At 39.0% G+C, this 72,089-nt stretch overlaps 1 long non-coding RNA gene across 3 annotated transcripts; it reads left to right on the top strand.

The window, feature by feature from the left end:
* Window positions 1-15,959: 15,959 nt before the first annotated feature.
* On the top strand, window positions 15,960-63,000 carry LOC126968042 (uncharacterized). 3 transcript variants are annotated; one of them, XR_007730119.1, is made up of 10 exons: window positions 15,960-16,135; window positions 16,830-16,991; window positions 31,258-31,420; window positions 37,008-37,129; window positions 38,804-39,042; window positions 39,363-39,505; window positions 40,188-40,293; window positions 51,122-51,420; window positions 59,688-59,815; window positions 62,824-63,000. It is a non-coding gene; the product is annotated as an uncharacterized LOC126968042 (long non-coding RNA). The 3 variants fall into 3 exon arrangements; XR_007730118.1 differs by having other exon boundaries at window positions 37,008-37,157; XR_007730120.1 differs by lacking the exon at window positions 51,122-51,420 and having other exon boundaries at window positions 15,961-16,135; window positions 37,008-37,157; window positions 62,824-62,998.
* The last annotated feature ends 9,089 nt before the right edge of the window (window positions 63,001-72,089 follow it).

The raw sequence follows: 72,089 nt of genomic DNA, 5'->3' as shown, positions 1-72,089 counted from the left end.
TTTTTAATGCAAATAATTACGAGTAAATTAAAAGGAAAAGCAGCAGCCCTTATAAGTGAAAGAGGCGACTTTGATACTTATAATGAATTAAAATCCTTGTTGATTCATTCATTTCGGAGATCCCAAAAGTGAGGAGTGCGTGGCGATAGAATTGGAAACCTTAAAAATTAATTACTTACTATTTAGAATTTTGCAGTCGCATACAGGATATTCGTGCGATATTAATGTCGAAAGTTAATCAGAATAGTTCCACGACATTAAGAGAAGCTAAACATATTATTTATAATAATACTTCGCTAAATGTTTTCATGTACAATTTACCAGAACATATGGTACGGCTTGTTCGAATTAAAAACCCAGATTCATTGGAGGAGGCGCTAAAATATGTCCTTGAAGAGGTTAATTTTCAGGAACAATACAATTTACGCAGTAAGATGTTGCAACACCGTTCGCAAAGTACGTTATTGCCATCACGCGATAAAGACTTTGCTTTTAATTCATCGAATTCGAAACAATTTTAACACAGCCTCCATTGCAATACAATAATAATTTCAGGCCTCTCGCAAATCAACCTCAATTTAAGTCAGCATACCTAATCAAAGTTTTGTGCGCCCAAATATTATTCCAAATCAGCAGAATGGTTTCCGACCTCAGTCGAATCAATTTGGATACAGGCCTCCGTTTCAATTCGGGTATAGACACCCCCAACAACCTCAACAATTTGGTTTTAGACCCCAGTTAGGACAGTTTGGTTACAGACACCCTCAACAACCTCAACAATTTGGCTTTAGACCCCAGGTAGAACAGTTTTGTTACAGACACCCTCAACCTTCAGGATACCAGCCACAAAAGGCTGTTTTGAATGATCGCGACGTGACCATGAGAACTGCCCCAGCACCGGCAAAGCCACAACAAGGATTCCCCGTAAACGAGCTTTATTTAGGTGATGAGCAACAATATTATAATCCATACAAAGCTTACAATGATAATATTTTTTATAATATGCTGACGTCGGTCATTCGTCGCCATAAACGTATGACTACGATTACGATTATACGAACGTGTATTCTAGCGATGGTTGTGCAGATTAGTGCCCCGACGCAGAATACAGCGAAAAGGTAGATGTTCCACAATCTACTGAAAATAAAGTGGATTCAAACGATGTGCAAAATTTTCAAATAAATTCGATCCAAGTATACCAGAGATGATAGAGCTTAATTATGACGCTTACTTATGACATCCTTATATTATGTCCCTATATATATATAAATATAGACGACCTGTATAGCCGAGTGGCTAGCGATCCTACCTACTCAGCTAGAGGTCCCGGGTTCGAATCCCGGTAGGCAAGCATTTATATGATGAATATGGATGTTTGTTTCCGAGTCATGGATGTTTAAATGTATTTATGTATGTTTATATGAATTTATGTATGTTTAAGTAAGTATATTGTATTAAATATATCATTGTCTTGTAACCCATAACACAGGCTATATATGCTTAACTTGGGGCAAGATAATTTGTGTAAAAAGTGTGTCCATATTATATTATATTATAAATGGTAAATTTATGCTAGATAATAGAAGCACGAGGTCTTTCATAAGCCCTGAAAAACGGAAGCATATTTCGCTGATGCAAAACAATATGAACCATTTACAGTCAGTCACAAGTACACATGCTTCTAATGTTCACCATGAAGTGGCTAATATTCCTCTTTTTTCAATTTTTAACGAGAGTCGCTATCATAAATTTTATATATACAACGTTGACCATAGGTATGACGGACTGATTGGAATGGACCTTATGTCTCGACTTAGCGCTGACATATGTTTAAAGGATAAGACACTAAAAACTAACAGCGCAAACATTTCCATAGCTTACAATACTGACCACGAACTTCTATTAGATCCACGTACGGAACATCGAGTGAGACTTGCTGTAAATCAAAAAGATGGCTTTGCAATTTTAGATTACAAGCAGTTTCGAGATGGGGTCCGAATGCCAACTGCAATAGTTAAATGCGATAACTATTTTGCACCCACTGTCATACAGAACACAACTGACCTTCCAATGAAGTTGACCATTACAGCCCCGTTTAAGGTTACTGAATTCTATAACGACGAGTGTTTCGTAAATACTACAACTAACTTGACAGACGTTGAGATTGACTCACTATTGACAGATAACTTATCAAAATACGACTAGAATATTTAAACCACGAGGAACGTGACACCCTACGAAAATTTTGTATACAATACAAAGACATATTTTATTGTGAAGAGATACCCTTGACAAACAAATCAGGTAAAACATCATATTTGGATCACAAACGAAGACCCAATTTATATTAAGCCATATAGAAAACCACCAGCACAAGCTGAGGAAATCAAACGTCAGGTCGAAAAGCTTCTCAAGGACAACGTAATTCAGGTTCATTGGTTCCCAAAAAGGCAGATGCTTCCGGTAAGGTGAAATATAGAATGGTAATAGACAATTTTTTTTTATTTATTTATTAGGATTTCCAACAACAAGTACACTAATACAACAATAAAAACAATACAATTAAATTAATGCTAAGTGTCTTATCACTTACAGGAAATCACAGCATGCACAGAATTTTACTTAATTAAGATAACAACACACTTATGTTTTTATTGCATACATAAAATAGTAGCAAAATTAGTAAGCATAGATTTAAGATCCTGTCGCCGACTAAATGACATTACGATTGACGACAAGTACCCACTTCCCAACATATGCGATTTGTTTGACAAACTTGGGAAAAGCAATTAGTTTACAACGTTAGATTTAGCTTCTGGTTTCCACCACAATTGAAATTATTGACACTGAGAAAACAGCATTCTCTGCCCAAAATGGTCATTACGAATTTCTCCGAATGCTTTGAATTGTTGAGAGGGTTGCAAGGTATACACTGCCTAGTACACCTAGATGATATACTTATATATTCAAACGGGTTAGGAGAGCATATTCAAAAGTTACGTACCGTGTTCGACCGACTTCGTCAAACGAATTTAAAAGTTCAATTGGACAAGTCTGAATTTTTACGTAGGGAAGTGCAGTACTTAGGAGATACATTGACCAAAGACGGACTTCGACCTAACAACGACAAAATACAAGCAGTTCTTAAGAACCCCATGCCACAAACACAGACAGAAATAAAACGATTCCTGGGTTTTGTTGGATACAATAGACGATTTATCAAGGACTTTTCCAAAAATTACACAACCATTGACAGCGTGTCTAAAAAAGGGTAAGAAAGCAATTATAGATCAAAAGTATACGGAAGCTTTCGAAAAAGAGAACTTCTTATTAATGCACCAATCTTACAATACCCTGACATGACTAAACCATTCGTACTAACGACTGACGCATCCGAAGTTGCAATTGGTGCTGTATTATCACAAGGCCCCAAAGGTGGTGACAAGCCGATAGCCTATGCCAGCAGGACTTTGACAGATACCGAAAGAAGATATAGTACCATTGAACGCGAGTTGTTAGCAATCATATGGGCTACAAAACACTTACGACCGTATTTATATAGACATAAATTCGACATTTACACTGACCACAGACCGTTAGTTTGGCTATACCAACTTAAAGAACCTAATAGTAAGTTAACGCGTTGGCGCTTGCGCTTGCAAGAATATGACTTCTGTGTAATATATAAAAATGGGAAACAAAACGCAAACGCAGACGCGTTATCTCGCATTAGACTTAATGCACTAGGAGCCGACAATACCTCAATGATTGTTAACGTAGACGAGAAAGAAAAACGACTCCAAAGTTATTTGGAAGACGTGACTAAACAAATTACCGACATTTCAAAAAGAAGAAATACTGACGACTCTAAGACCATTTAAATATCTGACTCCGACAGAACAGCGACAGCCAGTCCTGCAACGATTTCAGACATAGATATAGATGAACAACCAAGAACTTATCCCATAACATCTGAATCTACTTCCACTCAAACAATTCATTCGGCTAAGGATCTTGAGTCTCACGGTATACCTATCCTAAACGAAGCGATAGATTAAAAACCAAACCAGATACTTGTATTTAGCTGGTTTCTTTATGAAACTCAAGTGAAAGATATATCTAGGGACAAACAAAAAGTGCTAGAGGTATTTCTACCCCTACACAACCTTGAACTTATTAAATCATTTTTAACGAATTATATAAAGCAGAAAACGAAACAATATTTAAACACCTTGTCTGATCGAGGATTTTCATGTGGCATCAGCAATAATTGTACGCGTATAGAAAAGTTAAAATAATTAAACATGTAGTCATGCATCGACCACGTCCTCATTCGTGATAAATCTATCTATCTAAGTGTGATATAATTATTACACACAATAGTTATAGTACACGTTGCACCAGCGGATCATTCTTTAATCAGTTGCGCGGTACTCAGTGCATTTGGACTTGACAACATGAATAACATTAGAACAGATACAGTTCATAAAAAGTACATTTATGATAAAACTAAGTTGCGTGCTGAATTGTCGATGCTGGATTTGGAATATTCTTTAACCTACAACGACCCCAATGATATTTTGAGACATTATATATAGGAAATTTAATTTTACTTATAGAAAATGTAGAATTGAAAAGCGAAACTCATGTGAATGGAGCAATAGCTGCATCTGTATATTTTCTTTCACATTTAGCCAATCGGTAAATTTCTATTATAGTGGAATGAAACCGTTCTATCAAACCCAAAGAGTTTGGTTTATATAATTTTCTGCCAGTTCTCTGTATAATTCGCTATTGAACTTGGTTCCAGGATCCGAACTAATTTTCTGGGGAATAAACTAATTCCGTAAAAAGAAAAGTATTTGATAAGTGCTCTAACTACTTCTGGTGTTGACCTTGATGGAATTTCTATAGCTTGTCCCAGTATGCTGAAGGCGTCAATTATAGTCAAGTAATATTTTGATTCTATGCTCAACAGATCGATGAAGATTTCTTGAAAAGGTGCATTTTGCGTTTGTGTTAGTTGAAGAGCCGGTTTGATGGGTTTTCTACCATATTTAGAAATTTTACAGTGTTCGCAAGAATTTATTATGGCGGAAACGGTTTCATTCATGTTTTGCCAATAATAAGTACGTCGTATTCGTTTGATAGTTTCTGTAATACCGCGGTGGCAAGTTTTACCCTCGTGTAATTTAATTACAATAGCTCTTTGTTCCTGTTCATCCTCAATATAAACCACGCGCTCAGTACATTCGTAAAAGTTAACCATACCCTTTATAAATAATCAAACGATTATATTGCTGAAATCCTTTCTTAAATAAATGAAATAAATTCTTTAGAATATAATATCAAATCAAAATTAAAAATAATAAAAAATTAAAAAGAGTTCAAAAAAAAAAGAGAGAAGTGTTGGCGTTTGCTGTGCTGTGCTGCTATTGAGGAAAGCTGATGATGCCTTTGATGTGGTGATGGTGCCTAGCAGGGTGCCGGGAGATGCAGGTGTCGGAAGTGGATGCAGCAGGGAGCTGATCTAGTCAATATGCAGAGAATATTTCCGGTTTGATTTATTGTACTTAGTTGGTTTTGATTTTTTTAGTACTATAATATCATTGTGCTTAAGTATGATAATTTGGATGATTAATTAACAATTTGATATTTTTTTAACTCTTCAGAATGTACTTGACAGTATCATTATAAAAAAAAGAAATGAGAATATAATATTATATAAAGAGTAATAAATAATCTTTTGGATAAATAAATTTTGAAGAATTTATTTAATGAATAGGTAATATTAGTTTAATATTAAGGTCTATATACTTAAATATTTTTTTATGTCAGCATTTAGCTAACTAAACTGCTTTTAAGTATAGATAATATAAACTGCTAAAATAGATTAAATGATATTCTATTGACGATTATTTTATAAATTAAAAATTGTAGAGAATTGATTAAAAACTTAATAATTCTTTTAAAACTATACTGATAACTTTTTCTTGTTAAAAAAAATCTATATGCAATATCTGATTTATACAGTTGATTGCACAAAGAGAGAATAGTAATTTTAATTTGAAGATTTTGTGTATTTTGGTACAAATTTTATTAACATTTTTTTTATATTTACAGTTCTAAGTACGTAAGTTTGTTAAAGGTTAATTTAATCTTGCACATAATATACTTACGACTATTTCGTATCATTTCATCTCGTGACGAGATAAGGTTTTAGTAAGAATAAGTTTTTATTATTATTATAATATGGAGTTATTAGTTAAAAATTTCATGAGTTAATTCTAATAAATAATAATTAATCACTTAATGGCATTCAACGTCATGATGTCATACTTAATTAGCTGGCCTAGCAACACGTGTTGTGTTTATGCAGAAAAAGTAAACATGTTTTACAGATAATATTCAAATTCAAATTCAAATTCAAATATTTTTATTCAAAATAGGATGAGACATCACTTATTGAAAGTCAAAAAACTACCACCCATACCAAAATGAATGCCTCAGACCTGAGAAGAATGGGCTAACAAACTCAGCGGGCTTTTTTTTCATCAAATAAATATGATTACAAAGTAATATTGTACAATTTAACTAATTATTTAATATCCTGAGGGCGGTCACTCCATTCCCAATCTGTGGTATCATTAAGAAAGTCATTTATGTTATAGTAACTGCTAGTATTTATTTAATATCCTGATACCACACAAACGTTTTTAACAATTCTTTTGAATAACGTTATACTTTTGTTTCGAACGTTTTCTCGGATCTTGTTGTAAAAGCATATACATCGCCCCAAAAAAGACTTACTAACTCGACTTAGCCGAGTAGTAGGCATCATAAGTTTATGTCTGTTCCTGGTGTTAACATTATGGTTATAACAGTTTCTGGCAAATTCACTTATGTGCCTATGAACATACATTACATTATCAAGAATATATTGAGAAGGAACAGTCAAGATGTTAATTTCTTTGAATTTTGCTCTCAATGAATCTTATGACCTAGGTAATAAATAGCGCGAACAGCCCTCTTCTGCAGCACAAATATTGTATTAATATCGGCAGCGTTGTCCCATAGAAATATACCATAGGAGATAGAGGAGAGGGAGAGAGGTACAGTTCAGACAGAAAACAGAGCTCGGGGGCCGGATGGCATTTCTCCAATCGTGCTTAGAACGTGTGCCCCTGAGTTGACGCCGGTGCTTACGCGTTTATTCCGGCACTCTTATTCTAAAGGCGTAGTCCCTGACTCATGGAAGTCAGCCCTTGTCCATCCGATCCAAAAAAAAGGAGACAGTTCGGATCCGGCAAACTACAGGCCTATTGCTATTACCTCCCTGCTCTCCAAAATCATGGAGAGCATTATTAGCCGTCAGCTCTTAGTATAACTAGAGGGTCACCAGTTGATCAACGATCGACAATACGGGTTTCGCCATGGTCGGTCGGCAGGTGATCTTCTGGTATACCTAACACATAGATGGGCAGCGGCTATTGAAAGCAAGGGGGAAGGCCTGGCAGTTAGCCTGGATATAGCGAAGGCCTTTAATCGTGTATGGCACAAGGTGCTCCTCTCAAACTTCCATCATTTGGGCTTCCCGAGAGCTTGTGCAAGTGGACCTCCAGCTTCCTCACTGGGCGCAGCATACAGGTCGTTGTCGACGGATATTGCTCGAACCCGAAGCCTGTGGATGCTGGAGTGCCCCATGGCTGTGTGCTGTCTCCCACGCTATTTCTTCTGCATATCAATGATATGTTGGACACCTCCAACATTCATTGCTATGCAGACGACAGCACTGGTAATGCCGTATACACTGGCCATGCAGGTCTCTCTCGGGAAAGCGTCAACCAGTGCCGGGAGAAACTTGTGTCTTCTATCGAGTCCTCTCTTGAGAAGGTCGCGGAATGGGGAAAATTGAACCTTGTCTAATTTAACCCCCAGAAGACTCAAGTTTGCGCGTTTACCACAAAAAAAAACCCATTTGTCGTATCACCGCTCTTCGACAACAATTCCCTCAAAGCCTCGCCTAGTATCGGAATACTGGGTCTCGAAATCTCGAGCGATTGCCAATTTCGTGGTCATCTGGAAGGCAAAGCCAAATTGGCTTCAAAGAAACTGGGCGTCATTAATAGAGCACGGCAATACTTCAAGCCGGTCCACATACTAGCGCTCTACAAAGCGCAGGTCCGGCCACACATGGAGTATTGCTGCCATCTCTGGTCTGGCGCACCCCAGTATCAGCTCGATCCATTTGACCGCGTGCAACGCAGAGCAGCTCGAATTGTCGGGGACACAGTGCTCTGTGAACGGCTGGATCACTTGGCGTTGCGTAAAGAGGTCGCTTCATTGTGTGTCTTGCACCGCATTTATCACGGGGAGTGATCCGAAGAGCTGTTTAACCTGATTCCTGCCGCCGAATTCCACCTTCGCACGACCCGCCACAAGTTAGGATATCATCCTCACCATCTGGATGTGTGGCGGTCCTCCACAGTGCGGTTTTCAAGGAGCTTTCTTCCACGTTAGTATGTGGAAGCAAGGAAGCTCATTCCACAGCTTTGTAGTCAAAGCTGTGGAATGAGCTTCCTTGTGCGGTGGTTCCGGGACGATACGACATGGGTACCTTCAAAAAAAGCGCGTACACCTTCCTTAAAGGCCGGCAACGCTCCTGTGATTCCTCTGGTGTTGCAAGAGATTGTGGGCAGCAGTGATCACTTAACAACAGGTGACCAGTACGCTCGTTTGTTCTCCTATTCCATAAAAAAAAAAGTTAATTGTCTAATCTTTTTAACCGCGTATGCTGCAGAACTAAGTCTGTTCGCCAAACCTTCAATATGGGGGCCCCATTGTAATTTGGAATCTTGAGTTATGCCAAGAAATATAGCATATTCCACCGGTTCTATCACCTCTCCGTTTAACAAAACACTTGCATTTACATTTACATTGACATTTGGTACGGTAAATTTAATGTATTTAGTTTTCTTGCTATTTAACAATAGGTTATTAGCGCTAAATTAGTACACGATGTCACATAAAATATCGTTCACTTCGTCATACATAGCTTGGTTCCTTTTCACTTTGAAAATCAGTGAAGTGTCGTCCGCAAACAATACCACCTTATGTTTTTTCTCTATAAGATTAGGAAGAGGAACGGTCCAAGAATAGACCCTTGTGGTACCCCCATACTGAGAGTAGTCCCAGGAGATGTCCTGCCATTCACGTCGACCCTCTGAATTCTATTGTTTAGGTATGAAGTCAGAAGATCGAGCGCAGTTCCTTTTATGCCATAGTCGTATAGCTTCCTGACCAGCGTTGAATGTTGAACACAATCAAAAGCCTTAGAAGCCTTTAAATCACAGAAGATGCCAAGTGCATTCTGCAATTCCTCCCAGGCATCAAAAATATTCTTGATTAGCTCAACACCTGCATCTTTTGTTGAATGTCCCCTAGTAAAGCCAAATTGTTTCAATTGAAGTAACTTATGAGAGTAAAAGTAAGTAAGCATTTGGCTTAAAATTATTTTTTCAAAATTTTTACTAAGCGTCGGCAAAACCGACACAGGACGATAATTATTCGGGTCAGAAGAGCATCCCGACTTAAATATTGATGTAATTTTACTATGTTTCAGAAGGTCAGGAAACACGCCATGATTAATACAATTATTAAAGACTTTTGCAAGATATGGTGCTATGACATCAATTATTAAACTTATTATGTATACAGAAATGCCCCATATATCAGCAGTTTTTTTCATGTCGTGAGACTTAAAAGTTTTAATTAATTCTCCAAGACTAACAAAACTAAAATTGAAAGTTTATTGGCATTCTTTAACATTTTCCAGAAGAAGTGACTCAGCAACACTGGTGGAGGAGACAAAAGTACTTGTGATAGAAACTGGAATGTCAGAATTTATTTCTTACTTACTTCCTGCTGAGATTGAATTATAGTATTGATAAATTGTATTCAATGTTGCGGTCTTTCACTCTTCCAGATTCCCAGTTAATCACATTCCAAGTGAGAGTTCGATTCAGGCAGGCAACGCGAGCACACGTGCCGCGTTATCTGTCCTCCTTCGAATATTTTTATTACCTGCGTTATCGCACTATTTGCTCAGGCCACCTGGGCTAGCTATTGTTATCGCGCGCTATTGTTCGGGACTCTTTGAGTCTCGCACCTGTTACGTTCCTTCGCGGAACGTAGCTTAGTTATTATCTGTGTTAATTACCCGGTTTTACGATCGTGTTAGTTAGCACCTGTGCTGTGTTTCGCGATTCTGCACGCTAATCGTGTGTGTTTGTGAGTTGCAGTTCGTGCCGTGTGTGTCTTATCCGCGGGGGCCTGCACAGCGTGCATCGGGGTTCCGGCCCAGCCAGTCTACATCCAGCAAAGCTAAGTCTTAGGCTTAATTATTATTATTAATTTCTTTTAATTTTTGCATATTTTATTATTATTAATATTATTTATGAATGTGTACAACTTAACTATAGTTGTCCACTTAATTATTATATTCCCCCTCTGCCTGACCCGGGCAGCGGGGGTTGTTGCCCGCCCAACCAAGTTAATAAATATGACAACCATGGCTTCACCAATGGTTCCCGACGAGGGCTTCTTCAGCGCTCTCTTAGATAGGTTATTTTCGGAGAAGATCGCTCCGCTAATGAAAGTAACAATCAACGAGAGTGTGGATGCCGCTATCAAAGCGAAATCCAACAAATATAACTCATCGTCTGACGTTTCGGGTTCCGACGGGGAATCCGAAATGGAACTAGGTAATGACTCCGACGCAAGCTCCGTAGCTTCGGTCAAACCAAGGAAAGTGATCACCCGATCAGCCCGTCCGCCTGTCCTTCAGGCGTTCTTTGACGCGCAGGCGACCCCTAAGGTCCCCGCGGTCAGTCCTGACCGCACGGAAGCCCCTCAGGCTTCTAGTGCTTTACCGGCCCAGCCGGAAACCGCTCTAACGTCGAGAGCGGAGAGTGTCGCGTCAGATGCTGACGGCTTAATCACCGTCAGTCGCAAGAAGAAGCGCGGTCGCGAATCGCCTTCTCTTGATGGCACACCCCCCAAGAAAGCCGCGGCCACGACTGGCTCCACTCCCGCGCCCGCTAAAGCCCGCGTACCGCCTCCGACCAAGCGCCCGCCCTTGTCCCAAGCCACCCAAACACAAGCGTCACCCAGGGCGCCGCCAGCCGCAAGGCAGAGCAGAGAAGGTGGAGTTCACTCCGACCTTCAAACCTGCGCCGCCTCCGAAGGTAAACGCCTGGGCGAGGTCTCCTCCGGCTGCCAACTTTGCCACAGAGGCCACTCTCGCGGCCCCCGCGCCCCTCCGGCCACCGCTAGTGTCCCGCCCGGTGGCGTCGGTCCCGCGACCGAGGCCACCAGCGCCCGCGTCCGCGGCAACAGGTAACAAAGGCGGCAGCACCTTTGCCTTCATGTTTGAACTGTCAGAGCTGTTCGACATTGATGAAATCACAGCCCTGGCCAGCAGGCTCGATGCTGTCCGGGAAGACCCACCGTCGCTCCTGCAAGTTATGGCAGACAACGGCAAAATATTCCGTGCCCTCACCGATATAGGGCTAAAGTATAAAAACATTCGCGATGCCTAATTACGTAAGCGGACGGGTTAAACCACATACGCTCCGTATAGCGTATTTTAACGCCCAAGGCCTTAAGCCTCAACTAGACTTGGTGAAGGAGTTCGCTCACGAACATAAATTAGACCTATTCTTAGTGCAAGAGACATTTCTAAAACCACGTATACGCGATCCGCGTATCGCTAATTATAACTTCGTCAGGAATGATCGCACCACCCGTATGGGCGGCACCCTCATTTATTTTAAAAGGTCTCTACACTGTATACATATAGATCCTCCGGTCCTCACTAACATCGAGGCCTTTGCCATCCGGGTCAGTATGGCGAATCACCAGCCGATCACTGTTATTTCAGCTTATCTTCCGCCCAACAAAAAAGTATTATACACAGATATAGAAGCATTACTCGGCCACGGGGCTGCAGTTATAGTGGTGGCGATCTTAATGCCAAACACTCCAGCTGGAACAGTAGAGCCACAAATAGAAACGGAATCTTATTAGATTCGCTGACAGACACGCTGAACTTTTCAGTAATAGCACCCGACGAACCAACACATTATCCGGATAACGTCGCGCACCGACCCGACATTCTAGACGTTGCGTTACTTAAGAATGTAACGCTCAATGTAAATTCAATCAAGGTTTTTCACGATTTAGAGTCAGACCACCGGCCCGTCGTCCTAAATCTAGGCCCACCGGTTAACTTTCAACCACCGACGAAAACAGTGATCGACTGGCAACGGCTGGAAAAGGATCTCGAGTCTATCAAGTCCGACGACCTTGACCTTATACCGGACGTCATCGACTCGGTCGACACGGCTCACAGTGCTATCTCTCATGTGACGTCACATATACAGAATAGGATCAAGGCCTGCTCCAGGCAGGTTCCGACGATGCAACCGCATCGCCTAAACCTGCCCCCAGAGGTCAAGAACTTGCTCACACAGAAGCACAGAGCCACTAGACTTTACGACAGGTATCCGTCGGTCGAGAATAGGCGCCACCTCCGCTACCTACAGCGGGTGGTACGGGAACGTATCGCGGAACTTCGCGGCGAACGTTGGGACCGCTTGCGCGGCGAACGTTGGGACCGCTTGCTCGGCAACCTTAAGCCATCACATGTGGCTTTCTGGAAGCTGCCTCGCGCGTTCAAACAGGAGCCGCCCACTGTCATGCCTCCTTTGGACAGACCGGGACTGCAGCCGGCGCTCGATGACGATGAGAAGGCTGAATGCCTCGCCGATAGTCTCGAGAGTCAGTGCTCTCCAAATGCAGCAGCCAACCCGACACACGTTGACGAAGTTGATCGTGAAGTTGAACGTCGCTCCGCTCTGAGCCCTTCAGGCGATGTAATAAAACCCACCTTTTACGAAGAGGTGAAGCTAATCATTAAGGAGCTTCACTCCAAGAAGGCCCCGGGGCCCGACACTATAAACAATAGGGTTCTTAAAATCCTACCCTCGACTCTTATTACTTTATTGGTTACCATTTTTAATATTCTATTGTCTAATAGCGCGTTCCCCGAACAATGGAAAGATTCCGTTGTTATCGGTATCCCAAAACCCAATAAACCTAAAAATAATCCGAGTAGCTATAGGCCTATTAGCTTAATTAACTCGATCGGGAAACTCTACGAAAGATTAATTCTCGCGCGTCTTAATCATTACATCGCGAAGCTCAACCTGATACCCGACATACAGTTCGGATTCAGAACCGCTCACTCGTGTCCCCAGCAGGCTCACCGACTCACCGAGTACATTCTCGTACGGCGTCAACTTCACGCTACCACGGCAGCCGTGTTTTTCGATGTCGCGAAGGCATTCGACAAGGTATGGCACAACGGCTTAGTATTCAAGCTGTATCAATTGGGAGTACCAGACAGGCTCGTGCGCATCATACGAGCCTACCTTACTGATCGCTCCTTCCGATATCGAGTAGAGGGCACCCTATCCTCACCCAGACCCATCAGGTCTGGCGTGCCACAGGGTTCAGTCCTCTCTCCCACTCTTTTCTCGCTCTTCACGAGCGACATTCCCAAGTTTCCGAGTGTCCAGCTCGCTCAGTACGCTGACGATACGGCACTCTACTTTGGCTCCGCTCTATTGAACCGCTCAACCTTGAGCAGGAACATTAAAGTGCTTCAAGCCGCCGTCGATGAACTAGGCAACTGATTCAGAAAATGGCGGATTGAAGTGAACCCCACCAAGAGTGCAGCGGTACTCTTCGGTAACGCGAATAGCATCCGTCATTCGTTGTCATTAAATTGTATGAAACACCCATACCGTGGGTGAAGGATTACAAATACTTAGGAGTCACGTTCAACAGCAATATGAACTTCAAGAAACATATTGATACGGTATGCAATAGAGCCCGATTTGTCCTCAGTCGCCTTTATCCACTTGTGTGTGGGCGAAGCAAACTTCCGCTCAAACACAAAGTGACGCTGCACAAAACCATCGTACGGCCCATACTGTCATACGCAAGCGTCGTTTTCGCGCACACCCGACCGAGCTACTTACGTCGTTTGCAAGTAGTTCAAAATAAATTCACGCGCATGGCAACCGGAGCCCCGTGGTTTATCCGAAACGTTGACCTTCACCGCAACCTAGAGCTTCCGACGATACTCAACATTTTAAAGAGATCTCGCGACGCTTCTTTGACAAGGCGCCTAACCATCCTAACATCTTGGTTAAGGCATGCGGGTACACCACCCTTCACCATAGTCTCAACCCAATAAGACGTCCCAGACACGTAACGGTAGACCCGGATGACGACATCACCATCGCGAACGCGACACCCACACAAACACCGACACAGACACGCACACACCACCTTCGCAGGCGTAGGCGCGGTCAACCACCGCAAACCACTGGCACTCGTCGCTCTGACGATGGCCAGCGGCCCGCACCCTAGATACACCACACATTGTTTTGATACCCGACGAGGCGTTAGTCCTCGTCCTGTAATCGCTTCACTACACTCACTCACACACGGACTGACTGACGGACTGACATACACCACTTACACAATCACAAACACACTCCACAAACAGACACAAACACAAACATACATGCACACAAACATTTACACTACGTACATACATACAAACACACATACATACAATCATAAACACATACATACACACTTACATACATTACACAAAACATCACCACACTCGCCGGCGAGTGTGTTCTTATCACCTTTTCATCTTTCATCTTCATTTTCATTCTCTCTCCTTCCCACAAGCACACAGCCGGTCTGAGGTTCGAGTCTCCTTAGGAGACGCCCCGCGACTGTTGTTGCGTAGTCTTTGCGGCCTCCACGGCCCACGTCCTACTTCGCTGTGAAAGCCAGGGCTGCTAACAGCACAGAGGAGGTTTTAGTCGGTATGGGGTGTCCGCTTCCGCGGACACTCGAGTCCGACATATTACGCCCCGTTCCGGGGCGTAAATACGTAACCGTATTCCCTCCTCTTAAAAAAAAAAAAAAAAACGTTGTATTGCATATAAAGTAATTAAAAAATGATTAAAATTTTCCCTCCCTTCCAATGATGATTGAATGCTGCTGTGAGTGATACAGATTTGAAAGCTAAAATCCATTGATCCCGCATTCCATCGCGAAGGGTCACAGAGATTATGGGGTCTGGTTTTGTTTTTTGGTTGTTTGTTGGTTTTTCTTCCAATGTGCCCTTAAGATGACGTTGGGATTAAGTTTTAAAACTGTTGTAATTTCCGACGTGGCTGCGATCACATCTCTATCTTCATGTGGGTTAAACCACATATTTCTAATTGATTTTTTTATAAAGGCTTTGTTCTATTACTACTTGCATATATAGGTACTCATAAGAAAGACGGAAAAAAACAAGCCTCAAATGCCCGTTGTACATCAAACTTTTATTTTATTAAAAATTTATATTTTTTATGAAAGACGACGACAAACGAGCGCAAGGGTCATCTTATGTCCAGGAATCACCGCCGCCCACATTCGCTTGCAACACCATCTCGTATCGTCCTAGAAACACCGCACAAGGAAGCTCATTCTACAGCGTGCAGGAAACTTTCTTGAAACCCGCACTGTGAGTGACACATCCAGATGGTGGGGATGATATTCTAATTTGTTGGACCAAACAGCTCCTCGGAACACTCCCCGTGACACATGTGGAAGATTTTTATGGGTATATGCCAATAACTACGATAGATTAAATAATATTGAGTAAACCTTAGCACTAACAGTAATAAATTTTACAATTTTTCGAAACACTTAAATAAATAAAATATGACGCCATTCATTAGTTGTCTACGTTGAGTTACAATTAATATTGCTATTTGTCTTCCGGAAGCGTGAAGTCTGTTGTAATCAGTGAATAAATTGTAACTCATTTAATTAACATTCATGAATTACTTGTTCATAATTATATTCGAAACTTTGTGATAGCCGTATGTCTCATGTGTTGTAGATAAAATGAATAAAACTAATTTAAAAACAATAACTGATGTTAATGATGTGCACCCGGCTGATCAGGAGATGGAGTCTGCTCTGAGTGTCGCAGGTGATGAGAATATTAATGTTAATACAAATAATATAATATTCCTTAACTTATTTAAAACTTTAAGATTTTGAACATTAACATTTTTTTTTGCAATTTATTTCATTATGTTCAAGAAAGTTTTATTTCAACAACAATATTTTGGCGTATAAATGTGCTTAAGTTATAATTCGAGTGCAATTATTTGGAATACATTTTATGTTTATGTGAAACCAACTGAACAACAACTAATTGTATTGGATTGTATTGAACTTCATCTAAGAATATATTATATTTATTTTATAATATTATATTAGTTATGTTGCGTGGACGCTGCCCGTGTTGTACTGGCGCATGTGCATGCGCTGGAGACGGCAACTCAAAACCAAAGTGCATAACTTTCTTCATAATCCGTACGATCTGCGGCGTAGTTATAATTTTTTTACAGTTAATTCGATTACATGACACAAACTATCACTAATTAACACTATAAAATAACTTAATATAGATTTAATTTAATACACGTCTTATACAAACCTAATAATACATTTAAATATTAATAAAATACTAGTATTTATATGTGCTACCTAATGATAGATTTTAATTCGGTACCAAGCCCAACAAAACAAAAAGCTATTTAAAGCTTATAAATGGAAATGTAGGCACAAGAAAATAAATAAGGTTATTGTTATTAATGAATATTAATTATTAATTACAGGAACAGGCTGCTATAATATTAAATACAGTCTTGTCTTGGCATTATTTCTTATAGCAGCTACTGTCGAACTATTCGGGTATTCATACGTGTTGCCTGCCGCTAAGTGTGACTTCAATATGACCGACACAGAACGTGGGTATGTTGCATCCATACCATATGTAGGTAAGGAATCTAACTTTTAGCAAATAACTATAAAAATTATTATTATTGTATCCATTACTTTAGCTTGATGTGTTACTTTGTAAAAGGAGAAACTCAAAGCCGTCCTATATTCACGAAATTTAATTAAAATAGAATCTAATGCTTGCGGCGGAGTCATGTGCCGGGTCTTCTCATTCCCTCAAATATGTCCGAAGGGAACGATGGCTGGTTCATGTTTCAACTCGTGAACGGGTGCTGCTTGCGGAGCAAGGACCTATTATAGTTAATAAATCATCGTAGGTAATAGATGCGATTATTAATTATGACAATAATTACGATTATTTATATATACTTATACAGTTTATTCTTTATTACTTTTTACGAAATATTTGATATTGTTTAAACACGATTCATATATTTTATGCAGTACCTTCAAACTAATTTGTTTAGTATATTACAGCTTACAGCCTTTATAAAAAACTCTATTTGATTGAAAAGAGTCTCCGTTGAGTTTCTTGTATGTTCTTTTCACAAGCTTTTAGCTTTAGGAGTGGTAGTGCCATGTTGGGTCCTCACGGACACAACCGAATTGGGCCGGCACGCCCGGAGAAATACCACCCCCCCACTCGAAAACGGCGTGAAATAGCGGCTATGCCGCTGTGTTTCGTCCGTCGAGTGGGGTATACGGAGGCCTACACCCCCCCCCCCCCCCCCCCCCCTATGAAGTAAATTCTTATCCAAAACATTAATATTGGGGTCAGAACATTAAATTTATTGGACATATTCGAAAAATTTAGCTCAAGGCCGATTGAGCTAAAACTTTCTATTACAACTTTCAAATCATCTAAAACAGTGTCCACTTCACTACCCAAAGTGCCATCATCCAAGTACCCAACATTGAATTTTGATTTTAGTTTTGATATAGCGGAATGAATGGCTAGGCTAAATATTGCAGGGCCAAGAGGGTCGCCTTGCTGACAGCCAACGGAAGACCAAATATTATGATTTTTGAATAATAATGTTAATGGTTTACTATAACATTGCCAAATATAATGATAGATTGAAGGAATTGAATGTTTAACTTCTCTCAGCAGAGCTCCCCTATTCACAGAGTTAAAAGCATTTTTGACATCTAATTTTAGAAAGACATCACCAGAGTTAATATGTCTACAACAAATTTTTGAAACAAGGGCGTCGAAAGGTGAAGCCCACGGCTATAGGACGAATACCACCATCTTTTTTCTTAATAGCGCATATATTCGCGCCATATAAAATTTCAGTAATTTCGGTATTAACTTTGCCAGAAAGCATGAGATTTACTAAGAGAACAATGTCCTCAAGCAAAGCTCTACCTGCGTCCCCCGTGGAAGTACATACCAGATCTTTAAGATGCTGGGGTGTCAGTCCATCGGGGCCGCCGGCAAAACCAGTCTTAAAGGACATTATTGCTTTTAATACATCAGCATCGTTTGCCCGTAGATGAATATCGGAAAAAGATGGTTCTGGAATAACACAATTAGCATCTGGTGATGGGTGTTTACTTTGTAAAGCCGTGAGCCATAGCCAAGCCAATCTAATATATAAGAGTATAATATTATATATTTTTTGTACAAAAGAAAGGTAGGTAATATAAGTATAAATACAAGATAGTGCTTATTAAGACAAACTTACCAAAAATTACAGATATATGCGGCTAGTTTGTTGTTTAGTTTTAACGTTGAGTCGAAAAAGATATCCATTTCTCTAACCTAATTTCTGAAAAGTACTCCCAAATTTCATGTTTTAAAAATAAATAAATTAATAGAACCTTTAATAAAACAAAAAATATTTAACAATAGTAGTTACTCAATGGGTCACCAAGGGGCTGCTGAAAATCAGCGCTGTGTTGGTATTATACCAACGTAGCTTGACGCTGAGTCAGCTCCTTTTAATAACAATAACTGCTACACAGTACTTTTAAATTAAGATAATCCCTATAATATTATACATATATAACTTGCTTTTTTTTGTCATTTGTATTATTTTTGTGTTATTAGTTCTTATTTTTAGGAGAGAATTTCGTAGCATTCGTTCTACTGCGAAGTACATGAAGAATTTTTGTAATAGGATGTCGTAGATAACCTGTGAGGTATGTTGAAGATTATTTCACTCAGAAGTTCGCTGCATGTGTCGTTCTCCAGACAAGAGTTTCTTGTGGAACGCCATATCGAGTATTAGACGGCGATTGTAAAGTGAAGTCATACCAAAGTGTTTTATTGTCCGTAGGTAGTGAGAAGATTTAAAATGACAACAATATTGAGGGCTTCCAACCACTGATGAAAATTCAATTTTACTACGTACCAGTGAGTTGAACAAAAGTATCCTGGTCTTAGGTGACAAAAAACCTTGAGCATTCTTTTTAAGGAATCCTAGTGGCCTGTTTAACATTTGCGTCCACGTGCGTTTTGAACTTGTAAAAGCACTTTTGAACAAAATAAATCTTGTAAAGGCTATAGGTACATTACAGTTAATATTAAGAATAACAATCTAACTACTGGATTATTTTTTGATATCTCGAAAGCCTTCGGCTTAGTCTCCCACTATCTGTTATAGTGTAACTAATAATTTTTATAGTGTTAAGGAATTCATGAATACGAAATTTTAATATTCATTGTATTAAGTTAAATATTTGCATGCTAGGAATAGTGCTAGCAAAACATATAAGCTCATTTTTTGTAAATAAATGTATTATTATTATTATTTAACTTTGTGTCCATGATAATACCTGGATCTCGAATCTCATTTCGTTCCTGCAGAGTATTCAAGTTTAAGTTGTATAAGAAAGGTATAAGATTTATTTGTATTATTAATCATTCCATTCGATTCACACCATATTTAAATACAACAAAGATCACTTTGGATTAAGCTGCATGTCATTTGATGTGCAATATGTTTTAAATATTTTAAGATCATCAGCAAATAGTAGATATTTACCGTGATGAATCGAAGAGGCGACATTATTGATTAACGCGAAAATAAAACGGGTCCTAGTGGAACACCTTAATTCGCAAAATACTCTCGTGAGCAGTAACCGTTAAGAACCACATACTGAAGTACTTTTGCTAGATAAGACCCGAGCCATTCTAATAAAGATACTGTCGCGTAGCAACGCTTCGACGTATATGACGAGAGTTATCAAACGTCATATCGTGCAGCAACGTACGTGACGAGAGTTGTCAAACTTCAAGACTAGATAATTTCAACAGCTCCGTCAGCAATACTCGTAGCTCTAGCGTAAAGTGTTTACTTTAGACGCTGTAGACCCGCGTTCTATACACCTACCAGTGTATGGAATTTTTTGGGTTTTGTAAAGTTAATGGAAATTTCTAGTAAGATCAGGATCAAATCGAACAGAAAAAAAGGGATGGAAAATGTGTAAGCAGGATAAAAATAGTTTAAAGATTTTTCTAGTACAATTTAAATTTAAAGATGGAATGGGAGAATCATTTTGAAAATAGAACAGATCCGGGGGTATATAAGCCCTACTAAGCGTGGCCTACGGCAGTTCTAGTTCTGACTCGAAAGTTTAAAGAAGAAGAAGAAGAAGTAGTGAAAAGTGGAGGTGTTCCAAGAAGAAGAAGATAGAAGAGACTTACTGTTCGGTGCGGTGTGACGTGTTGAAGGTACCGCCGCCCACAAGAGGAACAGCTGCAGACCGGCGAAGTGCAAGTTCGGAAAAAGTGAACGCAAATAAAGACTCGTTCCTATAAGCGGAGTATTATTTCCAATCCCTGACCCACTCTCGTGTCAATTGGTGTCAGAAGTGGGATTGGAAAGATGCCATTAGTGCCCAGGAACGACAAGGGAGTGACCACGCGAGCGGCAGCAGCTGCAGCGGCAGAGGACGAGTCACAAAAACCATCCGGCTCTGGACTCAGTGCGACCGTGGCAGCACCGCAGGCTCCTGCCGTAGACATCAGCGCGCTCATGCAGCAGATGGCCGCCATGATGCAAGAGAAAGCCCCCCGACAGGATGAGCAGCTGCGGGGCTTGCAAGAGGAACAAGCGCGCCGACAGGAGGAGCAGCTGCGGGGCTTGCAAGAGGAACAAGCGCGCCGACAGGAGAAGCAACTGCGAGCCTTGCAGGAAGAGCAAGCACGTTGACAGGAGAAGCAGCTGCGAGGTCTACATGAAGGCCTCTCGAAGGAAATTTTATCCGTGGTGCAGAAAAACTCCGCCCGGATTGACGCTGTAGAAAAGTAGATCGCCCGGATTGACACTGTAGAAAAGGAGATCGCCCGGATTGACACTGTGGAAAGGAAGATGGGGGAGATGGAAGCAACCATTCATCAGCTCAATAGTAAGGTCGTGTGTGGGGGTCCTTCAGCCAACTCAGGATTCACCTGCGGAATCACATCGACCAGAAGTTTGAAAGAACCCCCTACGACGGCAAGTCTACCTGGGCCGCCTTTAAGCTACAATTAGAGACGGTCAGAAGAGCAAGTGGTTGGGGTGACCAAGAAGCACACTCTGCCCTCACACTAGCGCTCCGTGACGAAGCACTTTCCGTATTAGAAGCACTCGGCGCTGGGAAGGAGGAAGTAACCTACACGGACCTTCTTGACGCGTTGGAGGCACGTTATGGCGATAAACACCTTGAGCATGTGTATCGGGCGCAACTTAAGGACCGCAGTCAAAGGGCCAACGAAACTCTGCAGCAGTGGTCCGTGGAAGCTGAGAAGCTAGTGCGTAAAGCATATCAGTCATCGCCAGCTGCAATAGAAGAAATGTTGCTCCAAGTGTTCATCGATGGAATACGGTACGCCGAAGTAAGAGCAGCCGTACGATTGAGTCATCATAGTTCCTTGAAGAAAGCGGTGGCACATGCGTTGGAGGTAGAAACGGTGCACCACAATTCTCGGACGTTGAGACTCCGCGAAATTGTACCAGCAGATTCCAGCCGAATGCGAGAATACAATCCGGTATGCTACGGCTGTTGGGAGCGAGGACACCTCAGGAGCACTTGCCCCAGACGTGAGAGCAAGGTAGGGAGGATGCGACAATCTCAACGTCACCGCTGGAGCAACAGGTAAAGGCCAGAGCAGTGGGGTGTGCGCTGGCCGGTTAAAGGAAAGCCCCAAGGATCTTCTTGAAGCAAGCATGTGACGGAAACACTTTGATTATAGAAGGAATGATAAATGGAAAATCTTGCCTTTTCACTTTGGATACGGGAGCCTCACGTACAGTCGTTAGCCAAAGAAGACTAGAGAGCATCGGAAGATGACATATGCGAGAAAATGTAAACTTAACACTGACAACAGCTACAGGCCAGCGTATACCAGTCCAGGGCTCTCCCTAAGGTCGTCGCCATGAAACTCGGGGATACGTTGTACTGGCAAAAAGTGGTAATCGCGGATATCACAAATGACTGCATACATTGGGTTGGATTTTCTTCGAAATCATCAGTGTACCATTGACTTGAACATGGTTTATTGAACATGGAGGTGAAGAAATTCAATTAAAAGGCGGAACTTTTGGGAAAGTGTTGTGCTTAAGAGACATTACCTTAAATCCGAGATCGCAGACCCTAGTCCCGGTAGTCCTGCCAAGGGATGACATAGGAAGACCTTGTAAATGCACTATAATAGAAAGGGAGACACCGGACAAGACATGGATCTCAGCCAGGACTGTTGTGGGCAACTCCCGAATTGTGGTGGTTCCCGTGTTTAATCCTCATGAGGACAAGCAAATCATTAGGAAGGGAACAGTGATCGGCGATTGTGAGGAGATAGCTTGGTTAAGAAAGTGTGAAGAAGGTAGGAAGACCGTAGCTGCAAGCCAGGATGTGGACATACAGAAACTTCTGGATGGCTGTAAGGACAATCCAAGCTACAGTTATTAAAAGTGAGAAATTTCCTGCTACGCTACGCCGGGATGTTCTCGAAGAACGACGGGGACATTGAAAGAACTGGTTTGGTGAAACACAAGATCGACACAGGAGACACTCTTCCGATACGGCAAAGACGAAGACGTATTCCGTTTGCACGCGAACAAGAAGTGGAAGACATGATTCGGGATATGAAAGAAATAGTTGTGATAGAACCGTCATCGAGTCCATGGTGTTCTCCAGTGGTTTTTTTGCTGTGGCAACCCTAAGGCATAGTTCAAAATTCAACTTCTCCTAATTAATTCTAATAAATTTAATTGTTAAAGCAAATAATTTAATATAAGTACAAAAAATAAAATAATAAAAGTACAAGGGACAATACGAACAGAGTCCCTTAAAGAAAGGGACGACAATGAAATTGAGGTTATTGAGATTGTTAATAAACGTTAAAATTAAATATTAATTAATAAAATTGTGAACAAAAATGAAATCTCAAGTGCAAAATTTTCTAAACTATACCGGGAAAGAAATCAGCTAAAATTACAGACTGAAGAACTCTGTGTAGATTTGGAAAATATTAGAAGGGATTATAAGGAAAGTGTGAGCTCTCTTCAGTCTGAGCTATTAACATTACAAAAAAATCTGGATCATGTATCTCAACAATATGAGATTTCTCAAAAAGACATAAAAGATCACATAACAGCTGATTGATATGAATTGATTGAGTTAAGTACCTATAACACAGAGTGTTTTAATTCAATCTCTAAAATGTATAATTATTGTAACTGTCAGTTTTCTCCAGGCCCTTCTGACAAAAAGAGTAACAGAAAATCAATTTCTCGGTCTGTGGGGACTCACACTTCTCCGGGTATTGTAAACCAACCTCCACAAATACATTCTTCCCAGAAGAAACATATAAAGATCTACAGTGATGATCTAGGAAGAAATATGGGGTTGATTTTTCATAAAATAAGTAACGGGCAGGCAGTAACCAATACTTGCATGCCAGGGGCAAATTATTATCAAATTATTAAATTAATTTTAAGTGATACTCACTGCTCTAATACTTCTATTATTGTAATGATTGGGAGAAGAGATAATGTAAATAAAAAAATCTACAAAAACTATACAGTGAATTAAATAGCTTAAAAATAGCTAATCTTATAATGTACACATTGCCATATAAGCCTGATTTGCCACAGGAAAACAAAATACGATACAATTTAAACAATTTGTTAACCCTATTGTCTAATTCTCATTATTTGACATGTAATAATAATATATTATCTAATAAAATACAGATAATAGACATTAATAACATAATTAATTATAAAAAATGTAAGGTTTTGACATCTGATAGGTTACACCTATCTAATTTCTATAAAAGACAGATAGCAAAATCGCTATCATATTATTTATACTATAACACAGCCAACTATTTGGCAACCCCTGCTTCTTTTGAGCAGTTTAGTTGTTAGTTGATAAGCACTGCTTCTATTGAGCAGTGTGATAACTTTGTGGACTCCGCTTCTATTGAGCAGAGTAATAATTTAATAACCACTGCTTCTATTGAGCAGAGTATTAATTTAATAACCACTGCTTCTATTGAGCAGTGTACTAATTTAAGCAAAGATTTGGAATATTTTCCAAAAAATTAAACAATAAGACTCCTCTAGCAGTGTAAAAACACAATGTAATTTAACAAGTACTAGAATAAGTAATAATTGTAAAATTGCAAACCTGATGCACCAAAACATGCAAGGATTATTAGGTAAAGAACTTGAACTGGAGTTATTTATAAATCATAAAGATATACATATTTTATGTTTAACAGAGCACTGGCTCAGAAAATATGAGCTCATCTTTAACTTCAGTGGTCATCAGGTAGCAAGTGCGTTTAGCAGAGAAAAAAGCTACACGTGGTGGCTCTCTTATTCTTGTAAGTAAATTATTTAAATTCAAAGAACGAGAAGATATTGTGGGCCTCTCTGTTGAACGTACAATTGAAATAGCCTGTGCAGAGCTCGAGTGCGCCATTGTTGTTAGTATATACAGACCCCCAGATGCAGTATATGAATCATTTGAAAGTGTATTGGAGGAGGTTTTATTAAAATTATCTGAGTCTAAGAAGTATATCATGATATGTGGTGATTTTAATATTAATTTATTAGAAAAATCCTCAACCAGTATTAGATTCAGATCTTTATTCAAATCATATGATTTAACCAATATTTTCTTAGAGCCTACTAGAGTAACTGGCACCTCCAAAAGCTGTATTGATTACATATTTACCAATTATAAACCCATTTCTCAGGCAATAATAAACAAACTGAGTTCAGACCACTTTGCTCAGTTAGCCTCTTTTAATATTGAGGTCAATAAATGTACTAAAATTAAAAAGTTTACGTTTGTTCCTGTGAATAATAGGCAAATGGAGAAATATAGAGGCAATGTGTCAGTTAAACTCTCAAATTTGGATTTATTCAAATATAATATTAATCCAAATGAAATGTATGATATGTTATTTAAAATAATTAAAACAGAGTTTGCTTCTATATTTACTTCTAAGACAGTCAAATCAGGTGGTCTGCTGTCATTTAATGATTGGGCAACAGCTGGCATTCATAGGAGCAGACAAAGGCTATATGAACTACTATACATAGTGAGAGATCATTGTATAATCATGATGCATCTTTTCTCGAGTATATTAAAAAATACTCTAAATTATTTAAAAGTGTTTGTTCTATTGCAAAGTCTATGCATATCAGACAAATAATTAAAAATGCACTAAATAAAATAAAGATGACTTGGAATGTTATTAACTGGGAATCTGGAATATTGAAAGACCGCAACATTGAATATAATCTATCAATAAACAATACAATAATTCAATCTCAGTAGGAAGTTGCTACTGCTTTTGAGAATTTTTTTTCTGAGATTCCAGTTTCTATCACAAACAATCTTGTCTCCACCACCAGTGTTGCTGAGTCACTTCTTCTGGAAAATGTTATAGGATGTCAACAAAGTTTCAATTTTAGTTTTGATAGCCCTGGAGAAATAATTAAAACTTAAATCTCTAGACATGAAAAAAACTGCTGATATATGGGGCATTTCTGTTAAAATAATAAGTTCAATAATTGATGTCATAGCACCATATCTTGCAATAGTATTTAATAATTGTATTAATTGTGGCGTGTTTCCTGACCTTCTGAAACAGTAAAATTACACCAATATTTAAGTCGGGATGCTCTTCTGACCCGAACAACTATCGTCCTGTGTCGGTTTTGCCGACCCTTAGTAAAATTTTTGAAAAAATAATTTTAAGCCAAATGCTTACTTACTTTAACTCTCATAAGTTACTTCATTTGAAACAATTTGGCTTTACTAGGGGACGCTCAACAACGGATGCAGGTGTTGAGCTGATCAAGAATATTTTTGATGCCTGGGAGGAATCGCAGAATGCACTTGGCATCTTCTGAGATTTATCTAAGGCTTTTGATTGTGTTCAACATTCAACGCTGGTCAGGAAGCTATACCACTATGGCATAAAAGGAACTGCGCTCGATCTTCTGACTTCATATCTAAACAATAGAATTCAGAGGGTCGACGTGAATGGCAGGAGATCTCCTGGGACTCCTCTCAGTATGGGGGTACCACAAGGGTCTATTCTTGGACCGTTCCTCTTCCTTATCTATATAAATGATCTTCCTAATCTTATAGAGAAAAAACATAAGGTAGTATTGTTTGCGGACGACACTTCACTGATTTTCAAACTGAAAAGAAACCAAGCTATGTAGGACGAAGTGAACGATATTTTATCTGACATCGTGTACTGGTTTAGCGCTAATAACCTATTGTTAAATTGCAAGAAAACTAAATTCATTAAATTTACCGTACCAAATGGCAAAAATGTAAATGCAAATGTTTTGTTAAATGGAGAGGTGATAGAACCAGTGGAATCTGCTATATTTCTTGGCATAACTCTAGATTCCAAATTACAATGGGGCCCCCATATTGAAGGATTGGCGAACAGACTTAGTTCTGCGGCATACGTGGTTAAAAAAATTAGACAATTAACTGACATAGATACGGCGCGACTAGTACTTTAGTTATTTCCATGGGGCTCAATGGGGCAACGCTGCCGATATTAATACAATATTTGTGCTGCAGAAGAGGGCTATTCGCGCTATTTATAACCTAGGTCCTAGGGAATCATTGAGAGCAAAATTCAAAGAAATTAACATCTTGACTATTGCTTCTCAATATATTCTTGATAATGTAATGAATGTTCATAGGCACATAAGTGAATTTGCCAGAAACTGTCATAACCATAATGTTAACACCAAGAACAGACATAAACTGATAATGCCTACTACTCGGCTAAGTCGAGTTAGTAAGTCTTTTGTGGGGCGATGTATATGCTTTTACAACAAAGTCCCAGAAAATGTTCAAAACAAAGGTGTTACGTAACGTTTGTGTGGTAAAGGTTACTATAACATAAATGACTTTCTTAATGATACCACAGATTGGGAATGGAGCGACCGCCCTCAGGCTATTAAATAATAAGTTTAATTGTACAATGTTACTTTGTAAATGTTACTTTAAGTGTAAAACATATTTTTGATGAAAAAAAAACCGCTGAGTTTGTTGCGCCCATTCTTCTCAGGCCTGAGGCATTCACTTTGGAATGGGTGGTAGTTTTTTTGACTTTCAATAAGTGATTTAACATCCTATTTTGAATAAAAATATTTGAATTTGAATATGAAGTTGTACAATGTTGGGGCTCCGTGGGAAAGAGTAGCTCTGGATATGGCTGGACCGTTCCCAGTCACTTAATCTGGAAACCGTTACATAATGGTGGTGATGGATTATATCACGAAGTGGCCGAAAGCATTTGCTCTACCGAATCAAGAAGCAGTCACCGTTGCGACGAAGCTGGTGAATGAAGTTTTCTGTAGATTCGGTGTGCCTTTGGAGATGCACAGTGATCAAGGGCGGAACTTCGAGTCACAAGTATTTCAAGAAGTCTGTAAGATCTTGGGAATCCATAAAACCAGAACTACGCCATATCATCCACAGTCGGACGGGATCGTGGAGAGGTTTAACCAAACATTGGAGCGGCATCTGGCAAAAGTAGTGGACAGTCTTCAGGGTAACTGGGATGAGCACATTCCACTGTTTCTCATGTTGTATAGAGCCGCAATACACGAGACGACTACGGTGACTCCTGCATACGCCAATTTTGGAAGGGAATTGAGATTGCCAGCTGATTTACTCTCAGGTTGTCCACCGGATACTCCGAAATGTGGATGAGTTACAGAATAAGATGATTGACATCTACGAGGAAATTAGAAGAACTGGGCTTAAGGCAAGTGAACGGATGAAGACAAGCTACGATCGAAGAGCTAATGTTCCTAGTTTCGAAGAAGGAACCCTGATTTGGTTACACAATCCCATAAGGCGAAAGGGGAAGTCTCCGAAGCTTCAACCAAGTTGGGAGGGACAATACAAAGTAATCACAAGGATAAACGATGTGACTCTCAGAATCCAGCGTACCCCTCGTAGTCCCCCGAAAATCGTACATGTCGATCGGGTGGCTAAGTACTACGGAAGCAACGATGATCGGGACGATCATGTCTTGGGAGGGGGCAGTGTCGCGTAGCAACGCTTCGACGTATATGACGAGAATTATCAAACGTCATATCGTGCAGCATTGTACGTGACGAGAGTTGTCAAACTTCAAGAGATTGATAATTTCAACAGCTCCGTCAGCAATACTCGTAGCTCTAGCGTAAAAGTGTTTACTTTAGACGCTGTAGAACCGGGTTCGATACACCTACCAGTGTATGGAATTTTTTGGGTTTTCAATACTCGTAGCTCTAGCGTAAAAGTGTTTATTTATGACGCTGTAGACCCGGGTTCGATACACCTACCAGTGTATGGAATTTTTTGGGTTTTGTAAAGTTAATGGAAATTTCTAGTAAGTTCAGGATCAAATCGAACAGAAAAAAAGGGATGGAAAATGTGTAAGCAGGATAAAAATAATTAAAAGAATTTTCTAGTACAATTTAAATTTAAAGATGGAATGGGAGAATCATTTTGAAAATAGAACAGATCCGGGGGCATATAAGCCGTACTAAGCGTGGCCTATGGCAGTTCTAGTTCTGACTCGAAAGTGTAAAGAAGAAGAAGAAAAGAAGAAGTAGTGAAAAGTGAAGGTGTTCCAAGAAGAAGAAGACAGAAGAGACTTACTGTTCGGTGCGGTGTGACGCGTCGAAGGTACCGCCGCCCACAAGAGGGACAGCGGCAGACCGGCGAAGTGCAAGTTCGGAAAAAGTGAACGCAAATAAAGACTCGTTCCTATAAGCGGAGTATTATTTCCAATCCCTGACCCACTCTCTTGTCAATACGTCGACCCCACTTCATCTTAGCTTTTTTACGAGACAAGAATGTCTAACTTTGTCGAAGGCACTTGAAAAGTCTATATAAATTGTATCCACTTGTTGACCGCTCTCTATGTTTTTACTAATGAAAAACTTGAATTTAACTTAAATTTGTTTGGACAGAGCTTCCCTTCCTAAACCCATGCTGGTTTCCGCAGATTTCACTATCATGATGGTACGTAATTATTGGAAAGACAATAGACTCAACGAGACCCTCTTCCACAAGACAGGGAAAACTCCATCAACGATTGACTTGTTAAAAATAATAGATAATGGTAAAGTAATGACAGGACCACAACGTTTTACGAAGACCGGAGGAATTTCATCTAGATTCTAGACCACAGCCCTTGAACACAGAACAGGTTTTTTTAATCGCACGTATAATTTCTCCTTCACTAAATTTTATTGCACTCAAATACCTTTACATAATTTTCTGGAAGTGCTGTGGTCAGTACCACAGCACTACCAGAAAAAATACAGAGGAAAAGTTCCTGGTGAATTGCTATTCTTCAAAAAACGAGTTAGACTTGACGTGGGGGCAGGTATACCACACAAATCAGTGTCTTAGAAACGACATTACTTATTTTAACTTCTATCGATACCCATAAATCCCCTCCAGTGCTTTCCCAGTTAAGTAAACTGCAAGAAGGAATAAACTTAGAGACAGCAATTAAATCTCCACCTCCGTCTTTTTTAGAAGAGCCCAAGCAAAATCGATCACATCTATAAACAGTATAAGGTTTATCTATAAATTCTCTGGGAGAAATGTTATTTTTGAGCCACGTTTCAGTGAAAACAATTACTTCATTATTGTTAATTAAGATGTTTTTGAACAAGTCCTCCGTTTTTTAACCGACTTCAAAAAAGGAAGAGGTTCTCAATTCGTCGGTATGTTTCTTTTTATGTTTGTTACCTCAAAAATTTCGTCTGGGTGAACCGATTTTAATAATTCTTTTTTTATTTGAAAGCTAGTGCTTCCCGTGTGGTCCCATTGTAATTTGGTCCAGATTGGACAGTGGCATCCATGAGAAAACCATAAAAGTCTTAAATTTGCTATACCTACGTATAGCAAAGTGGATGTTAAATTTACGAATAACTCAATATCGCGCCAACCGATTTCGATGATTCTTTTTTTATTGGAAAGGACTAGTACAAAGATAATTTGGTGAGAGTTTGGTTAGGTTCTGATTACGGAATTCATGACAAAGTAACGGAACACTGTCTGTAATCAAATTGCAAAGCACTTACGTTCATTGCTGCATTGAAAAATTTAGTATATCTACACATATTTAGACAAATTGTTAGTTAGTGTACTTCGAATTCACTAAAAATCATAAAAAAAAAATTAACAAAAAAACAACCGCGTTCAAAAACACCATTCCAAAACAATAGATATAATGTGCACTATAAAGTATAAAAATAATTGCGTATTTTTATACAATGTCATTAATTAATCTAATTCTAGTTACGATTATTGTAATTTTTGGAGTCGATGTCATCCGAGATAGGTTTGTAACTACATACATAGTTATAGGTGAGATGTGCTTGAGTCGTGAGGAGGCGAGAGGCGAGAGCGGGTCGCGGCGGAAGGACACGGCGATTCCAAATATAACAATAATCGTAATAAGAATTATATTCATTTATTAGATTGTATAAAAATACGCAATTATATTTATACTTTTTAGTGCACATTATATCTATTGTTTTTGAAGGCGGTTGTTTTTTGGTAAAAAATTTTTTATGTTCTCAAACCTCGCACATCATCTTTACTTCTCTGTTTCATTTATTCGCTCTCGGACGCTGACAATACTTAAATTAACTTATATTGTTAATCAATTATATAAAACGCTTATCAATCATAATATACTATGAAAGGAACTTCGTTCCATCCGAGTGTTCAACGACACTCTCGATATTTTTCGGATACCTATTTGGAAAACGTCAATTTCGTGATTAATCATTATGCTCCTTGTTGTAGGTTTAGTAGCAACATCGTTTGTATGGGGTTACTTAGTGGACACTTGTGGAAGGAAGAAAGTGCTAGTATTAAGTTCTTTGGCCACTGGTGTATTTGGTGCTGCGTCTGCGTTTATGCCTGATTTACTATCATATGTTATAATGAAATTTCTCATGTCTCTGTGGTAAGTATCAATCTTTTTTTTTCTAAATCAAATATTTCATAAAAAGTAACAAAGAATAAACTGTATATAAAGTATCGTACATTGGATGCATCAACCTTATAACCACATCAATCTTCGCTACTTCATTCAGAATCTTAGTATTTGTTTATTTCGATCATTTTTGGGGCAAAACACCATGTATGTCACGAGTCCTAAAGTCTAATAATTTCTGTGTTTCATTCGATGTGATGCTTCTACACTTCATAATATACAGATTTTTATTTCACATCGCAAAGACGTAAACGGTTATCAAAAAAAAAAAAAGATTACGCAAAAATATAGCCTTAACTGTAGACAATTTTAAAATTATTTGAATTCGATATTAAGAGTGATGCGGGAGTTGTTTACAAATATGTTTTTATACTGATGTTTTCCGATCCCTGTGGCACAATACTGTAACAACATTACTTTAACTTATTCGTACTAGAGCGACCGCTCGACGATCGACGATAGTCGCCGCACCCACACATACACACTATTTACACGACCGCCAAGCGACCTCGGGGAGACACCACTGTTGAGTGCTGAGAGAGAGACTGGTCGCTGTGTGAGTTAAATGGGCTGCTCCGCGTCGTCAATCTTGTTGTATGTAGCAACCCTAGCGGTGCGCCCAGACGTAGGTATAAATTTGAAGGACACCGCTGAGTTATGTTACTGTTCTATTACTTGTATTGTGCCCGTAGGCCGTAGTCCTGCAGTAACAATAATATTATGGTGAAGGCTTACTATACTAGCCGCACGCTATGATGGCCGTTTTGATATATTATAATATTGATGTGAAATGTCAATTTATTCTCGAAAAAAACCATAATCAAATCTATTAGTTTTTGTTGCTAGTAGTACCTGATTAAAAAGGTTTAATAAAACAAAAATATAAATGTTTACTTAATATATTTGAACGAACTGAATATTGGAATGAAAATGAATATACATACTTTATATGCACATAAGAAATATATAAATACAAAAAAAGGCGTAACAAAAGGCCAGATTTAATCAGATTCGTCCATACTGCTATTTTCACTGTCGTCACTGCTATCATCACCCACATTAATTTTAAGTTCGTTTTCTAAAATATTATTTATTTTCACATCTCTTTCATAATCTTCACTTATTAATTTAACAGTTCTATTCACAACCTTTTCCAAGTCGCCTTTAGTCACATGTTCGCAAGCTTCTTCTAATATTTTTAGCATTTTTGTTGCGGTAAATGGGGGTACTGTATTGCGTCTTGCACCCACATTTTTTTACCACATTCAATTTGAGCTCGCATCAACTCAATTCCATTATATTCACAATGGTAAGCCGGTAACCGTATAAGTCTGCCCATGTTCTAACGCTATTTCGTCAATGGCGTATCGGATCTTGGTTGGTTTCTTGTCTATTAAAAGACGTACTAATTCCGCTTAACATAATATTTATGTTTGCATCTACGCCATTTTTTTGAAGCCATGCGACGATGTAAGCTTTCTTTTGGGATTGGGTAGGTGGCTTGTCAATCTGCATCGAGTGGTATGGGGCGTTGTCCATAATTATAATAGATGATTCAGGGAGGCTACACAACATTGAGGTAAACCATTCAGTAAACCTTTTCTCCATTCATTTCCTCAAGATATTTTTCATGATATTTCGTCTCCAGTGGTTTTTGACGCAAAAGCCATGAGAGAACCTTCGACAAACCCGTTGATGGTTCCGGCAAATTATAAGTCACGATCCTTTTCCAACAGGAACTTTGGACGTAGATGCTGCAGTGTCATCGGTTCAAGAACGGCTTACAGTATAGTTAGCATTAAGCCATGTTTCATCCAAAAACACAACATTTTGCAAATTTTCAATTTATTTCACTTGCCGTAAAAACTATATTTTGCCATCACGATATCAAATCTTTCCATCAATATTTTGCGTTTGTTATATTGTTTGTATCGAAATCCAACGATCTTCAAAATCTTTGTTAAAGAACTTTCCAAACCGAAGAATAATCCAGCTTCCTTCAGTGATTGCACTTTTTTCTTTTTGGATACTCCTTCCGTAAATAGTAGCCGTGCCGTACACATGTCTTCGGATGGCATCGATCAAAGCTATCGATGCCTACGACTGGTTTTGCTCGTTTTCTCTTTTTTGGTGTTAGAGCTTATTTTCTTCTGTGCCAGTCTCGCCATATTTTTTTTGTCTTACAGTTCGTTGTCCAATATTAAGCGAATCAGCTACGCGTTCAACCACTGCCGTTATAGGTAAAATTGGCCCTCAATTTTGGGATTCACGATCGAAATCGTTACAAAGGCGTATAACGAACTCACGTGTCTGCTGTTTAGAACAGTTCTCTGCGTACGTTCGGCCATATCGAAGAAATCCACTACAAAAGGGTCAACAGAAATGCAGTATCAATATCGGAAATCCAAATCCAGGTCAAAACTATATCACAATCGCAGTGCACTCATAATTTGTACTTTTCGAAGCAACGTCAAGTCGAAACTGCTTTGTTTTGCATTGAGCATTGACGCGAGTTTGCCGGAGGTTGTAGTTGTGTTGGCCAGCGATCCTATGTGACGATCATATTAGATTTCATTTAAAAAAAAATAATTTTGAAAAACAAATGCCGTGTTTTGTGCTAAATAAGTACACCAATAATTAGAATCTTATAAAAATAAAAAATAAATGTTCGCAGGAAATCAATGTAATTAATAAATTTTGTGTCTTAAAATTATGTATTCAATAAATTTTTATGACTAAGTGCACGTCACTATTGACAAATAAAGAACAGTAATTTGCTCCTTCAATGTAATTATTAATTATTACGAAACTTCATGAGTGGACAAACGTCAAAACGGCCATCATAGCGTGCCGTACGTATAGATTATTGATAGGTGTCCGCGTGTGTTCTGCCTAGAAGCCGCGGACCCTTATAACAAATCTCCACGAATGCGGTAACTTCTTATTGTAAATTATAATAAATTTATTCAAACAAAAAACGTTTAAAGACCGACTTCAAAAACCCCAAAGTATAACATAACTCTATAGAGATTTAATTTAATACATCTCTTATGCACATCTTATAACTTTAATATTAACAAAATACTATTATTTGTATGTGCTACCTATTTACGAGTTTAAGTCGGTGCCGGTGCTTGCCTGCTTGGCAACCCAAGCAAAGACATTGATTCTAGACAAAGCTTTCCCGCTCAAAGTCACGCGTGGCGAATGTACCTGTTATTACATTTGGCTTAGTACCAACTTCAAACTTATCAATAGGTAGCACATACAACTAATAGTATTTTATTAATATTAATGGTACAAGATTTGAATAAGATGTGTTCAAATTCAAATATTTTTATTCAATATAGGATAGATAGACTGCCTCAGACCTGACAAGAACGGGCGCAAGAAACTCAGCGGGCTTATTTTTAAATAAAAATATGGATTGCAATGTAATATCGTACAATAAACATTTATAATTATAGAGCCTGACGGTGTTCGCTTCATTCCCAATCTGTGGGATCATTAAGTAAATCGTTAATGCTATAGTAACCTTTTCCACACAAACGGTTTTTAACAATTATTTTAAATAACGTAAAAAAAATATTTTGTACATTTTCTAGGATCATATTGTAAAATTATATAATTCGCCCAATAAAAGGCTTATTAACTCGACTTAACCGAACAGCAGGCATAATAAGTTTATGTTTGTTTCTCGTGTTAATATTATGATTGCCACAGTTTCTAGCAAATCCCTTAATGTGGCTATGAACATAATATAGAACATTATCAAGAATAAATTGAGATGCAACAGTCAAAATGTATCATTTAGAATTATATCTAGGGTAGGCCTATGAAAGGCTCCGCGTGCCTCAAACAATATAGATCCCGTAAAATAATGAAATGTGTAATATGTTCTTGTAAGACAGAAAAATTTCGTGAAGAATGTTTGTTAGCTATGAGTGACAGGTAGCCCAAGACGCACTTTTCGGCAAACGAGTTAATAATAATAATATATAATCAAACTAAATGAAAACTCCTAAAAACAAAAATATTCATAAAATGAAAACTGCTGAGCCAATGTATGTCAAATTTTTATGGGATCAAATGTCAAACATTCCACATGAAACTAAAGAAGTATCACGAAAATCGGTACTAATTCTAGAAGTGAAGGTTATCACTTAAAAAATTAATAAAATTGATTAGATTTTCAAGAGCGACATCTCAAGTCAATTTCCTAATATGCAAATATTGGGGTTGAGCAGGTTATCAAGTGTAAAGTACATCCTGTAGATGAAGTGATAACCTGAGAGTTGAACAAGATTTTATGACGATACGTCACTGTAACGGTTAGCTCAGTTGGAAGAGCACTCGCACGGAACGCGAGATGTCATGGGTCCGAGTCCCGCACCGTTCATAAAATTTTGTTTTCAAATTTTAAATCTTACAACTATATTTACAATACTATGATAACACTAAATTAAAACTATCATCATCTGATCCGTTGACCGACAGCTGACAGCGATTGGGTTGTCAGTAGCCCTTATGAGGCGAGAAGGTAGTAGGTACTTTGTACATTCTCCAAGCCTCTGGGCCCCACGGGCCAAGTTTCTCGACATCAAACGGCATAAAGGTATAATACTCACTGAGACGGACATATTTGAGACGGCATACTATCTTTTTTTTGGGTCGTTAACGTATCCTTTAAGAACTTTTTATAGCACATTTAGGCTTGTTGATTGAGATACAGGTGACACACGACTAAGGAGCAAAGTGTGCTTACATTTTTCCCCTTCTGCTATCATATACTGGGAAGTGTGAACGATATGTTCATATGTATATAAAACTGACATTTTTTTTCAGTGCCATCGTTCGATGAACTATCGTTTAATTTCATTAAAGATGGAATTACACTTGTATTACCTCTCTTAGATTTTATAATAATAATAATAATAATAAATCTTTATTTGTTGCAAAAAAAAATACAATTTTGCTTAAAATTACCCTCGACCTCCAAACTAGGACAGCCCGTGACATGGGGGTCAGTCTCTTCCCAGTTGTGCATTGTAAAATGTCAAATAACAAACATCAACGTATTTTAAGGTCTAACAATGGAAGTTATGCAACAAATTATGAACACAGAAACTATTTTATATATAATGTAGGGCGTGTATTGTGTGTTTGTGTGTGTATGTGTGTTGGTGTGTGTGTGTGTGTGTGAGTATGTGTTTAGCTTTTTATTTTCAAATGCTATACCTGGTTTAAGTATTGGTTATCGAATAAGATTTTCAGTAGCTTCGTAATTTAGGTTTCTTAACATGTTCTTGAGTTTATGTCTAAGTTCATATATATTACAATGCATAATTTTAAGTTTTGTATTAATATTTTTGAAAAGATATCGTCCCAAATAGTTATATTGGCGTTGTGCAAATGAGCTTTTTGTTCGGGGAATGTGTATTACAGGTCAAATTGACCCCAACTTTTGTTTTTAAATATTATATAACGTCAATAAAAGTCGCGAGATTGTCTGTGTTGATAATGAACAATTTAAGGATTCTACTTCAATATTTTCCAGCATAGCTGGTCCTGCTACGATACCGTTCACATTCATCGGAGAAATAATACCCTACAAGTATAGAGATTTAACCCTGTCAGTAACTAATGCTCTGCAAATAATCGGATCAGCATTAGTCCCCTGTAAGTGAACTTAATACGTAGATATAAGGTTGGTATTTTTTTTTTATACTTTCTATAAAAAACGTGCTGACCCAGCAACATTTTTTTCCTTATAAATTAAGTACCGCGCCCGCTCATTGTATGAGTTATTGTCATATTATGTAATGAAATGCCATTGATTGCTTTATTTGGATTGCGAATATATAGTTTTAGGAAATAAGATCAAAAGGGTTCTTTTATAATAATTGACAAATTTTTATACCACCAACTAAGAATTCACAAACAATCCAACATCTAATTAATTACCTTTTAAATGAAATACATCAATTTGTTAAGCTTCTAAGAATAAATTTCAAATTTCACAGTGACTAATATTCAAACAGAAACTGGGCAGAGTAACGACCAACTAGTCAACGGAAATGTGTCGACGCTAGGGAGACATCGCCTTTTATAGACGTCTTCGCCCTGTCAACACTGTAAAACTGTTAATTTAAATTATCGACCGAGTTGCGTAACGAGCACAGAGAACCTTTCCGTCCGGGCGCCGGCCGGTCGGCTGTCACACACAACTAGTCTTCTCACGCGCGCCCTGCGGGCGCGTGGGGAATGATGTTCAGGGAAATATGCCCCACGCATAAAATTTCTTACGCTGGGCATGGATATGCTCAGGTCATCGGGTGGGGAAGAATCATCCATTCCCATTGATGTCGTCTTCTTCTTTTGATAAAAAATGTAGGTAGATAGATTAAAATTCAAATTTAAGAAGGTAAAGCCGAGGAGCATCCAAATTATTTGGGCGCGATTTCGATACCGGTGAGAGATGGCCGCCTCAAGCAGCCCTTGCATTCGAGCCTCGTGACAAAATACGGAATGATCAGCCGGGCAGCGGATTAGCACGTCGTCCCTCCAAGGACCCGCGGCAGGAGGCGCGGGAAGAGGCAGCCGTCAGGTGGCCGCGTGTGCCAAGGAGCCAGGTTCCGCAGGTGTGCGAAACCCAACGCATCGGCTCGCGTGAACATGGCGATGGCGAGGCGACTAATGAAGGCGCCCAGGCTCTCTACTCCTAAGTCCCTCTGTATCGTGGTGTTCCTCACGTACCATGGAGCACCTGTGATGCGGCGGAGAATGGGCTGTCAACCGCCGCTCCACGGTATTAATAGCAACAGCTGTGACGTCACGAACTCAATCGCAATAAAAGAATAAAAATTAATCTGATAGATCCTGATAATAGGTATTTCTAAGTTTTAATCACCAACATATCAATTTCTAATATCTTCTCCGAAACACGCTGCAACTTACGGTATGTATTATTAAAGTTATGCCTGAGAATAAGCCAAGAATGTGCAAAATGTTTTCAAATAGATATATTGCTATGATTGGTTTATTCGGACGTATAACGTTTCCCGCGTTTATTTGCAAGGCTGCCTGACACTCGCAAAACTTCCGAATTATCATTGTATTGACAGTGTTGTCAACGATACTATAGTCGATATTTTGCATATTTTTGGTTTATTCTTATGTTATAACTTTGTACCAAGTTTATTTGTAAGGCAGTTAAATTAGAAATAAAGTGTTTAACAAGTCTGGATCTTTTGTAGACTTAATTAGCTCGTTCACCTTTTTTATTATGAGGCACCCAACAAAACTTGACATTAAAATCTATTTTCTTTAATTTATTTTTAATTGTTTTTTCAGTATTGGCGTGGGCTATACTACCATTTCAATTTCAAGTAGACTTTGGAACATTAAAATTTACTTAATGGCGTTTATTAACTATAGTTTACTCGTTGCCGTTTATAATCAGTGCGATTCTATTGTCCTTTGGCCCGGAGAGTCCCAAATTCTTATTATCAAGAGGCAAACATGTCGAATCACTGCAAGTGTTGGGAAACATTTACGCGAGGAATTCGGGAAAATCTCCAATAGAATACCCGGTATGACATTTCAAACATATTTATTTAAATTTCAAACAAGTGAAAGATTTATTTATTTACTACATATAGCAACTCTCATAACAGAAGACTATGTGCAGTAAATAGGAAGCAAATTACGTCAGGGAGTCGACATCTCAATGTTTATTTATAACTAGAGCATTCGGAGCAAGATAATATTTATATTTCAATAAATATTAATTATATATTGTATGTAGATGATAAAATATATAGTAGGTACCTTCTAGTAGCAATTAAACATAAACAAATTGTTTACTAATTCTATGGTTCACTCAATTTTCTCATTACTGTATACATTTTAGATAAAACAATTAAAGATTGAAAATGGTCATGAGAAGACATCATTTTTGAAATCTCTCTTAGTCCAGTCATTTCCACTTCTGCAACCGCCATACTTGAAATGGATGATATTGAACAGTTTTCTTCTTTTTGGTATTTATGCAACGTAAGTCATTTTTAATTATAGGCTGACTCTATTAATACAGGCACTGTGCGAACAATATATAATTATTAATATGGGTACTGGACGAACAATTTATTATTATATAGTTTACCTACTAGTGAACATAGGCCAATTCAATTAGATAACAGTTAGTTGATTACAATAGTGTATAACTAAAACATAATGACTACACAATAGACATAAGAAATAAGACCAATCAGAGACGGCCTCTTTAACTAACGACCAGTAAAATTGTCAAAATATCATTGTCTTATAATACCACTATAGTGACAATATACCTGCGACATATGTCGTAATTAAAATATTACATAATACATGTACGAATAAACATAACTTATTCGTCCAGTAGGTACCCGAATAAATAGTCAAGCAACTTTTTCCACGTACAAAAATATTGTGGAATGAGCTTCCTTGTGCGGTGTTTCCGGGTCTATACGACATGGGTACTTTAAAAAAAGCGCGTGGATGGCGGTGATAACTTAACATCAGGTGACCCAAACTCTACCTGTACTCATCTCGTTTGACCTCCTCTTCCATTAAAAGTAAAAAAAATCGGTCTCTATTAGTTAAGGATGTTCCTCCGACATTTTGGTAACTACACTTGTATGAAAATTTAAAGGATATGATGGTTCCCACCAGTTAATTTATTCATTTAATATTCCAGGTTGAATGGGCTCTACATCTGTATGCCAGACGTGCTCAATGTAGTCTTAACAAGTGGAAGAGATGACATGACCGCTTGCGCAGTAATTGCTGAAAAAAATAACGCGGTATGCAAAAAATAAATAAATACCTTCTAAACTGTACCACAACAATAGTAAAATAAGATTATTATTTTGCCATACATACTCAAATACAAAATATCTATTCTTGCGCATTTCGATTATATTGATAACATGGCGTAGCTACTGTAAGAAAAATAGTTGTAACAAACGTATTGATTACCATGAATATTTAAAATTATTTTATAGAAAACTTGCCGTTTGTTCGACAAACAAACCCGAAGCCAAAAAAAGTTGATTACAGAATTTTTGTCTTTTTGTATTTTAAACAGTCACGAATCGAAAAAACTTCTCATTGGATTTATTTCAAATTAAAAAAAAACATGAACATAATACAGGCTACATTTTATATCGTCCATGCAAGCGACGTCGCGGTGACAGCTAGTTTAAAACTAAACTTTAACTATCACTCGAACCTACAAGACGACAATAAAGATATCGCTTTTAATTAAACGAGTGTCAGATAAGAATATAATCAAAATTGTTTAAAATTAACTTGGAATTACGGATAGAATTAACTCATTGACTAGCCCAACTTATTAACAACTAACTCAAATTGTTTTCCGAAAAAACAAAATATTATATGATTATTTAAAGAGTATAGACAATTATACTTTTAAGATTCAACCTTGCAGCATTATACTTAGAAGTTAGATCCCAATGACGTTCTACATTATTATACTCAAATTATAAGACCATATCATTTGCAGTCTGATAGCGAAACGACACGTGTGCTCAAAGATAATGAAAGCACACTATTCTCCTTAGTCGTGTGTCACTGTCCGAATTCAAATTCAAATATTTTTATTCAAAATAGGATGTGACATCACTTATTGAAAGTCAAAAAAACTACCACCCATTCCAAAATCTGATGTTTCTAATTATCGCCCCATTACTCTACTATCTATATTTCCGAAAGCCTTTGAAAGAATTCTACAAAAATTTATGATTTGGCATTTTAAAGAACATATTTCTAACACTCAGCATGGTTTTGTTGGTTGCAAATCTACTGTGACAAATCTTATGAGTTTTGTTAATAACCTAGCTGAAAGCGTCGAGAGCGGTATTCAAACGGATGTCATTTACACGGATCTCAGTAGTGCGTTTGATAAAGTCGACCATAATCTACTCCTTACTAAGCTTTTCAACTACGGTATCTCTAACCCCCTATTATCTTGGTTTAAGTCATACCTATTTGGTAGGTCTCAAAGAGTCATAACGAATAGTTATACCTCCACGTGTTACACGACATTCTCTGGCGTTCCCCAAGGATCTCTCTTAGGGCCTTTGCTGTTTGTAGTTTTTATTAATGACGTAATTTCGGTTGTGAAGCATAGCAAAGCGCTAGTGTATGCTGATGATTTAAAGTTGTACAGATTAATTAAGTCGCATAATGATGGAGCGTTGTTACAAGAACATCTTTACGCTGTGACTGGGCCAGAAGTAACAAAATGATCCTCAACGCTCATAAATGTGTTCATATTAAAATCACGCGGAAGAAAAATGTAGTATCCAAAACATATTTTGTTAATGACCTTGCCATCAATGAAATACTGCCAGAGATCTAGGAATTTTAATTGACACTAGACTTTCATTCAATCCACATATAGATGAAGTCGTTGGAAAGGCGACGAAAATGGTTGGGTTTATTAAACGTACTTCCAAAGATTTTAAACAGATTAATTCTGTCATGTGTTTATACAATGCATTTGTTCGGTCGCATTTGGAATATGCTTGTGTGATTTGGGACCCCTTTAACAAAATTCATGTTGATAGTTTGGAAAAAATTCAATGGTCTTTTACTCGATTTCTGGTATACAAAGACACAAAACATAGCGGTTCATGTTTATCATACAGCCAGAGGCTAAATATTTTTAAATTAAAATCTCTCGAAAGTCGTCGTCGTATTCAAGATTTGCTATTTTTATTAAAATTATGTAATGGTATTGTTAGTGCCCCTGAAACATTACGACAAATTTATTTCAATATACCCCGCCCCGGTGCAAGGCTTATTAATCGTGAATTCTTTCATCTTGTTATTCCGAGAACTAATATTGGTCTTCACTCTCCACTGCAGCGCTCTATGAGATCATTTAATGAGCTCCTTAATAATAATTTTGACTCTATGGATATGTTTGGGATGTCGGTGCTACGAACACAATTTAAAAGACTTTACAACAGTGTTATTTAAAATAGTTTTTAATTATATATATGGTGTGTTTGTTTTACTCATATTCAACATAAAAAATAATTTGTATTTTTAACATTTATTAATCTTTAAAGTAGTTTGCGTTTTTTGTACTAACATTATCTTTAATAATACAACAGAGCTGTACCTGTAAGAAAGCTATTCTGTTCATAATGTTCGTTTTATATTTTTCTTATTTTTGTTTAGTTTAGAATAGCTTGTTGGTGTGTCTATAATAAATAAATAAGTAAATAAATAAATAAAATGATTGCCTCAGGCCTGAGAAGAATGGGCGCAACAAACTCAGTGGGTTCTTTTTTTTCATCAAAAATATGTTTTACAATTAAAGTAATATTTACAAAGTAACAAAGTAACATTGTACAATAAAACTTATTATTTAATAGCCTGAGGGCGGTCGCTCCATTCCCAATCTGTGGTATCATTAAGAAAGTCAATTATGTTATAGTAACCTTTACCACACAAACGTTTTTTAACAATTATTTTGAATAACGTAATACTTTTGTTTTGAATATTTATGGGATCCTGTTGTAAAAGCTTCGCCCCACAAAAGACTTGCTAAATCGATTTAGCCGAGTAGTAGGCATTATAAGCTTATGTCTGTTCCTCTTAAAATTATGGTTATGACAGTTTCTCGCAAATTCACTTATGTGCCTATGAACATACATTACAATATCAAGAATATATTGAGAAGCAACAGTCAAGTTGTTAATTTCATTGAATTTTGCCCTCAATGATTCCTTAGGGCCTAGGTTATAAATAGCGCGAATAGCCCTCTTCTGCAGCACAAATATTGTATTAATATCGGCAGCGCTGCCCCACAGTAATATACCGTAGGACATAACTATGGAACCGGATGCTGCAGAACTAAGTCTTACTAAACTCAGAAAAAAAATCTCAAAAGCAGTAGCAACTTCCTGCTGAGATTGAATTATTGTATTGTTTATTGATAGATTGTTTTCAATGTTGCGATCTTTCAATCTTCCAGATTTCAAGTTCCAGACATTCCAAGTCATCTTTATTTTATTTGGTGCATTTTTAATTATTTGTCTGATATGCATAGACTTTGCAATAAAACAAACACTTATAAATAATTTAGAGTATTTTTTAACATACTCGAGAAAAGATGCATCATGATTATACAATGATCTCATTTAAATAACATATCATACACTCATCATATTATATTTGAATAAATCCAAATTTGAGAGTTTAAGTGACACATTGCCTCTATATTTCTCCATTCGCATATATTCACAGGAACAAACGTAAACTTTTTAATTTTAGTACATTTATTGACCTCAATATTAAAAGAGGCTAACTGACCAAAGTGGTCTGAACTCAGTTTGTTAATTATAACCTGAGAAATGGGTTTATAATAATTGGTAAATATGTTATCAATACAGCTTTTGGAGGTGCCAGTTACTCTAGTAGGCTCTAAGAAAATATTGGTTAAATCATATTTCTTTTTTATTATATGAGAGGGGGCAAACGGGCAAGAGGCTCACGGGATGGGGAGAGGTGAGGCAACCGCCCATGGACATCCGCAACAACAGGTGTGTCAAGAAATGCGTTGCCGGCCTTTAAGGTGGGAGTATGCTTTTTTCTTGAAGGTCCCTAAGTCGTATCTGTTCGGGAAGACCGCTGCCGGTAGTTGATTCCACAAAGTGGCTGTGCGAGGCAAGAAATTTCGAAGAAAATGCGCGGTTGTGGAATGCCAGACGTCTACTTGATGCGGATGGTACTTTGCACGTAATGTCCGATGGTGGAATTCGGCCGCTGGAATCAACCCGAACAGCTCCTCTGGGCACTCCCCGTGATAAATGCGGTAGAAGATGCAGAGAGAACCCACATCTCTACGCAATGCTAGAGAATCAAGCCGATCGGAGATGACTTGATCGTCGATGATTCGAGCCGCTCTTCGTTGTATGCGGTCAAATGGAAGAAGCTGGTACTGGGGAGCACCCGCCCAGAGATGAGAACAGTACTCCATGTGAGGCCGAATTTGCGCCTTATAAAGTTGCAGGCGGTGGCTTTTAGTGAAGTACTGTCTCGCCTTACTGAGTACACCAAGCTTTTTAGAGGCTAGTTTGGCCTTCTCTTCCAAGTGACCACGGAACTGAACGTCGCTCGATATATCGACGCCAAGTATGCCAATACAGGCTGTGGCAGTTAGAGGAGTGATCTCGAATCGAGGGGATACGACAAAGGGAGACTTTTTAGTGGTGAACGCACAAACTTGTGTCTTCTTGGGGTTGAATTGGACTAAATTTTGTCGGCCCCATTCCGAGACTTTGCAAAGCATAGTCTCGATTTCAGACACAAGTTTGATCCGGTTCTCGTCGACGCTATCCCGGGACATGCTGGCACGGCCGGTGTAGGAAGCATACCCCGTGCTGTCGTCTGCATAGCAATGAATATTGCTGATTTGCAGCATATCATTGTTATGCAGAAGAAACAGCGTAGGGGATAGCATACAGCCTTGCGGGACACCAGAGTTTATGGGTTTTAAGTCGGAGCATGCACCGTTGATGACAACCTTGATGCTCCGATCAGCCAAAAAGCTAGTGACCCATTTGTACAACTTCTCGGGAAGCCCATAGGATGGCAGTTTCGCAATAAGCGCTTTATGCCACACCCGATCAAAGGGCTTCGCTATGTCCAAACTCACCGCCAACGCCTCTCCCTTCGACTCAACCGCTTGCGCCCATTTATGGGAGAGGTACGCAAGAAGATCACCAGCTGAGCGACCCTGACGGAAACCGTACTGGCAGTCGCTGATCAGCTGGTGCCCCTCTAGGTATCCCAAGAGCTGGCGGTTGATGATCGACTCCATTACTTTGGAGAAAATGGAGGTAATGGCAATGGGGCGGTAGTTGGACGGATCTGAGCGTACACCTTTCTTAGGGATCGGGTGCACTAAAGCAGCCTTCCATAATTTCGGGACTACGCCTGATGAGTAGGAGAGCCGGAAAAGACGGGTAAGGACCGGCGCCAGTTCCGGAGCACATGTCCGCAGCACTATCGGGGGAATGCCATCGGGCCCGCTCGATTTGTGAATGTCCAAGGTGAGAAGCGCCTTAAGCACGGCACCATGCCGGATTTTTACCTTCGGCATATATGAATCGCACCGCGAAATATGCGGTGGTGGTGCACCTTGGTCATCCAGAGTCGAGTTGGACGCGAAGAGGGAGCCCAGGAGATCAGCTTTCTCTTTCGCGTCATGGGCCAGCGAGTCATCATCCCTGTGCAGTGGCGGAATGGCTGGCTGGCAGAAGTTTCCTTGGACAGCTTTGGCGAGCGACCAGAACGCACGAGTTCCCGAGGGAAGGCGTGCAAGTCTCTCGCCAATTCTGCCAATGTGCTTCGACTTCGCGTCGGCAATAACTCTTTTGAAGGACCTGGAGGCATGATTGAAGTGTTTTTTTAAGTTCGCTGGAATTCACATCCTTAGATACCACCGCATTGACCCAAGCCTGATAGCACTCCTGCTTTCGGCGAGAGGCCATTTTACAGGAGCGGTCAAACCATGGTTGGGACCTGCCACCGATAGGCACAGAGGAGGATGGAATGAAGAGTTCCATACCTTGCAGTACCACATCAGCAACAGCATCAGCAGCGGCATCTGGATCTCCCAGCGAAAAACAGATCTGCCTCCACGGGTAGGATGCAAAAAAGCACCGCATCTCGTCCCACTCTGCTGACCTATAGTGCCACACGCGGCGACAGCCTAAGAAGCGGGGCCGTGTTGGGCGCGTGATCGGCACGGTGCTCCGGATCAGGCAGTGGTCCGACGATCCCAGAGGAGGGTCAACGGAAACTAGGTAGCCGTCCGGATGTGAGGTCAACAGAAGGTCCAACAGTGAAGGTGTATGATCTTGCACATCTGGGTTTCGCGTTGGCGCAATAACCAGTTGCGTCAGACCATATGCTAAGGCGAAGTCGTGAACAGATCTCCCTGCATGATCGGTGGTACGTGAGCCTAGCCATTCGGCGTGGTGGGCGTTAAAATCGCCAAGAAACACGATCTCTGCAGTGGGGATCTGCTCCAACACGAAATCTGTAGCCATTTGGATGTGTTCGAGGAGCCGGTCAGTCTCTGCGTTACCGCTATGGGACCTATACAGGCATGCGTAGATTCGCGGATGGTCATCGCAGTCTACACGCAGCCAGAAGATGGATAGGTCCTGTCCTTCAAGAAAACTCAGGCGTCGAGAACAGACATCCTCCCTGACGTTAACGCACACGCCAGCCCGTGGTATAAAGGAATGTTCCAAATTATACCCCGGGTAGGAAAGGTAAGATGAATCAGCCAGGGAGGATATCTGTGTCTCGGTTAAAAAGAGCAGGGCTGGCTTCGCCGTCTGCAGGTGAAAGTGGACGGCATTTAAATTTGAGCGAAGCCCCCTGATGTTGCAAATGTCCACAGCGAGTGTGGAGGAGGGTGGTTTGAGCCTCCTGCTCTGATTGCCCCGAGTCAGCGCAGATTTGCCCCCTCCAGAATACGCGGGGCAGCCTGGGCAACCACTGTTAGGTACAGGCCCTAATTGTGGACGCCCAGGGATGGATTCTCCAGGGCTGCATAGCCTGGTACCGTCCTGGAGTAGTCTTGTTTTAGTCTGTGCTGCCATTTGTATTTGGGAAGGGGGGTGTAGGCCTCCGGATACCCCACTCACCGGACGAAACAGCGGCATAGCCGCTATTTCACGCTGGTTTCGAGTGGGGGAGTGGTATTTCTCCGGGCGTGCCGGCCCAATTCGGTTGTGTCCGTGAGGACCCAACATGCCACTAAAAATCCTAAATGATTTGATTAAGATTCTAAATCTAATACTGGTCGTGGATTTTTCTAATAAATTAATATTAAAATCACCACATATCATGATATACTTCTTAGACTCAGATAATTTTAAATAAAACCTCCTCCAATACACTTTCAAATAATTCATACACTGCATCTGGGGGTCTGTATATACTAACAACAATGGCGCACTTGAGCTCTGCACAGGCTATTTCAATTGTGCGTTCAACAGAGAGGCCCACAATATCTTCTCGTTCTTTGAATTTAATTAATTTACTTACAAGAATAAGAGAGCCGCCACCTGTAGCTTTTTCTCTGCTAAACACACTTGTCACCTGTTGACCACTGAAGTTAAAGATGAGCTCATATTTTCTCAGCCAGTGCTCTGTTATACATAAAATATGTATATCTTTATGATTCATAAATAACTCCAGTTCAAGTTCTTTACCTAATAAACCTTGCATGTTTTGGTGCATCAGGTTTGCAATTTTACAGTTATTACTTATTCTAGTACTTGTTAAATTACAATGCGTTTTTACACTGCTAGAGGAGTCTTATTGTTTAATTTTTTGGAAAATATTCCAAATCTTTGCTTAAATTACTACACTGCTCAATAGAAGCAGTGGTTATTTAATTAGTACTCTGCTCAATAGAAGCAGTGGTTATTAAATTATTACTCTGCTCAATAGAAGCGGAGTCCAAAAATTTATCACACAGCTCAATAGAAGCAGTGCTTATCGACTTAAAACTAAACTGCTCAAAAGAAGCAGGGGTTGCCAAATAGTTGGCTGTGTTATAGTATAAATAATATGATAGCGATTTTGCTATCTGTCTTTTATAGAAATTAGATAGGTCTAACCTATTAAATGTCAAAACCTTACATTTTTATAATTAATTATATTATTAATATCTATTATCTCTATTTTATTAGATAATATTATATTATCATTACATGTCAAATAATGAGAATTAGACAATAGGGTTAACAAATTGTTTAATGGGGTCCACATATTACCCATCTAGCAGATAGACTCAGCTCTGCGGCATATGCAGTTAGAAAGATTAGAGAGTACACGAATGTTGCGACCGCTAGATTAGTTTACTTTAGTTATTTTCACAGCATCATGACGTACGGTATATTACTATGGGGTCATGCTGCTGACATTGATATAGTGTTTGCACTGCAAAAGAGAGCTGTTCGTGCTATATATCAGCTTGGTTATAGACAGTCTCTCAAAGAAAAATTTAAAGAAATAAATATTATGACTGTTTATCGTCAGTACATTTATGAAAATTTAATATATGTTCACAAAAATCGTCACCTTTTTGCTCTTAATACTGATTTTCATTATTATAACACAAGAAATAAGGGATTGCTTGTAACTAATTCTAGTTGGCTTTATAAGATACATAATAGCTTTAAGGGTAAATGTATACACTTCTACAATAAAGTCCCAGCCACTGTTCAGGCATTATCTATAAATAAATTTAAATGTTTTATAAAAAAATGGCTCTGTCGTAAATCCTATTACTCCACTGCTGAATGTCTAAATGATCGGACAGCCTGGGACTAGATTGTGATTATTTTATAGCGATAGAAATGACTGTACAATATTGTATATTTTTATTGAAAAGAGCGCAAAAAGCATTCTTTGCTGGGAGAGTTTCTTGCGCCGCTTCTTCTCTCTCAGAGCGCCATTTGTTTCCGAAGCGGTAGTAGTATCTAGTAGCATAAGAAATGACATCAAAAAGAATTCTAAAGGAATCAATTTTGAGAAAATAAATGCCTTTAAATTGTATCGTATTTTGTTTTCCTGTGGCAAATCAGGCATATATGGCAATGTGTACATTATAAGATTAGCTATTTTTAAGCTATTAAATTCACAGTATAGTTGTTGTAAATTTTTTTTATTTAAATAATCTCTTCTCCCAATCATTACGATAATAGAAGTATTAGAACAGTGCAAGTATAGGTTACTGACTGTCCGTTACTTATTTTATGAAAAATCAACCCCATATTTCTTCCCAGATCATCACTGTAGATCTTTATATGTTTCTTCTGGGAAGAATGTATTTGTGGAGGTTGGTTTACAATACCAGGAGAAGTGTGAGCCCCCACAGACTGAGAAATAGATTTTCTGTTACTCTTTTTGCCAGGCCCTTCGGCCTGGAGAAAACTGACAGTTGCAATTATTATACATTTTAGAGATTGAATTAAAACACTCTGTGTTATAGGTACTTAACTCAATCAATTCATCCATAGCCGATATGTGTTCAGCTATGTCTTTTTGAGAAATCTCAATCAAATCTGAACTAAATAAATGTTTTACATTGCTGCTTATTCACCAGGATTTTTTAAGAACTGGTGTAAATGCGGCAATGTATAGATTTGGCACCCGACTCTAATTATTATGATGTAATTTATGGCATGTTCCATATATCGGCTTTTGTTTTATACGAAGTAATCAGTCTATATGTATACAACGTAATTGTTAGATCCAGATATTAAATTCCAAGCGCTGACCTGGCTAACGGTGTTTTGCCAGCCCGCACCCTCTCATTGTATGAAAGGTCTTTGATTAAATTATTTGTATTGCGAATATATTGGTAGGTTCCGGATAAGTAATCAACCAACAAACATATATACTTTTATAACCTTCTGCGAAACACGCTGTATCTGATAGTTAGTACCTATCCGATCGGTTCAGTAGTTTTCGCAATTTAACCGAAGGAAGGAGGCTCTCCGTTTATTAGTAATGATTTTGTGTTGTATTCGCTTTATTCATAAGCTTAATTAAAAATATACTAATTATATACCTATTTGAAGATGAAGATAATTTTGTTAAAGATTATTAAACTTCCGATAAATGCCAAGGTACCTACGAGTAGGTATCTCAGACTCATAAGTCTTTACAACCTATATGTTAAGTGATGGAACAAAAATACTCAAACGTCAATTTCTCAATGCGTTACATGAGTAAGTTGACTAAGTCTAAAACAAAGGAAATGTAAATTAATAAGTTATAAAAAAGAGATAGTAAGTACAAGTAGATGTATACAAAAGTAAAAGTTTTCTTCATCTTTCCCTATATATAATAATAATAATATAAATAATCGTTAAAAATTACATTTTTCTATATAGTGTAGGTATTATGTGGTCTGTGTTTCCCTTTTTCAAAGTTTTGCAATTTTCATTGCTTTTCCCGACAGCTAAAATTGTGCATCTGAGTCATTGGCAATATTTTTTTTATTCGAAAGGAAGACATTTGAGCGTACGGGCTACCTGGTGTTAATTAAAATATAACAAATAATCGTTACTAGAGTTACATTAATTGATTAGATTATCTATATAAAAATACGGAATTATTTTCATACTCTTTAGTGTATATTATATCTATTGTTTTGGAATAGTTTTTTGAAGTCGGTTGTTTTTTTGTTAAATTTTTTTTTATGAATAAAATTGTCGGGTCATCTAGTGTCATATAAATATTTAAATGTCAATAAAGTTATGCAAACTATTAAAAATTATTTGTCAAATATTTAAATATAACACTGTTTAAATGATTAAATCGCGTGTAATTATAACTGTGTTTTACAATAAAAGTAAAAGTTACAATTAATTATGATCTCAACTAAATTTTAGAGCTCTGAAAAAAATCGTTATTTTAGCTAGCGTCGTGTTAGCTAAAATAATAACAAAAATTTAACTTTTTCGCAAAAACTATTGTTACAATTACACGCATTCTAATTATTTAAAAAGTGTTTTATTTGAATGTGTATAAGACTCGTGTTAATCAAACCGTTACTTACAGACGTCCACCAAGCTGAACAGTTGTCATAACTCAGTAGACCCGATGACGTATGTGACACATTCGGCGGCTAACGCGTCTTGTGCTCTGATCGCTCTGGTAGCCAGTGCCACTGTGAAAATAATCGGGAAAAAATTCCTTCTGGTAGTCATTTATATCGCAATCGGCACAAGTATTGTGTTGATCAACTTTATAACACACCAGAGCCTGTTAGCAATCCTTCTAGCGGCGATGCAAGTGACTGCGTCGGCAATCGGACCACTCAATACTTTCTCCGTACAAATCTTTCCAACTCATTTAAGGTAAATTAACTATTTTTTTATTTATATTCTTAGATACGTCTAGATAGATACGACAGCTGTGAAAACGTCGAAAAAAATTGAGGTTGACAGGTTAACCTTTATTTAAAGCAATGCACGCACACTAACACAAAGTGTCATACAAACCGCGAGTGTAAGACGTAGCTTGTCACGCACACTAAAGTAATAAATCTGGACTGTTTTCATCGGTTGTTTAGCAGCAAGAGGCTCTATCTCGATGTATAAATTATCAAAGTTTGTATCAATATTTTCTGTCGGACTTCAAAAAGGAGGAGGTTCTAAATTCAATTGGTATTTTTTTATGTATGTACGCCGATTACGCTGAGATTTATGATCCGATGTTCGTGATTCTTATTTCGTTTGATACAGAATGTTTTCCATTTAGTCTCATAAAAATATCACATAGTTTGGCCCAGTAGTTTTCATTTTATGATAATTTTTATGAATATTTTTTTAACGAGAAAACCTCCTGAGCTGAACTCGTCTAGTCCCGATCTTAATCCGCTGGATTATCGGCCAATTGTACTAGCCTTAAAAACTTATTTCAAAGTTTTAATTTGTTCAATGTATTTTGGGAACCTACTAGAATCACTTCTACAACACCAACCTGTTTAGATAATATTTTTACAGATGTTACTATTACTAGTAAACTCATAATTAATAATCTTCAGTCCGACCATAGTGGGCAACTTATAAAAGTAAATACGATTATAAAAGTTTAATTTTTACTGGCACGCTACAGCGAGCAAATCTGTGGATGATCATATTCGCCCTAACAGACAACGCTCTGCGCTCTCTCTCGATATCTGCATCATCCTTTAAGTCAAAGGTAACCACATGCCCTAGGTATTTAAATTGATCCACTCTCTTCAGTGGTGTCCCATACAATTTGATTGTCGGAATAAGGGATGGGAGCGGTTTCCCCTTCGCCTGAAAGACCATGCACTCGCTCTTTTTTACATTATAGATCAGACCATGACTGCGGGCATAGTTTTCACATATCCCCATCAGTTTCCTCAAGCCACAGACAGACGCACTCAACAGCACCATATCATCTGCGTAACTATATGTAAAAAATACTCCAAGCTCTTTAAAGCAATTTGTCATGAAAAGTTTGTCGCGAAAACACGTTTCATTGCAGGTAAAATTAAAAACAGTAATAATAAAGTAAAGGCGACTTGGAGTGTAATTAACAATGAAACTGGTAGATAGAATTGCCGTAACACAATAAATTCGGAAATAGAAATAGCAAATGAATTTGATAAATACTTCTCCGAAATCCCGATTATCACGACCAAAGACCTTAACTCTTCACCAAAAGCAGCGCATGATATGCTTAAATTACACGTACCAGTATCTTCCACTGATTTGAAATTTAAGTATGTTACAGGTAGCGATATAATAAAAATCTTCAAATTAATTAACCTAAAAAATACAAAAGACCTATGGGGCCATTCGACTAATATTGTAAATTACATACTTGACATTATAGCACCTGAATTAGCAATAATATTTAATGACTGCATAGATGAGGGTGTGTTCCCTGACCTCATGAAATACAGCAAAGTTATACCTTTGTTTAAATCGGGCAGTTCTTTTGACCCTGCTAATTTCAGTGCTGCCTGTTTTTAGTAAAATTTTTGAAAAACTTTTGCTTCAACAGCTACAAATGCATTTTTGTAAATTAATGAACAAAAATCAATTTGGTTTCACTAGGGGCTTATCAACAATTAATGCTAGACTCATTGAGCACATCTTTGACGCCTGGGAAGAGTCACAGGATGCATTGGGCATTTTTTGTGATTTGTCAAAAGCATTTGACTGCGTTTACCATGAAACTTTACTCCTAAAACTAAAGCATTATGGAGTGAAAAATAGAGCCCTAAAATTATACTTAAAATCATATTTAAGCGAAAGAGTTCAGATACGACTATCTGAACTCTTTACATCGACATGTAAATGGCAAACGGTCCTCGGGTAAACCTGTGGAAATAGGTGTTCCACAGGGTTCTATTCTCGGTCCTTTCTTGTTTCTTATATATATTAACGATGTACCGTTTGTGGTAGATGATAGCTATGAGATTGTATTGTTTGCTGATGATACTTCACTTATTTTTAAAGTGAAGCGACGTGCGGATATTGATGACGAGGTAAGCAATGCACTCTCAAAGATAGTGCGTTGGTTTGAGACGAATAATCTGCACTTAAACAGTAAAAAAACAAAGTGTTTACGGTTCATTATACCAAACACAGCGGAGGTACAAACCAACGTACTTTTAAAAATGACCAGAGATTGGAACTTGTGGACACTACGGTCTTCTTGGGTATCACGTTAGATAAAAAGCTTCAGTGGGGTCCACATATTACCCATCTAGCAGATAGACTCAGCTCTGCGGCATATGCAGTTAGAAAGATTAGAGAGTACACGAATGTTGCGACCGCTAGATTAGTGTACTTTAGTTATTTTCCCACCATCATGACGTACGGTATATTACTATGGGGTCATGCTGCTGACACTGTTAGTTTGTTGTTAGTGTTAGCACTGCAAAAGAGAGCTGTTCGTGCTATATATCAGCTTAGTTATAGACAGTCTCTCAAAGAAAAATTTAAAGAAATAAATATTATGACTGTTCATTGTCAGTACATTTATGAAAATTTAATATATGTTCACAAAAATCGTCACCTTTTTGCTCTTAATAGTGATTTTCATTATTATAACACAAGAAATAAGGGATTGCTTGTAACTAATTCTAGTAGGCTTCATAAGATACATAATAGCTTTAAGGGTAAATGTATACACTTCTACAATAAAGTCCCAGCCACTGTTCAGGCATTATCTATAAATAAATTTAAATGTTTTATAAAAAAATGGCTCTGTCGTAAATCCTATTACTCCACTGCTGAATATCTAAATGATCGGACAGCCTGGGACTAGATTGTGATTATTTTATAGCGATAGAAATGACTGTACAATATTGTATATTTTTATTGAAAAGAGCGCAAAAAAAAGAATGCTGGGAGAGTTTCTTGCGCCGCTTCTTCTCTCTCAGAGCGCCATTTGTTTCCGAAGCGGTAGTAGTATCTAGTAGTATAAGAAATGACATCAAAAAGAATTCTAAAGGAATCAATTTTGAGAAAATAAATGCCTTTTTATGCCTTTATCATTTATGGTCAGTTTGAGAGAGTACGGCTTTATCTAAACGCCCTAATAATTTGGAGTCCCTAAAACATTCAGTACGATTGGCAGTGAAGAATTTTCCAATGGAAAGAGTTCGTGCTTCTATTGATAACTGGCCTCAACGTTAAAAGGACTCTATTGCAGCCAATGGAGACTATATATATGTATATTTTAAATCGTTTTACTTTTACATTTATGTATTAAACTAACACACTGTAAAAGTAATAAATGTTAAGTAATATAATATATTTTTTTACTTTGTTTCAGTATTTATGGCAAGCAAGGTATATTCTAATTCAAATATTTTTATTCTAAATAGGGTGTCACATCACTTATTATCATATTAGTAAAAAACTACCACCCATTCCAAGATGAATCCCTCAAGCCTGAGAAGAATGGGTGTAACAAACTCAGCGGACTTTTTTTTGCATCAAAAAATATGTTTACTCGTACCAAGTAGTATTGTACAATTTAACATATTATTTAATAGCCTCAGGGCGGTCGCATCTGTGGTATCATTTATGTTATAGTAACCTTTACCACACAAATGTTTTTAACAATTTTTTTGAATAACGTAATACTTCTGTTTTGAACATTTCCTGGGATCTTGTTGTAAAGACATATACAACGCCCCACAAAAGACTTACTAACTCGACTTAGCCGAGTAGTAGGCATTATAAATTTATGTCTGTTCCTGATGTTAACATTATGGTTATGACAGTTTCTAGCAAATTCACTAAGGTGCCTATGAACATACATTACATTATCAAGAAAATATTGAGAAGCAACTGTCAAGATGTTAATTTCTTTGAATTTTGCATACGAATAGCCCTCTTCTTTAGCACAAATATTGTAGATATTAATATCGGCAGCGTTGCCCCATAGCAATATGCCATAGGACATAATACTATGGAAATAACTAAAGTATACTAATCGCGCCGTATCTATATCAGTTAATTGTCTAATCTTTTTAACCGCGTATGGTGCAGAACTAAGTCTGTTCGCCAATCCTTTAATATGGGGGCCCCATTGTAATTTGGAATCCAGAGTTATGCCAAGAAATATAGCAGATTCCACCGGTTCTATCACCTCTGCTTGTAACAAAACATTTGCATCTTTTTGCAACATTTTTGACATTTCGTACGGTAAATTTAATATATTTAGTTTTCTTGCTATTTAACAATATAATATAAATGTAGACCTTTATTTTATGTACCTACGCATCTTAGGACTTGTAGATATAAACATAAATCCTACTATATACAGCTCCAAAGCTGAATATCTAAGTAAAGTCGGACAGCCTAGATTGACATCAAAAAGAATTCTAAACGAATCAATTTCGAGAAAATTAATGCCTTTTATGCTTTTTTATCCTGATTTTACAGAACCTCGAATAATTCCTTAATTCCGTACTAACTTTAAATTTGCCTCCTGACCTAATAATTGCATATTAAATTCTAATAAAAAATTGATTGTTATAATTCGTATTCGTAACTAGAACCAAAAACAAATAAAATGACGAAAAAATCAATTGAATCGTGAATTCATCAGGGATAAATAGTCATAATAAAATGTGATATTGGTTAGTTTTGCCTATAACAGTAATCAGTAACAGTATTGCCATAGTAGGTACAAGTTTGCTAGTAAGTAATATAAGCAAATGTCAATTAATACGAAAATACAACAAAATGGTAAAGCATTTTAGTAGCGATTATAAAAATATAATAACTCATCTAATGTTGATCTTATATTATTACTCTAACAGATTCCAAATTCAAATGTAATATTTTGTTTATTTTAAATTGTAACAGTATTTATGGCCAGATTAAGTATATTGTAACTGAAATTATTTGTAAAAAGTTTTTTTTTTTATTGGAATAGGAGGACAAACGAGCGTACGGGTCACCTGGTGTTAAGTGATCACTGTCGCCCACACTCTCTTGCAACACCAGAGGAATCACAAGAGCGTTCTTTCAATTTTCAATCTTTTCAATCACGGCCTTTAAGGAAGGTGTACGCGCTTTTCTTGAAGGTACCCATGTCGTATCGTCCCGGAAACACCGCACAAGGAAGCTCATTCCACAGCTTCGTAGTTCGAGGAAGAAAGGTCCTTGAAAACCTGTGGAGGACCGCCACACATCCAGATGGTGGGGATGATATCTTAACTTGTGGCGTGTCGTGCGAAGGTGAAATTCGGCGGCAGGAATAAATGCGATAGAAGACACACAATGAAGCGACGTCTCTACGCAACGCCAAGTGATCCAGCCGTTCGCAGAGCACTAGGTCCCCGACAATTCGAGCTGCTCTGCATTGCACGCGGTCAAATGGATCAAGCTGATACTGGGGTGTGCCAGACCAAAGATGACAGCAATACTCCATGTGAGGCCGGACCTGCGCTTTGTAGAGCGCTAGAAAGTGGGCCGGCTTGAAGTATTGCCGTGCTCTATTTATGACGCCCAGTTTCTTCGAAGCTAATTTGGCCTTGCCCTCCAGATGACCACGGAATTGGCAATCGCTCGAGATTTCGAGACCCAGTATTCCGATACTAGGCGAGGCTTTAAGGGAAGTGTTCTCGAAGAGCGGTGATACGGCACATGGGGATTTTTTTGTGGTAAACGCGCAAACTTGAGTCTTCTGGGGGTTAAATTGGACAAGGTTCAACTTACCCCATTCCGCGACCTTCTCGAGAGAGGACTTGATAGAAGACACAAGTTTGTCCCGGCACTGGTCGACGTTTTCCCGAGAGAGACCTGCATGGCCCGTGTATACGGCATCACCAGTGCTGTCGTCTGCATAGCAATGTATATTGGCGGTCTCCAACATATCATTGATATGCAGAAGAAACAGCGTGGGAGATAGCACACAGCCTTGGGGCACTCCAGCGTTCACGGGCTTGGGATTCGAGCAATAACCGTCGTCAACGACCTGTATGCTGCGCCCAGTGAGGAAGCTGGAGGTCCACTTGCATAAGCTCTCGGGAAGCCCAAATGATGGAAGTTTTGCGAGGAGCGCCTTGTGCCATACACGATCAAAGGCCTTCGCTATATCCAGGCTAACTGCCAGGCCTTCCCCCTTGCTTTCAATAGCCGCCGCCCATCTATGTGCTAGGTATACCAGAAGATCGCCAGTCGACCGACCATGGCGAAAGCCGTACTGCCGGTCGTTGATCAACTGGTGACCCTCAAGGTATACCAAGAGCTGGCGGTTAATTATGCTCTCCATGATTTTGGAGAGAAGGGAGGTAATAGCAATAGGCCTGTAGTTTGCCGGTTCCGAACTGTCTCCTTTTTTTGGGATCGGATGTACAAGGGCTGACTTCCATGAATCAGGGACTACGCCTTTTGAATAAGAGTGCCGGAATAAACGCGTTAGCAACGGCGTCAACTCAGGGGCACGCGTTCTAAGCACGATTGGAGAAATGCCATCCGGCATCCTAACAGTTTTCTGTCGGAACTGTAGTTCAGGCATGATGAGCACTGACACCGCTGGATGGTCGGCGGTGTTTTTTCCGTTGTCTTTCAGAGTCGAGTTGGAGGCAAAACGAGTGCACAGGAGATCGGCTTTCTCTTTTGCCGTATGGGCCAGGGTGTCATTCCTCATGTGCAACGGCGGCATGGACGGCTGGTTGAAGTTACCACGAGCAGCTTTCGACAATGACCAGAACTTGCGTGTTCCGGTCGGGTAACTGGAAAGCTGCTCGCCAATTTTGACGACGTGCTTCGATTTCGCACGGGCGATTTGCCGCTTAAAAAATCTGGAGGCACGGTTATATTTCCTCTTCAGAACTTTGTAGTTCGGATCCTTTGAGCCCAGCGCCGCAACCCAAGTTTGATACGCCTGTTTTTTGCAGTCAGATGCTGCTTTAACTGACGGATCGAACCAGGGCTGTGATCTGCCACCTATCGGTACTACAGAGCTTGGTATAAAAATATCCATGCCCTGCAGTATCGCATCGGCTACTGTAACGGGGCAGGCACTAGGATCATCCGAAGGGAAACAAACCCTGCCTCAAGGGTAGGATGCAAAAAAGGAACGCATCCTATCCCAATCTGCTGACTTGTAGTGCCAAACGCGGCAGGTCGCTGGTGGTCTGCGACGTTGGCGTCGAATAGGCACTACACTCCTGACCAGGCAATGGTCGGACGTTCCGAGAGGGGCGTCGACAGAGACCTGGTAACCATCGGGATGTGTAGTCAGCAGAAGATCCAATAAGGACGACATGTGGCTATCCACATCCGGGAGCCGCGTTGGCGACTCAACCAATTGGGACAGACCATACGCCAATGCATCGTAGATCGCCCTGCGTAGTCTGTAGTACGTGATCCAAGCCATTCGGCATTGTGCCTGTTGAAATCAGCCAAGACTACGATTTCAGCGGTATATGAGCAAGCACGTCATCAAATGCCGCTTGAACGCAGCCCATGAGGTGCTCCGTTTCTGCGTTACCACTATGGGACCTGTAGACACACGCACAGATGCGGACGCGGTCCTCTAAATCTACGCGCAGCCAGAGAGTAGACAGGTCCCTACCCTCAAAATTGCCGAGACGGCGACAGCAGATATCCTCCCTAACGTATACACATGGAAGGGATGGCCTCCGGTCCTCGACACTAACCTATGCGAAACATAGCGGCACTAGGCCGCTACTTCACGCCGGTATTCTGTGTGAGTGTGGTAAGTAACCCGGACGAGTCTGGCCCGATTGTGCTGACGTCATAAGATGGCAGCGTGACTCTCCCACTTTCAAAAAGCCCGTAGTCGCCTCTAAACACCCTTGGACCTGGGACTACCCTATTCTTTTTACGCCCCGGGGCAGCAACGGGCAGATAAAGCTGTTAATGTAATCAACATTAAAAGAGTGGCAATGAGTTTCTTGCCTCTTCTCATTACTTAAATCTCAACCCTTTCTGAAGTGAATAAAAGTGGTAAATATAAAAAGAATAGAAAACTTTTGTGTTCATAATTAGTGTAATTTCCTTGACCTACACAAATTAATTGATTTTGAATTGATTTATTTAATACTGAGGAATGGGTACGCTGTTTGCTATAGTGGTGTTAATTCTATTTGCAGGGGTATGGCTATCAGCTTAACCATGATGGCTGGTCGTTGTGGATCCATCATTGGTGCCAGTACATCCACGGTGCTCATAAACTCGGACTGTGGAGCAACTTTTTACGGTTATGGGGGATTACTTTTAGGTAAGGGAATTCATTAATTAGGTAAGGTGCTCCTATCTCAAATGCAGGTGATTGGTATCTGGGATATGTGTATCCCCACATATATGGGGTCAGGACAGTGACGTATAATAAACAACTAGACTCACAATCATCAAGCAAAGATCTGCCTCCGCGTCTATCAGGCAGAGTTTTCGTTCTATTGTATTTCGACCGCTCTTTGAATACATCGCTACGCAATGACATAGTGTTCAGATAACAGCAAATTATACAAACTTAATATTTAATTGTGGAACTAACTTGATCTTTTTAATCATTTTGCTAAATAATTAGATTCCAATTGCTAAAAACATAATGTTCTTGCCTCGTTTTAGCGTCAAATCTAATGAACGTATAAAATAGACCTTGATCATTACTTGCCGCCCGTCCCTCACCACCTCCCCTCTCGGAGGTGTCACCTGCTGTCGTTACGTCAACACCTCAACGTGACTATGCTGCTGCCATCCGCCAGCAACCCAGAAAGCGGACAGTGCTGAGGACAGAAAGTGGAAGCGGGCACGCCCGCAACGAACCCGCTTTTAGAACTGTGTCGAAGGGTCTGACCGACAAGGATGGCTTCATTAATGTTGAGCGGAAGAAGAGGAGGCCTTCTAGTCCTAATCAATGTGGCACAGCACCGATAGGACAGAACCAGCTCCTGCGTCCCGTAGTCCCAGCGACGTATATCTACGTGTCTCGCTTTCACCACAACACCAAGGCCTCCGACATTGTTCAGTACTTGGTGGAGATGACAAGGTTCCGGTTGGGGGTCGAAAAGTTGGTGACGCGTCACGCAGTAGACTTTACTCGTTTGTTGTTCGCGTCCCGACAGAACATTTATCGACCCCTCTGGACGTGAAGCTGTGGCCGAAGGGGGTCGTGTTCCGCAAATATCGCGGACGTCGCCGACCACCGGAAGTTACCGAACCCGCGCCACACATCGCCGCGAAAATGTGACGTAGATTTAAGTTATATAAATATGTATGTTAGATTATAAGGTATTTATTTTACCGGGCCTTGAAGCTCGAAATAAAATGATTTATTAATATAATTACTGCCACGAAATAATGTGTTAATTTGAATAAATGTTTCAATGTTATCTGCACGTAAATACAACGCCACTCGTACACTTTTTGACGACGATTTGGAGTCTAGTTGGTTATTGTAGTCAACGGGTCTGGATTGTACTTTTTATCAGGTGTGCACCTTGCCAGTGTCTACTCTAGAAGAAGTGTTGTCGAAGAGCGGTGATACGACAAATGGGGATTTTTTGTGGTAAACGCGCAAACTTGAGTCTTCTGGGGGTTAAATTGGACAAGGTTCAACTTACCCCATTCCGCGACCTTCTCGAGAGAGGACTTGATAGAAGACACAAGTTTGTCCCGGCACTGGTCGACGTTTTCCCGAGAGAGACCTGCATGGCCCGTGTATACGGCATCACCAGTGCTGTCGTCTGCATAGCAATGTATATTGGCGGTCTCCAACATATCATTGATATGCAGAAGAAACAGCGTGGGAGATAGCACACAGCCTTGGGGCACTCCAGCGTTCACGGGCTTGGGATTCGAGCAATAACCGTCGACAACGACCTGTATGCTGCGCCCAGTGAGGAAGCTGTAGGTCCACTTGCATAAGCTCTAGGGAAACCCAAATGATGGAAGTTTTGCGAGTAGCGCCTTATGCTATGCACGATCAAAGGCCTTCACTATATCCAGGCTAACTGCCAGGCGTTCCCCCTTGCTTTCAATAGCCGCAGCCCATCTATGTGTTAGGTATACCAGAAGATCACCTGCCGACCGACCATGGCGAAACCCGTATTTCGTCGGTCGTTGATCAACTGGTGACCCACTAGGTATACCAAGAGCTGACGGCTAATTATGCTTTCCATGATTTTCGAGAGCAGGGAGGTCCAGGCATGTAGTATGCCGGATCCGAACTGTCTCTTTTTTTTTTGGATAGGATGGATAAGGGCTGACTTCCATGAGTCAGGGACTACGCCTTTTGTATATGAGTTCCGGAATAAACGTGTAAACTCAGGGGCACATGTTCTAAGCACGATTGGAGAAATGCCATCCGGCCCGCTCAACTTCCTAACTTCTAACGAAAACAGAGCTCGCCTAACAGTTTTCTGTCTGAACTGTACTTTAGACATAGAGCTCTGATACCGCGGGATGGTCTGTGGTGTTTTTCCGTTGTCGTCAAGGGTCGAGTTGGAGGCATAAAGAGCGCACAGGAGATCGGCTTTCTCTTTTGCCATATGCCATATTTGCTAGGGCCTCCGGTCCTCGATACTAACCTATGCGAAACATAGCAGCACTAGGCTGCTAATTCACGCTGGTATTCTGTGCGAGTGTGGTAATTAAGCCGGACGAGTCTGGCCCGATTGTGCTGACGTCATATGACGGCAGCGTAAGTCTCCCACTTCTAAAATTTTTTTTTTAAATGACACTCACGAAAACAATAATTGCCCTGTCTAGACATGTCCGTGGAATGACTGTAGGGGAGAGTTCCTTAAAACTGTGGTAGAAGTGAAACTTCAACAATCAAAGTTTAAAAACAAATATTTCAAAGTTTCCTGTCCAGATTTAAAAAAAAATATTTCCAAGAAAAACGTTTAGTAAAATATTGCTTAAACTATTACATAACAGTCATCATGTAGACTATAATATTGCATTATACACTGTATAGCCATCATACACTATACATAAAAATCCAACGCTTTTTATCTTTTCACGCTCCGCAACGCCCCATAAAGAACTTCGTTCCAAAAATACAGTCGAATTGAGAACCTCCTCATTTTTAAAGTCGGCTAGAAAAATAACATGACAACCCTATTGCTTCAATGAAGTGTAGGCACAGTATATATTTATCATTCTGGTACATATTACGTCTACTGTGGACCTGAGGGGACATGTTAAAGGCGACTCAGTATGTCACTTTTTTTCTTATTTACATTTCTACAAATTGAATTGTAATAATATGTTTATTTTCAGCGTGTGGACTTCTTTCATTACTACTTCCAAAATCAAATGCATCACTAGAATCGAAGAGTGAAATGTTGACAAAATTATAATCACTTGAGGTCATAGAATAGCATATAGTATTATAATTACATGACGTAAGTATAACGGATCTTGAAGAAGTAAATTAAAAACATAAAACATGATTGTTTCATTTGTAAGGTGTCGAGATAAACGGTAAAACGGCACCCTATTACTAAGACTCCGCTAGCGGTCCGTCTGTGTGTCTGCCCCACCAGGCTTATTTTATGGAATAGGAGGACAAACGAGCGTACGGGTCACCTGGTGTTAAGTGATCACCGCCGCCCACAATCTCTTGCAACACCAGAGGAATCACAGGAGCGTTGGCGGCCTTTAAGGACGCTGTACGCGCTTTTTTTGAAGGTACCCATATCGTATCGTTCCGGAAACACCGCACAAGAAAGCTCATTCCACGGCTTTGTAGTACGTGGAAGAAAGCTCCTTGAAAACCGCACTGTGGAGGACCGCCACACATCCAGATGATGGGGATGATATCCTAACTTGTGGCGTGTCGTGCGAACGTGGAATTCGGCGGCAGGATTCAGGAATCTCATGAATCGTGATAGTTTGTTGAAAATTTCACAGACGATGTATTTCTGTTGCTGCTATAACAACAAATACTAAAAAACAGAATAAAATAAGTAGTTATCAACCTTTAGAGCTTGAATTCATTGTTTATGTAAGATGGTCATGATTACTTTCATAATTAGTAATTGCATCTAACAAATAATATATCATCAAAAACAACTTGTAAAAAACCGAGTCTCGCAACACAGTTCTTCTATACCATTAAAAATTGTGAGATCCATGTAATCAAGTCGGTAGATATATTTAGTTCCTACTTAAGTGTCCTCCTGTATTAAGTTAAAACGTAATTAGCTAACCTAACCCAATGATATTTAAAAGTATAGATAGATTACGTAGACAACATTCGGTGTTTGAAAATGATACACTAACGCACACATGAATAATTTAACATTGCAATAGCACACTACATTACGATTACACGTCAAAGAAGGATAGTAAATGCAATTGTCCCAAGCGAAAGAGATAACTCTAACTTGCTAATTACTTCGTATTTGTATAGAGAAAATACAGTTAATTCATCAGATATGATTTTTTTTATGGAAGAGGAGGACAAACGAGCGTACGGGTCACCTGGTGTTAAGTGATCACCACCGCCCACATTCTCTTGCAACACCAGAGGAATCACAAGAGCGTTGCCGGCCTTTAAGGAAGGTGTACGCGCTTTTTTTGAAGGTACCCATGTCGTATCGTCCCGGAAACACCGCACAAGGAAGCTCATTCCACAGCTTTGTAGTTCGAGGGAGAAAGATTCTTGAAAACCGCACTGTGGAGGACCGCCACACATCCAGATGGTGGGGATGATATCCTAACTTGTGGCGTGTCGTGCGATGGTGAAATTCGGCGGCAGGAATCAGGTTAAACAGCTCTTCGGAACACTCCCCGTGCTAAATGCGGTAGAAGACACACAATGAAGCGACGTCTCTACGCAACGCCAAGTGATCCAGCCGTTCACAGAGCACTGAGTCCCCGACAATTCGAGCTGCTCTACGTTGCACGTGGTCAAATGGATCGAGCAGATACTGGGGTGCACCAGACCAGAGATGACAGCAATACTCCATGTGTGGCCGGACCTGCGCTTTGTAGAGCGCTAGAATGTGGGCCGGCTTGAAGTATTGCCGTGCTCTATTGATGATGCCCAGCTTCTTCGAAGCCAATTTGGCTTTGCCCTCCAGATGGCCACGGAATTGGCAATCGCTCGAGATTTCGAGACCCAGTATTCCGATACTAGGGGCGGCTTTAAGAGAAGTGTTCTCGAAGAGCGGTGATACGACAAATGGGGTTTTTTTAGTGGTAAACGCGCAAACTTGAGTCTTCTGGGGGTTAAATTGGACAAGGTTCAATTTACCCCATTCCGCGACCTTTTCGAGAGAGGACTCGATAGAAGACACAAGTTTCTCCCGGCACTGGTCGACGATTTCCCGAGAGAGACCTGCATGGCTCGTGTATACGGCATCACCAGTGCTGTCATCTGCATAGCAATGCATGTTGGAGGTGTCCATCATATCATTGATATGCAGAAGAAACAGCGTAGGAGATAGCACACAGCCTTGGGGCACTCCAGCATTAACGGGCTTCGGGTTCGAGCAATATCCGTCGACAACGACCTGTATGCTACGCCCAGTGAGGAAGCTGGAGGTCCACTTGCACAAGCTCTCGGGAAGCCCAAATGATGGAAGTTTTGAGAGGAGCGCCTTGTGCCATACACGATCAAAGGCCTTCGCTATATCCAGGCTAACTGCCAGGCCTTCCCCCTTGCTTTCAATAGCCGCCGCCCATCTATGTGTTAGGTATACCAGAAGATCACCTGCCGACCGTCCATGGCGAAAGCCGTACTGTCGGTCGTTGATCAACTGGTGACCATCTAGGTATACTAAAAGCTGGTGGCTAATTATGCTCTCCATGATTTTGGAGAGCAGGGAGGTGATAGCAATAGGCCTGTAGTTCGCCGAATCCGAACTGTCTCCTTTTTTTTGGATCGGATGGACAAGGGCTGACTTCCATGATTCAGGGACTACGCCTTTGGAATAAGAGTGCCGGAATAAACGCTAACGCACCGGCGTCAACTCAGGGGCACACGTTCTAAGCACGATTGGAGAAATGCCATCCGGCCCGCTCGACTTCCTGACGTCCAACGAAAACAGAGCTCGCCTAACAGTTTTCTGTCTGAACTGTACTTCAAGCATAGAGCTCTGACACCGCGGGATGGTCGGCGGTGTTTTTCCGTTGTCGTCAAGAGTCGAGTTGGAGGCGAAAAGAGCGCACAGGAGCTCGGCTTTCTCTTTTGCTGTATGGGCCAGGGTGTCATTCCTCATGTGCAACGGCGGCATGGACGGCTGGTTGAAGTTACCAAGAGCAGCTTTCGACAACGACCAGAACTTGCGTGTTCCGGTCGGGTAACTGGAAAGCTGCTCGCCGATTTTTTACCGTACATCGTGATTTATGCCTAAATTACGATTCATTCATGAGTTCACGTAGTAAAAGCTATAAAGTAGTAAAACTGGATTGAAATTAGATAGATAATGTGTCATTGATTTTATAAAAAAAATAATTCAATATTGATTATAATATATAAGCCACATTGATGATATTAATTATTTATATATAAAATAATAAAAAACATACAGACACCAAAACAAATCCGAAAGGTATCTACAGTAAGGGTCCCATTTTTACAATTTTACTAACAACGGCTCCCAAAATTTTTAAGATTACCAGTATTATTTTTTGTATCTTATATTATTTAAGAATGTCTTCTGAACGTGGTGTCAAGGAATATACTGAAAAAACTCCTACGTAAACATAAAATAGAACTCACTGTCTACATCCGCTATCTACCCTAAAACTTGTTTTAGTAGTTTGATAGTTCAGCTACCTATATACGCACTTGTTTATTAAAAAATTTTACATTCACTGCAACAATGACTTTTTTTTACATCATTTCCTAAAATATTCTACCTCGATCATCCCGCAACAGACAGCATCAATATTTTGTCATTTCTGTACGTTAATCTATGATCGGCTTGGCGGCGATCGGCGTTGTCATGGCAACATATTTATTTTGTTAGATAAATAATGAAATCAAATAAAATTTTATAATTCATGATTTCTTAAATGTGGTATGTAATTCTATGATTTTTCTTTACTTTCATAATTAGTGCATCTTCCCATAACACAAGACGGCATTTTAATGTTGTACCTATATCAAATTGTAAGTAATTCTGTCAACAACAAACACGTGTGTACCGTTTTCGTATCGAGTGAGCGACTACGACAAAAGGAACCAATTGATTCAATTTAGGCGATTGATTTTCGGCGCGCTAGTGACATATCTACCTCTTTTAATACTATAGTATTAATGATATTATAATATCATTGACCCAACCAAACAACATCATATAGTGACCATATCAATATTAAAAATATTTTATGTTTTAAAAAAATAGATTGACTTGGCTACTTACAAACTAATTTGTTATGTATATTACAGCCATTGTAAAATAGTCTATTTGATGTATATCTGAGATGTTTCTTTCCGAATGGTGGGTAGTTTTTATTAAGTCGCGGTTATATCGTCGACATGGCGATTCAGAGGGGGTGAAGCAGAGGCGTTCGGGCGGCATCGCGCGGGGCTTACCGCTCGCCCGCGAACGTACGTGCTGGGTCTTGGCCCTTGGGTCGTTGACCTGACAGCTTGTATTATTATTAATACCGTTTATTATTAGGATTTGTATTCATATTTCCAAATAAATAAATGTATATGTAGGTATACCCCTATGTGTATGAATGTATGTATAAATGTATTTCAAAATAGCTGATTTTTACAGAATGCATGTGAAACTATTGATTATTTATATATGAAGCTGCATCTGTCAGCGTTTTGAAATACAAAATCTCAGCTCAGCAAGTCACCCTAAACCTTATAAAAAAATCGGAAATTTAGTGCGAGGCTAAATTGTATGGGAATCGTACATCATTATTATTAACAAGTAACTTTCTTTTATGTACCTATAATTGTTTATTCTATGAATAATCATATAAACCTGTACTATGTCAAAATAAATAAAAATGGCAACAATATAATAATGTACCTAATGCAAATAAACGAAATAACTTGTAGCCTAAACACATGGTCAGATTTGGTACAGCTGGACCAACGGTCCGGTGGGAGCCTCGCACCAATTGGTACGGTCCGGACAGTAATAATGTTACAATTTGTGCGATAGACAATGCGACATCAAATATGTCCCGCTACTAGGAGGTCTACTCGCAAAATCGACAACGATACATTCGGAACGATACGATAATACTCCGAATATATCGCAACTATCCTAGTCTAACAAATGTTCGAATTCCTTATCGTTTATCGTTACCATAGACTAATATTTTGATTTTTTTACGATGTTAGTGTGAATGAAATATGTTCAAACCTAAACATTATCTGTGCTATGTCGCTGTTAAGTGTCAAAAGTCAAAGTGTCAATAGTTTAGGCGATAAGGACCATGCCAGACTCTGCACCACCAATTTGGTATCATTAACACATAATGTAAATGTTAAAAAAATATGTTATGAATATAATTTGACCATTTAAAATTGAATAAATAATACAAAACTTGCGGATAATAAAATGGTAAAATAAAGTAACTCAACCCTTCTCGTCGACTTCCTATTTCTCAGGCGGCCATTTGCATTATTTCTAGGCATAAACGATCAACAAAATGACTTAGTAGTAAACAAATCCTGTTGAATAGTAAATCACATAATTATTTCAATAATATTTATTAAGTATGTATATTGTATGGCAAATATATCTATGTTACGGGCAACGTGATTAACTGGGCATTATTAATAAGGACCGGCCATTATTAATAATGCCCAAGAGCGATGGGCAAAGTGATTAATTTACTACTTTTACCGGCCATTATTTATAATGACCGACGGCTCGTGGTCCATGTAATAAGTCAGTGTTTGAGATAGCTTGAATTTACCACTTGGACCGGGCAATGTGATAAAATGTTGGCGCGTTCAAATGCAAAATTTCCTATTGCAGAAATAGGCCAAAGCGTTCGAGTAAGGATACCAGATGTAGATCGGGCCAAGACGGATAGTCGTATATACTTGCTATTATTATATCTGTCGAAAAAGAAAAACTTTACAAACTTGGAACTAAACACGGTATTTTAAACCAAGTGTACTCCAGAAATCAGTTTACTGTGTGTAAAGAAAAGTTCATTTCGATAGACGATGTTCCAAAAGTTGATATTACTCGAGCACATCCTCAAAGAGACTCTCATTTTAATGGACAAGGTTTCCAACATTGTAACTGTAGTGGGGACTGCAAAACGTTGTAAATGCAAGAAATCAAACATTCTTTGCAATTCCAAATATCACAAAAGCTCATCTTGCAAGAATAAATAATTCTAAACTTAATAACTTTCTTGCACAGTCCTTAATTATAAGATATTTTTGTTGATTTTTCTCAGTTTACTAATTTTTAAACTATTGTTCTTAAGAAATATTTTTGTCAAAATAAAAGTAGGTAAATAATGATGTTATTATATTATTTTTTAACTACTATGTTCAATAGTTTATTTTTTAGAAAATTTATTGAATTAGGCGTTACTTTGCGGAAATCCATAATTATACAATGATTTAAGTTTTCTCTAGAGTTAATTCCGCCAATATTTGTTTTTCAAAAACAATAATAAAGTTTAAATTGGAATTCGAATCAAACCAATCTTTAAATTTTTTGGATTTAACATTAACAAGAGTAAATAATAAATTACAATTCCAAATCTATAGAAAGCCGTCATATACAGATATTGCTATTTCCGCGTTATCTTGCCAACCCGTACAACATAAACTAGCGGCCTTCCGCTGCTATGTTCACAGATTAATGTCAGCCCCACTGTCCCGTGACAGCTTCGCGAAATAACTTAATACAATATACCAAATCGCGGTTTCCAACGGCTATACAAAACAGTTAGTAAACAAATTAATTAAAAATAAACAAAAACATTTCAGAACTTTATCCCGTCCCACCACAATCAAATACCAAATATGTGGGTAGTTTGACATTTATTGGTCCAATATCAGATAAAATAGCTAAAATATTAAAGAAAAACAATATTAATGTGTCTTTCCGAACAAATCACAATGTCAGTCGAATATGTAATGGCAAAGATCGATTAAATAATTCCGAAAAATCCCGCGTTTATAAACTAAGTTGTCACACTTGTAACGGGGAATATATAGGTCAAACATGTCTAAATTTCGAAATTAGATTAAAGGAACATAATGCCGCATTTAGGAATAATCATCCCGAAAAATCACACTTCGCGAAACATTTAATTGATACAGTTCACTCACCCGGAAACAATAATAATTTTAATATTTTACATATATGTGAAAAAGGATTTTGCTTAAATGTGTTAGAGCAATTAGAAATAAAAAAACACAAAAATAACATGTTTACATTGTTGAATGAACAAACGAATTTAGTCCCATCACCTTTCTTACGTGTCTCTTCCGGGGGTAATACGTCACAACAGCCGACCAATCACAGCGCGTCATTTCATGGGACGAGGGTATAAAAGAGCGGCTTCCGGCTCATTTGATTCAGTCTCGTGCCAGATTTTGGCGAGACAACACGTCCTGAGGATGCCTCGTGTAGAGGTGAAACAAACAAACACGTGTCTAATTGTTTTAAAAAACAAATATTCGCGGAATTAACACTAGAGAAAACTTAAATCATTGTATAGTTTTTTTTTTGTAAACTTTTCATGATAATTTTGTGAGTTTAATTTCATTTATTAAACAAAAACACTACAGTTAACCTATTTTATTACTTTGCCCATGATGCCCCAGGGTGGGCATTATTCAAAATGGCCGGGAAAAGTGAGTAATCATGCTGTTTTAATCGCATTGTCCAATTGAGTCAGGCATTATTAATAGTGTCCGGACTTATCAAATTGCCCGTAACATCTATACAACTTGAAACGATAATAGCATCGACAGCCTAGGTGTCGTTGAGATAATCGTAAAAGTGACGTTTGATTATTTGTGAAATTCGAATATTCGTCTCTGACATTTTCAACTAAGAGTAGGGTTAGGACCGATAATATCGAATAATGTTTCGTTTCAATCATCGTTTCGACATTGATTACGATGTAACTAAGAGTAGGATTCGACACGACTAATGCCACGATTTAACGAATATCGATTTTAAGAGTAGGCCACCAGGCTGCGTCCGATGGTTCGGCCGTACCAAATACGATCATGGGTTTAGACTTCACACCACGTGAGTAAAAAATTAACTTGTATCTATAATTGCTTATTTTATAAATTATCATAGTAGCCTTTATTCGTGATTTTGGTAAATATAAAAAATATCATTAAAGGATTACTCTTTAATTAAAAATAAAAAATATTTATTATGAATCTTATCAAATATATCCTATTATTAATATTATAAATGTGAAAGTTTGTATGTCTGGATGTATGTTTGATCTTCTTTAATGCAAAAACTACTGAATGGATTTTGATGAAACTTTATAATAATATAGCTTACACACCAGAATAACACATAGGCTATTATTTATAAATCTATCCGTGAATTATACTTTATATGGCTAAACAACGTTTGCCGGGTCAGCTAGTATACCATATTTATTAATTTGAGAACTCAAAATATATAAGCAGCAATATAATAATGTATCTAATGCACGTAAAAAATAGTAGGAACAAATACCTTACAATGAACATAACACCTCTTGTAACTACCGTAACTACATATAAAAAAAATTTACTATTCCACTATTCCAAAACAAATATAATATGCACCAAAAAGTATAAAAATAATTACGTATTTTTATACAATCTAATTCTAGTTATGATTATTGTAATTTTTGCAGTTTTTTTATTTTTTGATTTTTAGAGAATTTGAAGTACACTGTCTAAATATGTGCAGATTTTTTTTTTGTGGAATAGGAGGACAAACGAGCGTACGGGTCACCTGGTGTTCAGTGATCACCACCGCCCACATTCTCTTGTAACACCAGAGGAATCACAAGAGCGTTGCCGGCCTTTAAGGAAGGTGGACGCGCTTTTTTTGAAGGTACCCATGTCGCATCGTCCCGGAAACACCGCACAAGGAAGCTCATTCCACATTTTTGTAGTACGCGGAAGAAAGCTCCTTGAAAACCGCACTGTGGAAGACCGCCACACATCCAGATGGTGGGGATGATATCCTAACTTTTGGCGTGTCGAAGGTGGAATTCGGCGGCAGGAATCAGGTTGAACAGCTCTTCGAAACACTCCCCGTGATAAATGCGGTAGAAGACACACAATGAATCGACGTCTCTACGCAACGCCGTTCACAGAGCACTGGGTCTCCAACAATTCGAGCTGCTCTGCGTTGCACGCGGTCAAATGGATCGAGCTGATACTGGGGTGCGCCAGACCAGAAATGACAGCAATACTCCATGTGTGGCCGGACCTGCGCTTGGTAGAGCGCTAGAATGTGAGCCGGCTTGAAGTATTGCCGTGCTCTATTGATGCCGCCCAGCTTCTTCGAAGCCAATTTGGCTTTGCCCTCCAGATGGCCACGGAATTGGCAATCGCTCGAGATTTC

The sequence above is a fragment of the Leptidea sinapis genome, chromosome 14 (genome assembly GCF_905404315.1).
Source record: "Leptidea sinapis chromosome 14, ilLepSina1.1, whole genome shotgun sequence".
NCBI lineage: Eukaryota > Metazoa > Arthropoda > Insecta > Lepidoptera > Pieridae > Leptidea > Leptidea sinapis.
This window is presented reverse-complemented; position numbering and strand designations above follow the sequence as displayed.